At 28.0% G+C, this 72,089-nt stretch overlaps 2 protein-coding genes across 4 annotated transcripts; one reads left to right on the plus strand and one right to left on the minus strand.

Annotated features, from left to right (window-relative positions):
* Positions 1-28,777: 28,777 nt before the first annotated feature.
* Positions 28,778-39,347, minus strand: LOC101239340 (uncharacterized). 2 transcript variants are annotated; one of them, XM_065800479.1, is made up of 5 exons: positions 39,252-39,347; positions 38,530-38,606; positions 38,026-38,257; positions 36,812-36,961; positions 29,175-29,759 (listed from the first exon to the last, which is right to left on the minus strand). In XM_065800479.1, the coding sequence occupies exons 3-5, from the start codon at positions 38,246-38,248 to the stop codon at positions 29,524-29,526; spliced, it is 609 nt and encodes a 202-aa protein (XP_065656551.1). In that variant the 5' UTR covers positions 38,249-38,257; positions 38,530-38,606; positions 39,252-39,347; the 3' UTR covers positions 29,175-29,523. The 2 variants fall into 2 exon arrangements, with proteins under 2 accessions (XP_065656550.1, XP_065656551.1); XM_065800478.1 differs by lacking the exon at positions 39,252-39,347 and having other exon boundaries at positions 28,778-29,759; positions 38,530-38,686.
* A 5,829-nt stretch (positions 39,348-45,176) lies between these two features.
* Positions 45,177-59,467, plus strand: LOC100199488 (uncharacterized). 2 transcript variants are annotated; one of them, XM_065800481.1, is made up of 3 exons: positions 45,177-45,483; positions 46,039-46,245; positions 59,047-59,467. In XM_065800481.1, exons 2-3 carry the CDS (start codon positions 46,047-46,049, stop codon positions 59,424-59,426), a joined length of 579 nt encoding a protein of 192 aa, XP_065656553.1. In that variant the 5' UTR covers positions 45,177-45,483; positions 46,039-46,046; the 3' UTR covers positions 59,427-59,467. The 2 variants fall into 2 exon arrangements, with proteins under 2 accessions (XP_065656553.1, XP_065656552.1); XM_065800480.1 differs by having other exon boundaries at positions 45,223-45,494.
* The last annotated feature ends 12,622 nt before the right edge of the window (positions 59,468-72,089 follow it).

The following is a 72,089-nucleotide window of genomic DNA, read 5'->3' on the forward strand; positions in this document are numbered from 1 at the left end:
GGACTTTTACAAGAAACGCCCGTTTCAGAAAAATACTCAAGCATATGTTAGACATTATATATCAAATTTTAGAGAATTAAAAGCTCTGTCATTCCAAGTAAAAAATTTTGTTATTATAATAACACAAAAATATATATAAAGCAGATAATAAAGGTAAACAATTTTACCAAATACTGGCCATCTTAACCATTTATTGGCCGTTGGCCAGAAATTAGGAAACACATTGAACTAGAGTTTAAAGCCATGTTTAGAACATGTATCTTGCTGGCTGACATTTATGTCAGATGGCTAAAAGCTTAGCAACTTGACCAACTAGCTGATACTGGCTGACCAATAAAGTTGCTGGCTTCTGGCTGCGCAAATTGCTCTGAAATATAATTTAAGTTTAAATTAAGATAACTTTTATTTTTCAATTAAAATTTAAAATCAAGTTAGACTGATATTGTCATGAATAAAGAAAGTCATGTTCATGTTGGACGAACTTAAATTGCTTCTTTATGAGTTCAAAATCAATCCAGTTAATGAAAACATGGACTCCACTGATACACTTGAGGTTGGTATACTAAAATACTCTTTTGCAAGCACTGCTAAGTGTGGATACTTTGCATGATGATTTCGACAAAACAATAAACAATCCAGTTCCTCATCTGTCGTAGGTATATGAGAGATAAATTGCTCTACTTCCAAATCAATTTGGTAATTTTTTTCAGCAGAAGTAACTTTTTTCTTCATCTTTTGAAGTAGTTGTCGCTTAGCACTAGGATATGTTTTTGAATCTTTATCATTTTCTGACTCTGATATAACTAAAAACAGGTAAACAAATTTAATAAAAAGTGATATCAATAATAAACAAATGATACTTGATGAACTCAATGAGTTATTTAAATATTTCAAAATGTCTAACAATTATAAATAACTACTCCGTGTTCCAGAATTAAATAATACAGAAAAATTAATAGTTTTTATAATAAAATTTATTGGTGTTTCAGTAATTTTTTCCAAAACAAAAACTTTTTTTATTGATGTTATTAGTTGTATAGACATTGAATTAAATCTAATTGGGTCACTTTTATGTTTAAAGCATTCTCCAACAAATTTTCCTTTATTTCATCTCTTGTATATAAAATTTTTGTCGCTGGATCTAAAAAACTGCATATTTTTGCAGAAGTTGACAACTTAAGTCTTTGGTCAATTTTTTTGGAGCAATATTCCTTTAGTTTTTTTATTCCATTTAAATCACAAGAAATAATTGAAAGTAGCTTTAGTATTTTGTGTTTAACTAATGGCAAAATAAAAAGTCAATTTCCAGCATTGACCATATGGGTTAAAGATTTAAACAGTTTTAAAATTTTTAACCAATTCTGAAATCAAGACTTGTTTGTCATTACCTAAACAAAGGTCTTGTCTACCATTTTTCTTAAGTAAAATTTCAACAAGATCTAATAACTGGTTAATTGATTCTATCATAAAGAGAGCGCTGTTCTATCTTGTGGCTATTTGCTGTTTTAGAATTCTATTCTTTTCATGAAATTATCATCAAATTTTTCTTTACAAGCAATATCTAAATTGTTTGCTTCAATCATGTTTGCTTCATTATAAATTTGAATGGGAAATTGCTGGTCTAAATCATCAATGTCTTTCACTTGAGCAAGAATTCGAAGATTATTCTATAATTTTATGCCTGCTTCACAATGTGATTCCTCTAAAAGTAAAGTTGACTTAAAGTTCAGGCAAGTTACAATTCGTCTGCATTTTTCTAACAAACATTTTATTTCAGTTCAATTGTTTATGTTATCACATGTCAATATTAAATGCAAAATATGAGTCAGACAATTTTGTGAATCATTTGAGCCTAAAAGTCTAAAAGTTTTCATCATATTTGCTGCAACATTGGGCACAGTATGTAGCCTCATATCTTTACAACGCCTCTGAAAAAATTCTACAACGCCTCTGAAAAAATTGAACAATGTCTTTGATAAAATGATGACAATTTTCACCTGAATGACTGACTAAAGGCAAACAAGCCAGAGTAAAAATTTTTTTATGCCAGTTTTCATTACTAATGGAAAACTTCAGACCCATATAATTGACTTTTTTGTACTTGTCAGTCTAACCATCAAATAAAATTGTTGCTGCATCAATATTTTTTAAACTTTCCAATACAAATCGCCTTAAAGATTTATACATATCAGGTAATGCAACTTCACTCACAGCAGAACCTGTGGGAAGTTTTAACCCAATGTTTTTTTCAAAAAACTTTTTAAATCCTTAATTATCAACATGAGAAAATGGTAGTAGATCTGTAAAAAACCAATAGACAAGATCACGAATTAAAACATATTTTGATAAACTAGAATAGAGCTACTGCACCATCTACGTAAAAGTTGATCATTTTTCATTTCAACTGCCGGTTTGTCTGTTAATATTTTGTGAACAAGAAATAGATGACTTTTCAAATTACTGCTTGATGTAGAAATTCTAACCTTGTGAATTTTCGATAAATGTCCTGAACCTGAAGACTCAACTTTTTTTTTTCTATCAAAAAACATTGGCTACAGTAATAATGTTCATCGTCGATAACTTTACAACTTTGTGTCAAGATTTAACCATAATATTTCCATACTAATTATGAATCTGTGGTAGTTTTTTTAAATGAGCTACACAGTTTAATGTTCAAGTATTTTAAAGAACTATTATGTGAAATACGAGATTCTCCTCGATCCATTACTAAGTAATACAAACTCTGCTTGTGTTTAATTCAGCTAATTTAAGTTGAAAAATTTTAGAGCGATAAAAAAAATTTATAGGCCAAGAATAAAAAACGCAGTATTTAAAATATGAAAGAAGTGGCGGGTGTTGATGTAATTATACAAAGGAGGGGGAGCTTTGTTGTTATTTCATCTCAGAGAGAATTTACATAGCAAATCGAAAAGCTACTCACACAAAAAAAAGAGCTCCATATAACTTTTTTTTTTTAAGTTATACAAGAGGACTTTAGGTTATTAAACACTTCTCTTTTTTTCTGCAAACAATAGTGACTTTGAAATTGGCTGCGGCTGAAAATATTGTTCGATTGGCGGCTTAATAGTTGCTAATAAGGCAAAGTGGCGGCTGTAAAAAGTAGGTGCAAGTAGCGGCGGCTGCTCGCTAATGGCGGCGGCTTTGACCTCTACGTTGAACAGATGAATTGTAAATTGATTTATGATAAAATTTAAAAAAAGCCGAACCGAATCAAAAAAAAAGCACAGCATAAAATCAAGAAACTTGTTCAATTAAATTAATTATACAATCATTAAACCTCAACAAAAAGCTAAAAAAAACTATTGCTAAAAAAATCATTTTTTTCCATTCATCTTGGTCAATTTCTCTAAGTTTCATACACGATCTAGCTTCTTTTTAGCAGAAATTTCTTTTTTTTTTCAAAATCTTTTGTTTTTCAATTTTTCTCTTTTCACTAGCTACCTATCAGCCCTATCCTCAAGCTTTGCATTATAAGCCTCCTCTAAGGTCAGAACAAAAACTTTAAATTAGAGTTTTTTGAGTTTTTTTTTGTTATGTTAAATTTGCGGAGAAGGATATGCAAGAACATCTGAACCTTTGTCGAATGGACAAGATGAATTAGAAAATGGAAATTGAAGATCTGTTAATGTTTTGCAGAATAAAGAATATATGAAACATTTGGAATGTATGCCTCATTAGGAATAGCATCTGGATTAAATGTATAAATTCCACAAGCTGGAAATCCTAAGCGTATATTTGCATCAGTCATAGCATGTTTCCACGCTTTTGAAAACAAACCACAAAAGTTAGAATCCGACACACCTGGGTAGTCGTTCACAGACCTCAGAATAGGCAGTTTTCAGTGACTTAAAAATTTTTCTGTCACAAGGCTGCAACCAGTTGCTGATGTGAGCTGGAAGCTCAACAATTTCAATTTGGTTTACAATGACCAGCTCAATTATTTCAATAAAATTGTGTGAGTATGCCCATCTAGGATTAAAATCTGGGGTCTTGCTGAGCCAATATTTGGAAGAAATGTTTTCTCAAACCATAACTTCGCAATACCTCATTTTGTCCAGTCTTTTTCAGACACACTCCATGTTGCTCCACTTGGGGCATATTCGGTATCAAAACCATAAAAACAGTTGTTTTTTTCCCTATTTTATGAGGTGGTATGACTTAACCAGCTGTATTATGCAACATATAACAGTAATTGTCTCTTTGTTACCACTTGTTTGATTCTGAATGTATTTTAAGCCTTTCCTGGCAACAATACGAGTTGGTTTATGCTCTAGTTGCATCCCTGTTTCGTCCATGTTCCACATATATTCTGGTTTGTCCAGTAAATTTTACTGGACAAATTTTTTTGAAATTTTAACCCTACCCATTCATCCATGTGTCATATAGAAGCTGTAGCTTCTGGACAATGAAGACTTACACAACCATGTCTCTTTTTAAGTAGCTGCCACCACTTTTCACTAGGTTGACCATTTTTAAAACTTATGTTGTGTTTTTTAGCAAGCTTAGCAGCATAAATGATAAATGCTTTTTTTCCGAAACCAATTCCCATTTGGGCACAATTGCTAACATAATCAATTACTTTTTCTTCAAGATCACCAAGCATTGCTTTTTTTCCTGGTTTTGCTCCTATTTTGGACTTTCCAGAGATCATGGTTTGCAGAGTCAATCGAGGAACTTTATATAATACACTTGCTTTCCATTAAGACATATCTGTTAAAACTGCATGTACTGCTAGTTTTATGTTATTCTCAGTCCACAGCATGCGTTTTTTTATTATCTTTGTTGAAAAAGTTGGTTTCATGGTAACATTTGATATGTTTCCCAAAAGATTTTCACTTTTTTTTTCACATTTAATATTATTATCTAAAAAATAAAAATAAAAAAATATATATTCATAGGGTACTTTTAGAAAAATTATATATACTTTCACTAATGAAAAAATACTTTTGTAAAATCAAAGTTATTAGAACATAACTAACTGTAATTATAAGTGACTATACTTTTCTGAGCTCATTCTACTTTTTAAGTATAATGAGCTCAGAAAATCAGAAATTAATTTAAAATGTGGAAGTTATTTTAAAGTTAACAATCAGTTTAATATTATAACTTAACTTTTCTCACACATGAAAAATAACTAAGTATGAGAAAATCCTATATAAAAATTTTAAACTAAATACTCTTATACTTGATACCATTTATTGGCCAAAAATGTTTATTTTTCAAAAGTTTTTTTTGAAAAATACAAACTTACCTTTCACAAATCACTGTTGACCCATGTAATTTATAACAATGACCAGTTTTTGATACTCAAAATAAGGTAATAGTAATAGTACTATTAGAAAAATATTGTTATATAAATGTTATTAAAATAAAAAATAACTACTAATAAAATAAACATAAGATACTACTACTAATAAAATAACCATGAGGTACTTCTAATAATAAACATTACTAAACATCTTTTTTCAAGTTATAAGTTAAATTAATAAAATCATAAATTTTCAAATGTTGTCAAAAAAACATTAAAAATAAAAATATTCTCTAAAAAATTTTTTTTACATAATACTTTTATTTTTGCTTTTATTTTTAACCGTTCAAAAATGAAGTCTGCACTAACACATTGTCAAGAATGAAGTCTGCACTAACACATTGTCAAAAATGAAGTCTGCACTAACACATTGTCAAAAAGTCACATATGGATTCTCTTTAATTCTTCTTCTTCAGTTATTATTTTTTTTTTAACCAAAAGAATAATAAGTAAATATATAATATAAACTATAAAGACAATAAATAATATATATTAGTCAAAAAGTTAAACAAAGATGACTAAATTTGTCATGATTAAAAATTTATTATCGTAACTTTGCAAACATGATAGTACTTATTTAAATGAAAATTCTACGTTACCTTACCTTAAAAATAAAATCAATAAAAATTAAAAATTTTGGCAGGCTAAAAGTTTGTCGAATTTCATTTTGTCACTAAGGTATAAAATATATACAATTTATTACTTTATTTATACAACTAATATAAAATAATTTGTTTCAAGCTCTCTTATTATTTCAAATATTCTTATTAGGTTATTATTAATATTATTGAATTTACAAACTTAAAAACAAAAAATTTTACACAACTGATTTTAAAATATACTAAAATTTATAATCTTTATTAAATATACTTTATATATTATATAAGAAAAATTTAGCACAGACTTATCATGATTTTATTTTTCAAAACTTTTCAAAGACTTGATAAGAAAGCATACTTAAATAAAAGGTTATTTAATTTTTGTGATAGAACTTTATAGAATTATAGCTTTTATATTGGTATGAAATAAAGATGTTTCATTGACAAATTAGTTGTTGGAGCTTAAAAACAAACAAAAAAATTCGATAATTATGCAACCTAACAGAAACTAAATTTCTGAAAAAGCAGCCTGTATAATTTTAAATTTTATAGAGATTTTAAATCTAGTGAAAACAATATTGTTTTGAAGTTATGACAAAGTTTATGTAGAACCTTTTTAAGGGGGCTTAAGGCATCTTTATCAAGTTTAAACTAAAGTTTACTTTACAAGACATTTAAACACCTAAATATCAGTTAAAAAAATTACTAATACAAATCAGATTTAGCTTGATAGAGTAAAATGTTTTTCCTAACTTTTAATTCTCTTGTGTACGTTTTATTTGGAGTTGTGAGGCCCAATTTAGGGTTGTTTGTTATCAGACTCCAACTCCCTTTATATTGTTCCAAAACATCCTTTGCCATCTATGGCAGTACAAACATTAGGAAATTTAAATTTTGAACTAAGTCTGTATGTTACCTAACTAATGTGACTATGAAAAAATGTTTAATCCACAGCATTGTGAAATTATATGTACTCCAGTATTTTCTAAATAAAATATAATGTATAAAATATCAATATTATAAACCATGATATACTTTATTATATCATAGCATAAGTTTATTTTATTGTACAACTCTTATTTTTTTCATTTGTGGATAAGGAATGATTTAATAATTTATACCTAATTTATTTATAACATTCTAAGAACAAAAAAAAACTCATGTTACCTCTGTATATGTAAACAATTAGATTTCCTTACAGACAAATGCTCAAGAGACAATATAAGAAAACAAGCAAATAAACCAAATAAAGTTTTTAAATTATTTTTGTGGCTATAAAAATAGCCGTTTTTAAAGCAGGTCTATACAGGATAGGCAGTTGCAACTAGATCCCAAAAATAAAAAAAAAGATGATCTTTAAATTTCTTTAAATCATTACAGAAAAGATCATTGCAAAATTGATACCAGTCTACAACAGTATTGTAAGAACCAATTTTTAATTCATGCTTCATGTCATCAATTGAAAATCCACCATTCGAACACGCATTTCTACACCAGATATAAGTTAGCCCTATTATTTGCCACAACTGCAAGTGAGACCTTTCAAAAATGCTACCTTTTCTGATGCTAAAGGTTCGTTTACAGCGCTTAACTTTGCATCTCCAAGTAAGTTTATCTACTGTCCCTTGCTTTGTTTGCTGTATGCATGGAACGCCGCATTTGTTACAAGACATGCTTTCTGCAAGTAAGCCATAAGTTCTGCACCAATGTACAGTTCTTTCCAAATCATTCATAAACCTTGCTCCGATTTCTAACAAGGTAATTGAGTCAAATTCAGTAATCGTAGGTTTTCGAAGAGCCATGTTGTTGCATTAAAATGAAAGAAGCAAAAATAGGGTTGTTTCTAGGTCATATTATATATGAGCTGAGATTATGATATCGATATTTCACTGATATTATGATAATAGAATTTTGCTCGATTTTAGGATATTAATATTTTGCCGAACTACAACATTGTTAATAAGTAACACTAATAAGCAGATTGCCTCTCCAAACCAAATCTTTTAGTTTTCTAGGCCGAGAGGCTTTCAAAACAAAAGCATTTGGCCTAGAAAAAAGCAACTCAACAATGATATTAATCATCATAAGCATAATCGAAAAATACAAAAAACTAATAATTTATATATTAAAAATATTTTGACATTTTCTATAATGCGAAATGATTATAAAGACCCTCGCATTCAATTTTCTCATCATTTCATTTGTGAAGACATGAAAGCAGGGGCGGATTAAGGGTACTTACGGCCAGAGGCACAAATAATTTAAAAGCCATTTTGACTAAAGAGAAATTAATAGACATGTAGCATTTAACATTTCAGTCATGCATTTAAAAATTAAAGTGACATTTTCTGGATATTTTGTCTGGTAAATTGTTCTATAATCTCATTAAATGATAGTTTATTGAAAGTTAGTCTGATCGCCTCACTTTCAATACACGTCAAAGAAAGTCAAGCCGCTCGTAATTAATTCTAGTATGGCTTTCATACTTATAAGTTTTAAATTGTACAGGAGAAACTTCTTTCTCCTGTACAATTTGCCACCATTAGGCTAAGGTAAATTCTAAAAGCTACTGCAACATTCGGAAAAGTTTCTACCAAACCATCATTGAACAAAATGTGGTACATCAACAACTCCTTGCTTTTTTTTGTATCATAAGAATTCATTTGCGTGACTGCGTACACACTAAAGTGTCACAATATTTTATCACTTCCATACGAGTCAATGTTTGCAAATTATTCATAAACCAAAATCTGCTGGCCACACCTAAATATGCGGCAGATCTGTGAGCCAATGCTGCTTTTAATTGATAGAAATTCATCTTTTGCAAGCAGGAGAACTTCCTTCTTTCTGTAGAGAAGGATCTTCATTCAACTGTTGCTTTCTTTTTCTGACTCTTTTTACTTCTTTTTTATATACGCCACATTGGACAACTCTTTTCCATATTTCTCAAATTTGTTCAATTCTGTTGAACATTTCAACAATTGAACATACTCAGACAATAAATGTAATGAAACAACAGCTTTATTCAAATCAAAACACCTTTCATAGCTATACTTGTTTTATTGAATCTTTGCAGTATCGTGTATCAGTATCGTAATATATAGGTTGCCATGCTTATCAATATGTGCAACTAAAAAAGGATCATAAAAAATTAATTTTTATTTTTTTATTTTTTTTGCTCTTTAATCTTTACAAATTTGTAATATATAATATAATCTTTACAGAGTAAGTAAAATTAAAAAAAAATCGCAAAGTTACGTCATACAAAAAATATATAAAATAAAACTGTAAAGTATTAGAAATTACTTCAAAAAACGCGGGAAACTTGCAGAAGACCGATGATCTTGACATCAAGAAACCGCTATACGTAAATAACATTTTTATATACTTCAATTTAAAGTAAGTTTATATTTTAAAAAAATGTTATCAGTTTCGGCAAAATGAAAATAAAAATGCAAAAAACAAAGAATGCAGACAAAAAGAAGTTTTTAACTTTTCAAGTTTTATTTCAATACACATAAATATAAGTAGGTACACGATTTGCTAAATGGGCAATATATAGTCGTTCACGTGTTGATAAATAAGCCTATTATTTGTTTTTTGTTGTTGTTGTTGTTGTTGTTGTTTTTAAGTTATTTAGAGTTTTTAGAGTTATTAGAGATTACATTGGTTTCGGAACAAAGTTAGTTTTATACATAGCTTTAAATGTTTTGGGGTTAATAAAAATTCATAAAGTTGTTAGTGTTTAAAAAGAGATCTTTTAATAACGTTTTCAGAGTATTTAAGTTATTCGATTTTTCTAGTTGAGTATTTTTGGATAATAATTTGTTATATAGACAAGGACCACGTACGAAATGGAAAAGAGCGAGAGATTAGTTTTTTTTAAAGGTACGTTGAAGTTTCCCGGTCTTTTAGTATTGCTAAGAGAACATGCTAATAATAAAATCATCGCCATTATTTACGTCATTGCAACCAGTCAATAGTTTTCAGTTCCCTTTTTGTGATTAGATACTTTTGTGAACAAACTTGGCGAATGATTCATTATTTAATTTTCTTACATATATAGTTTTTATATTTATTTTTTTCCTCAGGGGTTGCAGAACTTGTTATCAAAAAAACTGGAAAATGGTCAGTGGTATCTGTTTTGATAATAACACTTTGCATTTTAGGTCTTAGTATAACTATAAGTAACAATATTATTGATAATGGATGCAATTGGTTTTGTCACGCGTGTTGGCTTGTTAACCGTAGGGAAAACGCTGTATTACAAAGTGTATTTATAAAACGCGCAACGTGTTTATCTGTTTTAATATTCAAAAAATTAAAATTAAAATCACCCAATAAGTAAACGTGTTTTTTACGAGCTTAGGTAGCAAATAATTTAAGTGGTTTTCAAATTGATTGAAATTACCATTTTGCGGTCTATATAATGCTGTTATAAATGTATTTTATTTTTATTTTTATTAATTATTTCAATAGTAAATGACTCACAATCAACGTCATTTACTCTGAGGTTATCTACATGATAACCTCAGAGTAAATGACGTTTGTTTGTTGTATGGGTTTATATCCTGATAGTTGAAAGTTAGAATTAATCGTTTTTTGATGACACCAAGTTTCTATCAGGCAGATAATACTAAACTTGTTATTTATATTATATAAAATCAATCTTAAATTTATTTTAAAACATGTTTAACATCGTGAACATTGTAATAAGCCGTTTCTACTGAAATTTTGTCAAAAAAGTTATGCGTCATTACCTATGCCTAATATGTTTTTACTTCCTCTTATGTCAAAAACATTAATATTGTTGGCTTCCGCCATTTTAATAATAACAACTAGAAATACTATCTAAAACACAAAAATACAAACAGAAAATAAACTTTAAGAACTCGTATGTGATTTTTTTGTGAATCTTTAACTACTAACATAAATAGCGACAGAATAACATAAATAACGACAGATTAACAAAAATAACGACAGAATAACATAAATAACGATAGAAAATTAACCGTTAGTCCTATGAGTTCGCATTTCTTCAAAGAGATTTTTCCGTGTGGTTAGGGTATCCAAAGAGTAATCTTCATTTATTAATATTCCTGTTGCTTTTAACTTTTTTGAGTTCTGTAATATACTAATTTTATCTTTGTAGTTCAGTACTTTTATCACGATCGATCGAGATTTACTTAGTCCAGCTTTTCCGGTCCTATGTCTATGGTCTTTCAATAACTAAGCCACTTATATTTAGTTTGTTTTCAAAAATACTTAGAAGCTTTTCATAAGATTGACTTCAACTTTTAGATTCAATTTCAGGTATTCTTTCAAATCGCAAATTGTTAAACTCGATTGTTAAACTCTTAAAAGTTAAACTCGAGGTTCTTGGAACAAATGATTTAAATCAAGTTACAAGCGTTTACTTTCTTTTTGTTATCACCCACCAAAGTTTCTTTAAGAATGGAGCTTCTGAAATAAATACAATTGTTTCCAAGGAATAGATACAATTGTTTTCAAGGAACAAATTGAGGTTGTTGGAATATAGGCCGATAAGTTTTGCGGAATGATACAAATGGATTTAGTATCGCAAGCATTTTTGTTAATGAGGAATCCTATGGATTTGTTTTTAAAACAAAATATGTTAACTTTGTTCCTGACACTTGTAATTTTGTTTTGGTACCTCTTTTAACCTGTCGTTTGGTATCATAGCACACTCCTCTATATTGAAGAAGACTTTGTAGAACAAGGAAAAAGAATGTTGGAACGAAAAAACGAAAAACGGTGGTTGCAACATTTTTAAATTAATAAAACAAAGCAAGCATTTAAGAAAAAATAACAACTACTCAAATTTTGAACAAAAAAATGTTTTTAAATGAAGGTTCTGGCGAAAGAATGAGCAAAAAAGCAAAAATGTTTTTTGCGAAAGTTAAAGGTAAGTAGGGTAAAACAGTATTCGCCATGCGACCTAATTGCGCCACTTGGTCACTTAAAAATATGCAGAGCAAAAACAAGTAGCTGGAAAGTTTTGAGATCGTATTTAAAAAAAATCTGATACTCTCTTTATAACTTAAAAAATTTGACAATGGTAGCTTTAAAAATAAAGGCTTCTTTGCAAAAAAAACTTTGCCCAAAAATCCTAAATGCTTAATGACAAATTTTAGATAAGCTTTTTGATAATCACTCAAAAAGCATATTATTTATAATTTAACTGCATTTTTTTTCTTTCTCTGGTTGTTATTAAGATGCAGGAATACCTTAAACACAAAATTAGTCGATGAAATTGATAGGATGGGCGTATGGTGGTGGTGGCGAGCACTTGAAGCAAAATAACCTCCTTGCTAGTAATCGCCATAAAAAAAAAATTCAAAAAATTTGACTTCTTTTTTCCTTATCATAAAACACTGGCACACTTGTATTTTAAAAAGCTGCAGTTCTCCCAAGGGCCAACTCTCTACTAGTGAAATTAATTGACATTATTCTTCATCCGATAAATAAAAAACAAAAATAATGTCTTCTTTGCCTGTGGTAGCTTTCAAATAAAAGAGGTCCAGTATTAGTCTTGTCAACCATAGGTGGTTTGTCAACCATAGGTGGTTTGTCAACCATAGGTGGTTTGTCAACCATAGGTGGTTTTCTTCGCCAAAAAATGCTGTAGGTTAGTCATGGCCATTTTTTAATTTTATTTTACTATTGATCCTATATTATTTTAAACTTAGTGATATGTATGGTTATAAAATATGTTTTTTATATTGTACTATTCTATACTGTTCTTAGCAAAGTCAGATTCATTATAGCAGAAGTAAAAGAGACAAAGAAAAAGCAAGAGCGAGAAAAATTTAAGAGAATGAACAAACGCTTGGCAGCTGAGATGACAAAGAAATTAAAACCTTTAGTCAAAACAAAAGTGGTGTATGCTAAACTCAATTCAAATTGCACTTTTTCATTGCAAACAAAAGACGAAGGGTCAAAGCAGCATCTTATTCAGGTAAGAACAATTTCAAAATGAATACTCTATGGTCTAGCTGTTGTTTTATTGAAATAATAAAAAATTAGATAAAAATAGTTCTGCATTTTACCTATTAATGTCATTTTCTCACTTTTTTTAGATTCCACGCAATCATATGATCAGAAATTTCAAAAAGTAATTTAATAAAACTAAAGTGTATTATATAGAATGTGTATTATATTATAATAAGCGAGAAAAAATTGAGAAGTTTCTCTACATTATAATACACATTTTATGTAATACACTTTAGATTTATTAAATTACTTTTAAAATTTCTGATCATATGGTTGCATGGAATCTTAAAAAAGTGAGAAAATGACATTAATAGATAAAATGTAGAAATATTTTTATCTAACTTTTTATTAATTCAATAAAACAACAGCTACCCATAGAGTAGTTGTAATTTAATAAAACTAAAGTGTATTATATAGTAGTAGTAGTAGTAGTAGTAGTAGTAGTAGTAGTAGTAGTAGTAGTAGTAGTAGTAGTAGTAGTAGTAGTAGTAGTAGTAGTAGTAGTAGTAGTAGTAGTAGTAGTAGTAGTAGTAGTAGTAGTAGTAGTAGTAGTAGTAGTAGTAGTAGTAGTAGTAGTAGTAAATATACTTCGTTCGTTTTTGAAAAACATCATCCAAAAAACGCAAGAAATGATTTCATGTAGGTGTCAAAGAACAAAAACCCACCCATGAAAATTAATAGTATATACGTATGTATATAAATGTTATTTTTTTTTAGAAAAGGATGTATTACTAATTTGTTTAGGAACGACGTTTTGCTTTAGAATTGATAAAGTTATTTAACTTTAAATGTTTCAGTTTTGTTTAAATACAAGTAAATTAAGATAATTCTTTCGTCCTCAACTAAAAATAGGTTCTTAAACTATTTATTTATAATGTGAATAAGCTTAAGTAATTTTATTTCGTAGTTTAATAGGGTGGGTTTTTTTGTTTTCTATGTGAAGAATTTTTAAATTTTCCCCATCTTTAGATATTTTTGAGTGCAATCAAAACTTGATAATATAAATTTGCTGTTTGTCTTTAAAGATTTTTTCACACGTTGAATTGTACTATATAGCTGAGATTTTATTACAAATTTTGTTTTGTTGATGTTGTTGCTGCTAAACAATTGGTAATTAAACTACAACAGTTGGTCCTTATTCATAACTTACAATTTACTCTGTGTGTGTGTAATATAAAATAAGTAAAAGACTTTGAAATAATTTAAATTAGTTAAATATTTTATTGATGGTTAAATGATTACTTTAGATTTATATAAATTTAGCTATTTATTCGAATTGATGACTAAAAAATCTATACTTATTTAGATAAAATGATTTATAAAAGTATTTATAATTGGTATTTGACATTAAAAGATACATCTTATGATGCAATATATTGTAGATATTATTTAATGTTAAACTGTTTAGCTGTAATAAAACTTTAGCTAAAAAGATAAATAGGTTAGTTGACATCATCAGAAAATTAAAGACACAAAGAAAAAAAGAAAAAACTAGCATTGTTGTTAGGGGAAGCTTTTTTCCATCCGTGGCAAATTTTCCTCATAATACAGTGAATGCATCTGAAATTTCTAAAGAAACATTAATCAGCAAAAACAAAAAGCTTAAAAAAGAAAAAAAAAATTTAAAAAGAAAAATGGAATCTATGATGGATTTAAATAACAGACTTCAGTTCTTGAAAACTCCGATATAAACATTTTTCAATTAAAAAACGAGAAAATAATGCTGCAAAAAAAAGTGATTAATTTTAAAATTATAATGCAAAATAAAACCAACTATATTAATGACTACAATTTGAAAGTTGTTATAAGTTTAGAGGAAGAAGTTGTTTTGTTATATAGTAAGACAAACATTTTAAAAGAAGATAACCAAGAACTTCAAAAATTGATTTCTTTGTTGAATGACGAGGAAGTAATAATATTTGAAGATGGCAGGTACAGTGATGATATTTGAGAAACTATCAAGAAACTTCTTTCAGTGAACGTGAGTATGAATAGTGTCAACAAAGTCATAAAAGTAGAATAAAAAAAATTAGCCAAAGAGAGCATATCTAGACTGCCATGTAAAATGTAGGTTAATGCAGATAGCTTCAATTTTAGGTCAATTTTAAATTGCAGAAGCAGTGCATGAAAATAACTTGACAAATAAAAAATCTAATATATGTACTCAGAAATACCATAGACATCACCAAAACTTTCAAATTACTACAACTAGTGGAAAGACTTTATTTTTTGGTTTGCCAGAAGTGGTTGGCAAGATCCAGCAACTGTCTTGCAAAACTTTACTAATATAGTAGATGACATTTGTGACATTGTTAGCAACTCAGCCACAAAAAAAGAAATTTATTTTTCTAAGTTAGTAACATTGATTAAATCAACAATGGCTGATCTTTCAGTTAATCCTCTTTTTAACTCACAATTAAAAACGTTGAGATAAAGTTTTGCCTAATGTAATAAGTAACTGGGAATTGCTTTCTTCAAATGTCAAAGGCAATATGAAGGACACGAGTAATTTTTTCTGTAAACTCCATTTGCTTGCAAATTTTGTACCTGAAATTAATAAGGTTATAAATTCTTTTGAAAAGGTTCTGCTTCAAAATGATTTTGAAAGTGTTTTCACTTTTATTGGTAAAGGATGTTCGACCACAACTAAGGTTAGTTAGTAAAGTTACTTTGAACCACACGTTTTTCATTTAAGCAAATTTAACACGAAACAATCTGTAAGTAATATCAGTAATAATTTAGAGCCTTATCTAATACGTGATGCAGCTATTGAAAGCAACAACAACAAAAAAAGAATCAATGGAAATAATTCAGGGTGCAAGACTAAACAAATTAATAGAGCAACAAAAACATTCCTTATCAAAATTAATTTTCATAAGGAATGTGTTCAAGTAGTACAAGTTTATCAATTAAAAAATCAACCACATACTTTGTTAAGTATAATAACAAACCTTATGAAGTATGGTCGTTTCCTTAATTATTTGATTTTGAAAAAAATGATCTTATTCTTTGCAGCTAGGATTGTGAGGTATATCTATTTAATAAAAATTTAGAATTATGTTTTAGTAAGTATTTGTCTTATTTCTTTTATTATTATGTTCCAATAATTTGTTTTAATTTAAGTACAGTGGATTTTATCTTTACAAATGATATGAATGATATCTGATATGTTTATATGCACCAATTTTATTTAATTTAAAGATATTTTTACATTATGCACCAATTTTATTTAATTTAAAGATATTTTTACATTATATACAATAGATTCTAAAGACGTTTATCTCTAATTTTAATATGCTGATAAGACTAATTTTAACTTACTGGGATATAAATTAGTCTTATCAGCACAGAAAACTAAATGTGGCGGAGGCGTAATTATTTACATAAAGGAGTTCTAGAAATTATTAAATAGGTATGATTGCAATGAACTGGTTTTTACAATTGTATAAATAATCGAAAATGCTAAAAATATATTGTTGCCGCCTACTTTCTTTTCTTTCTTTGACGTAATTAAAAAACCAATTATTAAAAAAATTACACTACTCCTTAATGGTAACTAAAATTTATCGTGCTTTGAATATAACGTGAAAAACAACATTAAAAAGTTTTATGACGGCATTTTTGAAAATGGCGCAGTTCCACTAATTAACAAACCGACAAGAAATACTCAATTCACATCCTCTCTGGTTCATAATATCATAACGACAAATTTGTTTTGCGAATCTTTTAAAAAAAACCGGATCGCTTCCCTATTTTCTTTTCCATTAATATTAACTTGAAAACATCACTTAATATAAATTAGGTTTTTCTTAAATTTATTTTCATTAGAAAGTGTAAGGAAACATTTAAAGAGTAGTTGTCTCTTTTGAACAAGTGTATTCATTAGCGGCACATCTACACCTTCTCAAGATGTAATTGAGAACTTGAAATTTGTAATTGAGAAACGTAAGATGTAATTTAGAAAGTGAAAGTTGTAAATAAGAAATCTTAAGATGTAATTGAGAAGATAAAAGTTGTAATTCAGAAAAGTATGAAGAATACAAAGTTCTTCGTACTTTGAATTTTGTAGTCCTAATATACTTTATAATTTAAGGCTGGAAATAATAATATAATATCAATAAAATATTAAAAGTCATGAAAAAGCCATTTGAGGTTAAGGCGGTAACTGGAAAAATCCTATTGGGTGCCAATTAAAACTTTTTTTTTATTTTTATTTCTAAAAAGTTTAATTGAGATTTCAGATGAATAATAAATAAAACACAAATAATTTATTTACATAAAAATTTAAAATTTAAATTTAAACAACGTCATTAAAATCATTTCAATATTCAGTTAAGCACCAACTTGGACATCTTCCATATTTAAAATTGTTCCGTAATGCGTGGTTGCATGTTGTACAACGTGTGTACAATCACCTCCCATTATTGTATTTTCTACCGCAGTAACAATTCTTTCTTTTTAAATACTGCATTTGTTGTTCCATAATCCCAGCACCGAATACAGGTAGAATGCAAATAACATTTTTAATGTTTTATTTTTATTTTGGACCAGATAGCTTCCACTGGGTTTAACATTGGGCTGTAGGGTCCTAATCAAAACAACTGAGCCGGTGAATTTTCAAACACCCTTTCCAAACGAGTGTGACATGGAGCATTGTCTGTTACGATGACCAAATCCTTTAAACGATTCCCGGATGTAACCCACTGGTTAAACAAAGCCAACATCCACTTGTTGCAAGAACCTGCTTTAAATGATCCTCTGCGAGTTTCCATCATGACGAAATTTTTTGTTGATATAGCTACAATCAAATGTATGTTTGTACCTTTTAAAGAAGGTATTGTCATTATTGCTCTTTTCCTCTGTTTCGCACGTTCTTGCGTTTTTCTACAAAAAAAATGTGTTTCATCCAACCAAACTATTTGATGATCATTTGTGAAGTGTTCGTTAATGTTCCTAACATATTCAGCTCTTTTTTGTTTGTTTTCATTACTATTCATTGTAGAAGGCTTCTTGTGCACTTTTTTAAATGAAAATAGTCTGCCTTTGAGATAATTAGCAATTGTGGTTGTGCTGACGCTAATATTAAATTGTCTTAATTCCCTTATTTTAATGGCCATCAATGTCAACTGACAGTCGTTTTCAATCCATGTTAGTGTTTCTTCGATTTGATCATCGGTTAATTTTTTGGTTTAAAACCACCTCTTCCAATAAAATTTAAATTTCCGCTGCGGACCCAATTGTATGCTGTCTTATATTTTGCACCTAAAGTTTGCGCCAGAGTAACCCAATCGTCGTTTCGCTCAGCACATTCAATTACCCTTCTTCTGTTATTCGACGAAGATAAAACATAATGTTTTCTTTCAGCTTGTTCAGTTGTATGTATTTCATGTCTACAAATTGGACAAGGAGGTTCTGGTTGTTCCAGAAGTGGTTGTAAACAAATTTGGGTGAAATAAATGCTTGCCCGGATTCAATTTAGTAACAGACTTTATATTCATAGTGTATTGACAAATAACGCAACGATCTTTTAATTCCATTACTGTATTACTGTATTGCTGGTGCATACAAATGCTAAATTTGATATTATTAACTTATTAAAATGCATGTCCAAGAAGATCTTTTATAATGATCTTTAAGCTTACATTGAACTCGCAATTTCATATAATGTATTCTCATTTACATATTACGATTTCTTAATAACAACTTTTGTTTTTAAATTCCTATTTTAAAGACTTTCTAAAAAAATCAAACAAAATTTGTATATAAAATTCCTAAAAATGCAAAGTTATATATAAAAGATGATAAAAGATAAAAGCAAAGTTATATATAAAAGCTACGCGAAACAATTTGAAAGTTAACAATTTGAACGTCAAACAATTTGAACGTCAAACAATTTGAACGTCAAACAATTTAAACGTCAAACAATTTGAACGTCAAACAATTTGAACGTCAAACAATTTAAACGTCAAACAATTTGAACGTCAAACAATTTGAACGTCAAACAATTTGAACGTCAAACAATTTGAACGTCAAACAATTTGAACGTCAAACAATTTGAACGTCAAACATTTGAGCGTCAAACAATTTGAACGTCAAACAGTTTCTACGTCAAACAATTTGAAAGTCAAACAATTTGTACGTCAAACAATTTGAACGTAAAACAATTTGAACGTCTAACAATTTGAACGTCAAAGGAAAAGTCTACAAAAAAATTATTACAATGATTTACTTGTTAATTTAATTTGTTAATTACTTGTTAAATTAATTTCTAAGCTCACTTATTTTTCCTTTTTTTTTAACATATATATTTCGCCGTTTAACAATAATTACAATAACAAAATAAATAAATAAAAACTTACATGACAGGAGCAAAAAGAAGACTATAGTTGTCTTATCACTAAGCCCCTAAATATATACCATACATAACATAGCTTTTAAAATCCGTGTAAAATAATACAAAATCTTTTAAATACTAATAACATTTTCTTAAAAATTATATTTAAAATAAAGAATGAACGGAAAAAAATTAATAAATAAATTAAAAAAAAATAAAAAATTTAAGTTTTTATTTGTTTTGTTTTACCCTCCTAGTTCTTTCTTTTTAAAATTTCGAATAATTAAGAAAAAAATTAAAAAAAAAGCAAAAAAAAAGTAGATAAAAAGTGAATGCACATGTGTTTGGCATGTATTTATATGCACTCGCATATAAATACATGCCAAACAATTAGGAGTATTTTTTACATAAGATTTCAAGAATATACAGTATAAACATCTTCAGTAATAAATATTGTCGTTTAGTAGAAGAATTTGCCTAAGTTTTGTTTTAAATTGGCTTAACGAAGAGAGTGTTTTAGGATCATCATTTAAAAGTGTATCGATTTGTGATTGAGTATTTAGTGGCTGAATAATAGGTTTTGGATTGCCTAAAGTTGTTTTTTTCGAATCTTGTGCTGTATATATGATTTATTTTTTTAATTATTGAGTAAAATAAAGACAGCGCCGTTTTTTATCAAGTTTAAACATAAAATATAAGAATTTGGTAAAAGATTTATTTAGTATATTGAGTTTACTAAAAAGTATTTTTGTATGGGAGTGTCGACCTTCATTTGTAATAATCCTAATAGCATGTTTCTGTTTGCAAAGAAGTTTATTTATTTTTGTAACGTTGGTGCTGCACCAAGCAATATTTGCATAATTTAGGTAACAATGTATTAATGAAAAGTATATGTATTTAGGGTTTGGCAGGTTATGAAAAAGATTCCAGGTAGTTTCAAAATAAAAACCCTCACATTGCCTAAAATCATTAATATTAATGATAAATTTTTGTAAAATCATGGAGAGATAACTAATGAGCTGAGCAAATATTTTATTTTTGTTGGACCAAAGTTATCCATAGAAATTCCTCGAGTTATTTATTGAATAAATAATGTATTAATCCCTAATACGTCATATTTAATTCATTTAAACTAACTTTGGAAAAGTTTGAATACGCTTAGAAAATGCTTAAACCCAACTTAGTTGGTGCGGATATCGATGTTAATATTGTTATTAAATTATTTGAAGTTATAAAAGATTAATTTTTCCTTTTTCTATAATCTTAGTTCTTTCTTTTCTTTTTCTTGTTCTCTTAGACAAGGAGTTTTTTCCAACTAACTAAAAATGTCAAAGGAGATTTCTATATTTAAAAGGTGATTACCCTATTTAAAGGATAAAATTTTACTAGAGCAGCCGTGGCGCAATGGTTAGAACGCTTGCACAAGAAGCAGCTAATCTATACAGGGGCAGTTCTAGGAATAAAATAAGAAGGAGGGGGTGCGGGAGTGAAACCTTGAAAAATACCGACTGTTTTCTCAGGGATCAATATTAGGTCCTTCTCTCTTACTTATCTTCATTAAAAACCTTCAAAAATCTCCAACTATCTCCAAATTTAATGACGATAATGTATGCAGATAACATGAATTTATTTTATTCTCACAATAGTATTATAGATACACTCTAGTATTACTTTTTATATCACAATAGTATTTTAGAATATGAATAATGAACTTGTAAGAGTTTTTGATTAACAAAACAAAATGGAGTTTTATTACAACAAAACATCTTATACCATGACATGCCAACTGATTTTATTGATAACATACTTCTAAAAATTAACAGCTCCCAACTTTCTTGATATTTATATTGATTAAAACCAAACACGGAATAATCACATAAAATAAAGTTAAATATTAAAAGCGTAAAAATATTATACAAATTTTACAAAAAATACCAAAAGCGTAAAAATACAAGGAATTTTTTAAATAAGCGCACTTTACTTAAACTATATTATTCACTCATTCATTGTCACGTAAGCTTTGCAAACATTGCGTGTGATGGTACTAATAGAAATAAATTTAACCTCTTTATCATCAATAGAAAAATGTTGCACGTATTATGCACGTAATTACCTGTATGATTTACTATTAATTAGAATTAAGGTTTTTAATATATATGAGCTCAATACTTTTGATGTTATCTGCTTTATGTTTAAATGTAAAAACAATCTATTCCTTGTACTTCATAACTTTCATAATTTGTATACCGAAAAAGAAAAAACTTTACACAATTTATAAAATGGTGAGGCATTCATCAATCAACTAATGGAACTAGTTTTTGAAAACTTTGCATTAAACACTGCATTTATAAAACTTGTAAATTTAATAAAACTTGTAAATTTAATAAAACTTGTAAATTTAATAAAACTTGTAAATTTAATAAAACTTGTAAATTTAATAAAACTAAATATATCTTATATACCGTAAAAACCCCTAATTCCGGATGGTTTAGGACTTAAATTGTCATACCTAGCTCAATATAAAGAATTTTGAAATAATTTTTTTAAATAAATAAACTTTATAACAAGACAAAACAAATGATGTAAAAAATATTATTTTTGCAATATAAATCTATCTTTTATTTTATTTTTAAAAAATATTGTTTTTATCGGAATTAGGTGTTTATGTCCCTATTTCCGGATGCGTATAAAATACAGAAAAACACATATACAAATAATACTAACATTAAAATATTTATTTTAATCCATTAAAAAAATGAAATCGTTTAATAAAAAAGAATATATATCATTTTATACACATTCGTTACAAATAAGTTCCATGGTTGGACGATAATCAAGACACATTCAATGCATGACCAATTTGAACACTGCTCACACGCAAGTCATTGGTTATCTAAGTTATTTGTCCAATTAATTTCGCAAGAATAACATAGAAGATCATCAGATACTAAAATTTTATGTGAAGCTGGAGGAAAATGAGGGTCTTCTAATAGATTCTTTGTCTTTATACCTTTTTTACCTGGTATTTTAGACGACTGACTTTGTCTCAACTTTATTTTTTCTTCTTTTTTCTGTGCATTTTTCGCTTTTTGAGTAGCAGTGGAAATCTTTTTTTGTTCTCTAGTAAATTTCTTTTCAGCTTGTTAATCTAATTTTTGTTTTATTGATGCTTGTTCAGCTTCATCGTAAGCTATGGCATCCGCCGAAGTCATATTATAATTAGCTGGTCGCTTTATTCTCTCACTTTTTTGAACTCTTTTATTTAGAATTGGTGTCAATTGATCTCGAAGCATATTTAACAATGATTTGTTTATATCTTTGCCCACTTGTTGAACAGCATTATTCAAAGTAGCAAAGCTTTTAAACAAAAATTTACGATTTGACATTCTTGACGGTGTGTTAGGTGTATTGGTAGCATTTCCCATAACTAATGGACTAGATACTGTTGAAGAATCAAATAAATTTTCAATATTGTTGTTTTCGACAGCTTGAAACACAGCACCAATGGAAGTTTTTTTAGAAAAAATTTGCGAACGATCGAGTGGAAATATACCAGTATTTTTGAAACCACTCCGTGCATTTTCAGGTTTAAACCCACCATTTTGGATGAGATCCTTAAATATGGCCGGAAAATGAAGATTAGTCAGGCTTTGAAAGTGAATTTTAGTCAAATAACTTTCGACAATTCTCTTCCATGCGCTTTTTACTGTTTTAAAAACGCCAACATCTATTGGCTGTAAAAAATGGCTGGTATGAGCCGGCAAACGCCAAAGTAAAATAAAATTTTCTAAAGCTTTTTTTTTTCAACTCTAAGCTCATATGTGAAGCATGACCATCAAGTATTAGAAATTAAATCCTGAAAGTTTGTTTGCGTGAGGCAAAAAAACTGTTTTAAACCACGACAAAAAATGTTCGGATTCCATCCAGCCTAAACTACTACTGTTGTAATAAACATTCTGGGCACCGCCTTAGCACCAGTCTTTCATAACATGTTTGCCTTTATAAATTATTCGATGAGGTAAATAATTACCGAATGCGTCACAACAAGTCAAGATTGTCGTCATTTGCTTTTTATTCAATGGTGCTAGCTTTTTAGGGTTTTTTGTTCCTTTTCTACAAATAATTTTGACTTTGCCTTGATCAAATTGCAAACCAGACTCATCACAGTTAAATATTTGAAACGACTTATCGCCTAAATTATGTTCATTATATGCTACTGCTAATTGCTCAAACCAATTGTCACTTATAGCTGGTTGTGTGGCCACAGCTCTAATAGTTTGCATACCGCTTACTTTTCTTGGGCAAATTTCTTTACGATATTTTTTTTATTTTTTTATTTTTTTTATTTTTTTTGCCGTTTAAAAATATACATTTTGTAATTTACTAACAAAATATAAATATAGCAGGGGCGAGAAGAAGACTAATATGTCTTATCACCAAGCCCCTTTATAAATTCCGTAAATATAAAGTTTAATTTTAAAATAAGAAACTTCGTTAAAATTATAAAATAAACAAATGTACAAAAGTGGTAAAATAATAAATAAAACATCTATTAATAAAAAAAAGTGAAAAATTAGCTTGAAGCGCTATAGGCTTAGTAAAAAACAAAAACAATAAAAATATATATATTAGTACATAAATAAATATAACTCTTTCTAAAATTAATATACTTTTCATGTATTTGATAGATAAATCATAATGTAATTTCAGAAATAGTTTTGTGGTAAATCATTCTTTATTAATAGCTGTCTTAGTTTTGTCTTAAACTCATTAAGCATTGTTAGAGTTTTAAGTTCAGTTGAAAGTATTTCATTCCATGCCTTTGGTCCTCTTATTGAAATTGAAAAATCAGTTGCTGCATAATAACTTTTGGGATGTATATATCTGTTATTTGAATATCTAGTTAGATATTTGTTTTCCTTTATTTTGAATAACGGGTTAAATATTTTTGGAATGATACTTTTATTAATTTTGAACATAAAAATTAGGAGATGATAAATATTTATTTGGTAGATATTTAGTGTATTTAAGTTAATAAATAAGGGTCAAGAGGGTGTATAGCGGCTTTTATTGGATATAATTCTGATATTCATGAAACCGGAGTGCCATTTTCTAGTCGGTTCGCCGTCTTTGAATAGACAACGTTGGTTTGATTCTTTTAAATAGTTTTCAACAACAATAAACACGTCTTTTCTATTCAAGCCGAAGCCTATATCACTCATAAGTTTTAATAAATCAACAATAATAGCTTCAGTGATGTTGCTCATCTTTCTTGGCGCTCCTTGATTATTAGATGATCCTTTTGTTCTGTCAAAAAGTGTAGATTTTGCCACATTATAACACTTAGCAGCTTGTACGTATGACATATTTTTTTCAGTAATAGCTTGAATAGCTAGCTGGATTTGACTTTCTCGCTCTTCTTTTTGTTTAAAATTATCCATATTCTTTAATACAGTAATACAATTAACACAAATGCGTTTACAGATACTAAAAAAAATAGCTGTATCTGGATTAGTGTCAATTATTTTTTCCCTGGTGGCTATTTTATTTTTTGTTACTTTCATGAACATAATATATTATATTATGTGCATGAAAGTGATAAAAAATAAAATAGCCAATTGTAATTAACTGTATCCGGGACTCAAAAGTGTATTTATTTATTGCTGCTGGCTAATTTGTTTATTATTTTTTTTAGGTACATAAAATAATAATTACCTCTATCCGGAATTAGGTGTCTTTTTTTTTTTGGCTAGTAGCAAATTTGTTTTTCATTTTTTTCAATTATTTCAAAAGGTAATTTAATTTTTTTTTGGCTAAAATAATCAGCATAAAATTCTGCACAAAATAGTGTTTTTACTTTTTTAATTTTTTTGTTGCAATTCAAAGTTATTTTTTTCCTTTTTTTTGTTTTTTTAGTTATGAGAGATTTCAAATTGAAATCTTTCATGATTGCATTAGTTTATATAATTTTTTTTTATATTTTTCGATTTGTCTGGTAAAGACGTTTATTAATTAAAAAAAATTATTCATAAATTCATTATATTAAGGGAGTTAATATAATGAATTTATGAATCCCTAATTCCGGATGTAACCTAATTCCGGATGTAACCATCCGGAATTAGGTTACATCCAGAATTAGGGTTTTTTACGGTATATAGAAAAAATACTCAGTTTTAAAAAAAAAATGATTTTTTTAGAATACACTAGTCAATGCAAATATTATCATTCTTTCAGAAAATATATACATTTTGAATTTGACTTATTAATATTATCATTACGGAAGGGGGGTTTTCAGCTTCCGAGGCAAAGCGCGTTAAACACTACGCTACGGCTGCTCAGTCTTTTTAGGACCAAATACCGGCTCGGGTACCTCTAAGACACTAAGTAATCTAAAATTTAAGTTTGCGAAGGGTACTATGTATTTGCTCAGTGTACAATTATCATAATAAAAAAAACATATAATATTATCTTTAATAAAAAAAAACATTTATTATTATTTGAAAATGTATTTACACTAGACATATTCTTGAAAGCAAGCATTAAGAAAAAAAAATTTTTCTTAATAGTTTATACAACCTTTTTTTTTGCGAGATTTTATTTCCAGCGGTCACAAAACGTTGTTGACGTCTTAAAGACATCTTATGGATTTGAGACGCCAATAAGACGTTATATAGACGTTGTTGATCATAGAAAGTTTTGATAATCTTTAATCTACTAAAACTTCTTAGTCATCAATAATACAACGCCGTTTTAACCTTTTTTTTTTTTTAACTATTTTACAACTGCACAGATGCTTCTCTAATATTATCTCTAATTATTCTGTTTGTAAGTACTTCAATAGTTATTGAAGTATATAAAATATTTATATAAATATTTCTGTATATCACTCCCTGTCAAATTTACGACCAATCTAATTTAGAAGGACCAAAAAAATTCTTCTATGGAAGCATTATATAGACCTTATAAATACATTTAGATTTTTTTTTTTTAATTTAACAAACTTTGTCTGAGCCAAATGTTTTCAGATTAAAAAAAAACCCTCCTCAATTGAGGAGTTTTAAACTTTATATGTTCACCTCCTCAAAACGCCAAAAAGATTAATAAACGTATAATCGACTTAATTTTTTAATCCGCTGAACTTTTTGACTTTTTTTCTTGTAATTCTTTTCAATTCTCTTTTTTAACTTCCTTTTAAACAAAAAATTTACAGATGACATTTAGATTTTGGAGCTTCACAAGTTAATTTTGTCCCAAGGCTCTGGGACAAAATTAAGTTGCGAAGCTCCAAAATTTGATCCCGAATCAGGACAAATTTTGTCCTTATTCGGACAGCCCGGTATGAAAGAATTTATGAAAGTCACAAGCATCGAATAAATAAAAAATTAAAAAAAAAATAACATAACCAAAAGATTATTTAGTTATAAATATTGCTATGATATATATGCAAAGAATTAGATAAAACTTATTAAATAAACAAAAAAACTAGTATTTAGCAGTTATAAGTGTTTATCCTAATAAATGAGCAAACAAAAATTGAAAAAGTTGTATCGAATGAAAACATATAAATACAGGATTATTACTTGACTAAATCGGCTATTAGTCAAGTAATAATCCTATATTATATTAAGTATAAATCGAGTATTCGATTTTTCAGAGTCAACTAATTTCAACTATTGAATTATCAACTTTTAGTAAATTTTGTCAAAATCAATCTCAACACTCGTTGTTTTGATAAAATTGTGTGCTCCTAAGATAGATTTAAAACAAAAAAACATTCTTATTAACTGCATTATTTTTTCTTTTTAATTGATTACTATTTTGTATCAATATTCGTTTATTGTTTAACATTCTTATGACCGGAAAATGGGGTGTATAACAGTGTTTAATTAAGTTGATCATGTCAACTTAGTTAAACACTGTTATATACCCCATTTACACCAAAAAACAAGTTTTAATAGTAGTATTTTAAACACGTTTTATATTTTTTCTTTCACTTCAAATTTAGAACAGGTTTTAACTCCATTGAGAAAGCGAAAAAGCTATTTAAATAAAACAACCTCGCGACGTTGATTTAAGACGCACTTTATTTAAGCGGGGTTTTGGTGTGAATAGAGGGTTACATTAAAAATTATAGTCATATAAAAATGTTATTATTTTCATAAAATTTCTTTATAAAAACCACTTTAGTGTAAGAAATATTCAATTAAAATATTTTTACTCAAAATATAGTGACAATGACGCATCTTTAGAAAAAATATTTTCTCTGCTGACGCAACAAATTAATTTTGGTATGAAATATTTTTACGTGTTTACCAATAACATTGCTGCCATAAACTGATAAAATATCGCATTAGTTATAAATGTTTTTGATGGATAATTGATTTTGTTTTTGGTGACAAAACACACAATAATGACTTCTTGGGGCACCTAAATAAAAATTAAAGAAAAAAAAAATGTACTAGCACCAACCTACGTTTTTGTTTAAAAAGTTTTTTAAATTGCTATTAAATCCGGGAGGCTGAATTAGCGCGAATTTATCATAAGTGCAAACTGGTCAAAGTGCGAAGCTTTGCAAAAAAAGTCAAATGTGCAAACTTGCAATTGCACAAATTGGCATAAGTGCGCCAAAAGATTTCGCAAACATTGGCATAAGTGCAAAGCAGTTGCAAAAGCTGGCATAAGTGTGAACTGGCATAAGTGCACCGAATAAATTTCAAAATATTGGCATAAGTGCAAAACAGTTACAAAAACTGGCATTATTGCGCCAAATAAAATTGCAAATATTAACAATGTTAACACATTTTTAGCGCCAGATCGCATTTATGCCGATTCGCACTGAAGCCAGTTTTCGCAACTGTTTAGCACTTATGTCAGTTCACACTTATGCTAATTTGCACTTATGCAAATTCTTTCAGCGCACTCATGCCAGCACTCTTCCCGTTAAATCGTAATGAAACATTATTAACAGACATCAATTAGCTTCAGCTTTGATAGTGCCAATTAAAAAATAGATAGGGTCTACTAAAAGATATAAAAACTAAGAGTTATCAAACTATTGGATACTACAACACATTATCTTAACCCGACAACCCGATATCTTAACCCGACGAAGCCAGCGTTGTCATATTTTGCTGAACTTTCTTGTGAAAGATGTTTTGGTGTTTGGTTCAATTTCTAAACAACGATAATTTTTTACATATTAAGGTTCTGATATTTTGTTTTTACCAGTACTAAGCAATATTAGGTGTAGATTTTAACTTTCCGCAAGTGTCGGTTTTTAGATCGGTTGACATTTGATGTATTGGTAAATTTTTTTTAAATTAGCTCTTTAAGGTTTGCTTTGTTTGATTCTATTTCATTTATTTGTGAAAGATTTATCATATGAAAGGCATTCCGCCAATTATAGTTAGACTGTTAAACAATAGGGTGACTTTGGGATTCCTATAACCCCAAAACTGAAATATGGGTTTAAAAAAAAATATTACAAAAAATTTCAAATGCTAAAAAAATACTACAAAATAATCTTAAATCAAGAAACAGTATCATAATAATAAATGTAGAATAATATTATATCATGTTTCTCTATGTAAACCCGCATAAACCTAAAGTTATTATAACATAAATCCAAAAATAGAATCTCAGAGTTCAATTTTATTGTTTATATTCAAATAAAACTTAATTTTATCGTCTTTATTTTCTGAAGTATTTATTATTTACAAAATTTTAACATCTAAAACTTTTAAAGTTTATTTAAAGATATTTTATTTTATAATATCTAAAGTTGATGAACATATTAAGTTTACTTTTTATTTTTAAATAAATATAAAAACAAAATGTTTTCAACATCATTAACCGTGCCTCCACGAGTTCCGCAGTTTTCACGATTTCCGCATTTATATTTTTTGACAGTTAATTATAATTTTTTTTACGGTTCATATCGACAATCTTTTCGAACTATATTCTCATAATAAAAAATATTGAGTTTTATTAATTTCTTACTTTTAAACCATCTTGCATAATAATTGCTTGCAATATTTATTACATAACGATTCCATAACAGTAATAATTCAAATAAAATATTTATGCAAGTTAATCACCGAACACTAAACACGCAATGCAACCTTGTTTGTGAACGGAAAAGTTCTATTATGTTGTCATCATTCATTTTGCAAAAAGAGACCAAAAGATCAATTTAAGCTTTTACCAAACAAGAATAGCTGAGAAAACTTTTACCATGAGCACGCGTTCTACCAATGATTATCACCATGAAACGTTGGGTTTGGTTTACCAACATGTGTGTTGATTTTAGGTTGGTAGTTAGGTGGAGAATAAGGAATCACTAAGCATGATAGCAATGCACCCAAAAAATTTAATGTAGATGCAACCCAACATATAATAGATGACCATCCATGCCGAAAATCAGAAGACCATTGGTTTTTGAAAGCTTTTTCGGAATATCCTAACCCAGCAAACCCAGCAATAGCTAAATTAATAATATAAATAATCAACCATTTTGAAAAAGAAATACATAACCAACCATTTATAAATAAATTAAAGAGGTGGCTAATACTTTGAAAAAAATTGCAAGTTTAATAAGTATGAGAAAAATGAGTAACATAATGCACAATAATAGTAATAAACAATAAATTGTTGTAATTAATTGGATTTGTAAATGTATTATACATTAACTATTTTAATCCTGAAAGTTGAAAATCATTTCAAATGGGTGTATTAACACTATTAAATGACCGTATTAACACAATGGTGTAAAAAGTTAGAAAGGATCTAGTAAACAGCCAAGAGCCATATTCCATGGCTTTAATAAATTTTTTTTGGGATAGGTTCTTCCTTAATAAATAAGATTAGATATACAACGGCTTCTTTTAATGATTTCCTTGTACTGTTATTGATAAAACTGTATTTGCTCTGATGAGTTAACTTCTGACTTATCTTTTAGGAATTTGAAATAGCTTTAAAATTTGTAAAAAGAAACAAAGAAACAGGAGCAGATGAAATCAATAGAAACGTATATATAGATTATTTTGATATATCAAAATATATTCTTTTAAAAGTTTTCTTAGCATCTATTAATCAAGGAATATTTCCAGAGCAATCAAAAGTTGCTAAAGTTTCTCTATCTTTAATGAAGGTGACAAATCAAATTTAAGCAACTACCATCTTATCTCTGTTTTTTTGGTATTTTCAAAACTATCAGAAAGAATAATGTGTAATAGAATATACAAACATCTCGACAAAAATAATTTAATATACAACAAACAATTTGGTTTTGAAAAAAATAACTCAACAGAGCTTGCAGTATTCCAGTTTTTGCATGAAATACTAAAATTATATGAAAAATTGCAGTATATGTTAAGCATTTTCATTGACCTTTGTAAAGCCGTGGCGCAGTGCACAGTGGGCCAGAATTGTCTTAAAATGGCAAAACTATTTTTGGGTAAATATAGACATATGATACATGTTTATTGAGGTTTTTGGGGCCAAGGATTTTGTTTTTGGGCTCCATTTTAATTTTGGAGGGCTTATGATCACACAAGTGGTTATTTTAGGGTTGTCAAAGGTGGTCATGGGGTTTCTCGATGGTTTTTAATTTAGATGGGAAATGTTTATATCTAAATATAGGTAACTGCTGTCAGGGAATTCAAATCTGGGCATATTTGGTCTTAAAAGGCGGTTATGACTGCTTTTAGTGGTAGTCAAGGGTGGTTCTGAGTCTCAATGTTTTTGATTTAGATGGCGTATTTTGTATGTCTAAATATAGATAATTGATATCAAGAAAATCAAATCTGGTCATATTTGGTCTCTAGAAGTGGTTGTAATCACACAGGTAGGTGTGGTCATGGGTTGTTAAGATCTTTTCGTGATTTTTATTTATTTTGTGCACTTAATTTCTTTGATATTGTGAATTTAAACAAACGTTCAATAAAGTTGAACTTAATTAACATATATATATATATATATATATATATATATATATATATATATATATATATATATATATATATATATATATATATATATATATATATATATATATATATATATATATATATATATATATATATATATATATATATATATATATATATATATATATATATATATATATATATAAGAATCTAGGTGATGACATACATCATACACTAGTACATTAAGAGCCCCTTGGCCTCCTCAGGTTGATTAAAGTCTTTTCCCGGACTCTTTCTCATTCTAGACACCTTAGTAACGTAGCTGTAAAGTACTTTCATTATAAGAAGTTTGAGGTCTGTAGAATTTCATTGTGTAGTACTCTCTGTTGTTTTAGTCTAAAACATTAATATTAAGGTGTATGACATGACTATTTTTCACAATTAAATTACTGTTTTTCCATTTTATGGACATTATTTAAATAAAAAAAACACATTTGGCACATTTAAAGTAAAATTTTCCAGATGAAAGTGGCATTTTATAAATGCTATTTAGACGACATTAAAGCTCTAAGTACTATATGATGTAATTTTCTCGCTTTCAACACAATGAGAAATTAAAAAACTTTTTTCTCGTAAACAAGCTAATTTTAACTCTTTACTAAACTAATTTCTTCTTTTTACATAAATAGAAGTTTTTTGCAAACATAAATACAAATAATAAATATTCTCTTCAGTGACGGATTCAGCATTTTTTGGTGTTTGAGATTGCTAACTTCTAGACATGGAGCATACTTCAACTATTTGTATGTTTATACTTATGTCAAATAGTGATGCTTTGCAAAAAATTGCAATGATTGGAGGCTGGGAAAAATAAAACCCCAAAATTTCGTCAAACCACCCCCCCCCCCCCCCCCATCCATCCATCCAAACGTGAGGGCAACAAGTTGAGAAAATATTTTTTGTACTATTCTCAACTAGACTTAAATTCATCAATAAAATTTTAGTTTCATGGTATTACCTCTCAGCGTTCAAAAATTATGACTTTTTGAAGTTTAAACCCCCCTCAATTTGAGGCGGTTACAAATTTTATATGGTCATAATTTTTGAACGCTGAGAGATAACACTATGAAACTTAAAATTTATGGATGACCGTAAGTCTAGTTGAGAATAGAACAAAAAATGTTTTATCAACTTGTTGCTTTCTTGTTTGGGGTGAGAGAGAGATAAATTTTAGGGTTTATTTGTTCCCAGCCTCCAAATCCTTATTTGTTCCCTCTTCTTTCATAAAATGTTCTATAACTTTTCACAATAACACTAAAAATGCGATTCAAAAAAGATTTTAACAAGATTTAAGTGATTAAAACTGCATCTTCTTCAGTTTTTAAAGCAAAATCAATGATTGGATATCAATTATAATAAAAAGCCTAGCACCTACTGCACTCAGCTGAGCTTAGAAAATTTAGTTGTAAATTTTTATCTATATATAAGAGTGTAATTTAAAGTAGATCACATGTGCGGCCTAGTTTTTTCGGCTTGTGTAAAGGTAAGTGTTAAAAAAATGTTGCACATTTTCAGTGTTTTTTCTTAAAAAACACAAAAAAAAGAGCAAGCATAAAAAATAAATTTTCATATTTTTTCTTCTTATTTCAATATATGATGTCAACGGATGATATAAAATTTTAAGAAATTAAAATGTTGTAAAATTGTCTTGCTGCCCTCGTATTTCATTTTTATATGATTTTTTACATTTACACCAATATTTGAAAAATAAAATATTGCCATTTTTGTAGTAAAATTGATATACTAAGCTCAAATATCACAATAGGGAAAAAATTATATTCGTTTTAGAGTGCTGGGGGTCTCTAGATTAAATTTTCGAAAAGAAACTACTCCAATGTAAATTATGGTTTTGAGGGTTTTGCTCACCTCTAACTAGGGTTTCTCAAACGGGATCCCGGGATTCCAGGGATAAAAGTGACAGCGGGATTTCCCGGAATATCACTGTTATATCACGGAACATAATTTTTTTTAATTTTACATATGATAACTGTTTGAACTAATCCGACCAAAAATAAGAAAAATATTACTGGATTTAGTTGCATTTCTATGTGTTCATATCTTATATTAAAACCTAGCACAACAAGAAATGTTATTGAAACTAAAACAATCTAACTCAAGGAAGATTTCTTTTTTCTCGTTATTATAAAATACGAGTAAAATATAAAAAAGATTTCTTGCGACGAAAACAGTAAGTTTGATTTTTAAACTTCTAAATTATTGAAAAGTTAAACTTTTTCTGTATTGAAATATTTGATAATTTTTGTATTTAAAAAACGACAAACCAAGACATATGAAGTCATACGTAAGATAAGTCATATGTAAGAAATATTTATAACTTTACCTTTAGTTGTTTTACGATTCAATTTAGTTATACCATGTCAATTGTAAATGGATCGAAAGCATGGCAGTATTTTTGTAAAGAAAAATCTGGCTGTAAAGAAAAATCTGAATTTATTAGAAAATCTGCAATTCGCAAAAAGTGCAATGTAAAGATAATGTGCAAAGAATTTTCGACAAGTGGGCTCCTTCGTCATTTAAAAAACGATACTGGTTCGGAAATTAAAATTGTGCAAAAGAAAATCACATTGTTTGTTAAACAGCAGGCTATCGAGGAAATTGTGTCAAAGCTAGCAACGGTGGATGGCTTTTCAATAAATGCCATAACAAAAAGTGAATTTATTAGAAAATCATTGTCCATTGTTATGAGTATGATAAAAAACAATATGATTTAGCTAAACAAACTGAGGTTTTAGAGATAAAAAAGAAATATCTAGCGGGTCGCGATTTTCTTGATCGTTAGACGAATATAGGTCGTTAAAAAATCGACGTTGTTTAAATGTAAATTTACACTTATTAACAAAGTTTTGAACCTGGGATTGACTCCGATAGCTGGATTTCTTCCTGTAGAAAAAATTATTGATCTGGTTGAAAACAAACTGTCAGATTTCAATTTACAAATTAAAAAGCACATCATAGCTAGTGTCACTGACGGAGCATCTGTAATGAAAAAATTTGGACGGCTAAGTGGTATTGAACATCAGCTGTGTTATGCCCACGGACTTTATTTGGCAGTATGTGCTGTTCTTTACAAAAAGTCAGACTCCAGCAAAATATATTAAATTGCAGTTGCAAGATTCCGATGAAAGCTTACGATGAGTTTGATGATGTATTTGACTGTAATGATGAGTCATACAGCTCAACAGGCGTTACATTTATTAATGATTTACAAATTAGCTTAAATATAGCCTTAACAATTCAGAAGGTTCGAAAAGTGGTTCGAATGTTCAGCGAATCATCTCTTAAAAATGACGTTTTACAAATCTACGTAAAATCTATGTTTCATAAAGAACTGAAGCTGATATTAGATGTCAAAACAAGGTGGAATAGTCTTGTTGCAATGCTAGAAAGATTCCTTAAAGTAAAAACATGTATACTAAAAGCAATGATTGATTTAAAAGAAGTTCTAAATATCTCCAAAGATGAATATGCGATTATGAACGCCATAACAGTTTTTCTGCAACTGATAAAAGTTGGAATAGAAAGACTTGGTAGAAATAATGCTACTTTACTTGACGCAGAAGGTGTAATGATATTTATCTTGGACGATTTGACGGAGAAAAAAATTTGATAGCTAATAAATTGCTTCAATCTGTGCAACAGAGAATTGAAGAATGCAGAAATGACAATTTAATTGCACTACTAAAATTTTTAAACAACCCAATTAGTTATAATCAGGAATCAAATATCAACTCCAAACTATTCTTACCGTCCAAACATGCATTAAAAGCAACAGCAAAAAAAATTTATACCAGGTTGTACATAGAGGATGCAAGCCCTAATTCATCAAATAATGAAATAGTTGAAGTGAGTCGTGATAATGAAAGCTTGGTTTCTGACCCGTCAATACCTCAACCTGTTGCTCCAAATTTATTAGGCAAAAGTATTTTGACAAATATATATATATATATAAATATATATATATATAAATATATATACTATATATATATACTATATATATATAAATATATATATATAGCATATATAAAAGTTTTTCGAACAAAAATTGGATGCGACTATTTGTAATGTCAAACAGTAGAAAAAGCAGCTCTTGAAGACATTAGCAATTTAAAAAACTTCACAATAGAAATCAAACTTTTTGAGGCAACTGGAAAACGTAGCGAAAGTTTAGAAAGAATATACTCCACATTAATGACCATCAAGCCGACATCAATTGAATCAGAAAAAGTTTTTTCTGTCACGGGTCTATTTATGGGAAAAATTCTTTCACAATTAAGTGACAAATCAATTGATTGTTTATGTTTTTTAAAACAATATTCTATTTTAAATAGTAATTTAGATTAGCGTGCTAAGATAAATTTGTTAGAAACTGCTTGTTTTTATGTTAAAAAATATGTCGGGAAATCCCGGGAATAAGTTACACACCGGGAATCCCGGGATGCTAAATTTACGGGAAATGAGAAACCCTACCTCTGAACCACTGCGCAGTGTTTAGAGTTCTGACCAAAAGGTCCGAGTTTCGACACCGGCTCTAGCCCAATAAGCGAAATTAGAAAGGAACTTCCTAATTAAATGCTCTTCCGCGGTGCTCTTTAATTAGATCATAAGGACTTTTGGGAGCACCTTTATAACCACCAAAAAAATAAGCAGATCATCACACATTTTACTGCAAAAACCTAAACATTATGGAATTAATATTAACATAGTTAATAGTCAATAATGGAAAGACTCAACACTCTTGGAAGGAACGCAGTAAAATTGCTTTTTAATATCTCCAAGTATAGTAAAAACTAAATACACTCTCTATTTAAAATTAAGGATATGTCAAATTATATACACCAAAACAAAAAAAATCTATTTATTCGTCTTTTTAACAATAAAGTAGCCTTTGAAATCATTAATTCCCAACTTAACTACTGTTCAGTTAAATTTTCATTTTTAGATGATTTAAAAGAATTATGTTATATTCCTTTACTGAATATGAAAACCTTAACGCTGGTTAAAAAAAAAGTAAAGCTTAGAAACTCAGAAAATGTAGTTCCTGAAGTTACTCTTTATGTTTTGGTACAAGTGATATATATATATATATATATATATATATATATATATATATATATATATATATATATATATATATATATATATATATATATATATATATATATATATATATATATATATATATATATATATATATATATATATATATATATATATATATATGTATATTTACATATATGTGGGTGTATCATTATTAACGGTTAAAAAGCGGTAGTGGTGTAGTGGTAAAGCGCTCGCTTCATAAGCGAGAGGTTCCGAGTTCGATCCCCACCACGTCCCTGATAGTTCCGCGCTCAACTTGTTTCTCCGCGCAGCGGCCTTGTTCGTTAAGGTTCGTGTTTCGGAGTTATAGAGTTGAGAGAGGGTTATAACCACTATTAAGTAGCCTCCTCATCTGTAGTGGCCTTCTCGGCATCGAGAAGTTGAATAACAAAAAAAAAAAAAAAAAAAAAACTTGTTTGATACTTACATGCAATAATTCCAAATACAAAAGCAATTCCAGCCGTACATTTCCAAGCAGATAAGCGTTTAAGACAACATGTCATTGATATAGAAAAAATTAAAGCCAGAAATGCAGAGACTGCAGAGCTCATTAATAACAACAAGATAATATCTTTTTCTAAACACAAACAGTGGTGTTACTTTAAATTTTCTAAAGGATTTTTAAAATTGAGTTTCTCCTTCCCCTTTTACAACCTCGAGCAACTTGGTAGACAATATTTTTTACAGGTGAGTTTCTATTTGTATACGGAACGGGAATAAAAAACTGAAAAATAATTGTGCAAGTTGTAAAAAACTGCACAATGCGTATTTTTGCTGCAGGAAAATTAAAATTTAATTAATTAACTCAACAAATGCTCTCGGTATGAAATTTTATTTCGTTTTTTTATTCCTGTAAAAAAACGGACAAGTGGAAACCTTAAATCGTTGAGGAACTATTAGGATTAAATTTCAACATTTGTAAAATGTTGTTAACTTTTCCTTATATAAAACCGGGTAACGAAGAAGTTTAAGCAAAAGCGCTTGCGCTGATTCTGGAAATGAGCTGATTAAAATCTATAATTTTTTCCCATGAGGCTTCGATGTTTAACAAAGTACATACAAACCTATAGTCACTCGCACATTCAGTCACTTTATTTTCAAGATAATATGTTGTTATTATTTTGGTGTTATGCAAATAAATTAGAACTCCTTTAACATTAACGAAAGAGCTCTGCGAGGTAATGTTAACTATATTTAGTTTGATATTTTGGCCATATTGATCCTAGGAACATGTCTCAAAATCGTAGTTTGTTTACTAAAATATTAGGTTTTTCCGATGAAATGAAGCTTTTGCTTTGAGTATCTTCTATGGCAGTCAAACTTCACTTGTCTAAAATTCATTCGACACACTAAATCTGGAATGTTCAGTTTCCTGCAATCCAGAAGTAAAAACAAGTTGTTTTTACACTTCTTAACTTCGAGGATTAAAGTTATGTTTTGCTTTGTTAACTTCTTGGATTAGAATATTTATTACTCAAAAGATTTCTCTGCAGTAGCCACCCCTTTGCCCACCATACATTTGCTTCATATAAAATGTTAATGACTTTTGTAAATTTAAAATCCAAAACTTTTTAATAAGTTATTCAATGCTAGATATAACAGTATAAAAAAATAATTACCATTAAATAAATTTTATTATACCTACGCCATTCCCAACGTCATCATCAAACTTAAACAGAGAACCTCTTTTAGAACAAACTTTGACAAATACCACATTGCAATTTTCCCATAATCCTTCATTAATTGAACCTGTATTGCTGGTTACCCACTCGTTACCATAACAACCTGCTAATAGAGCGCCTACGCCAACGGCAAAACATAGAATGATTATAAATAAAACTATAAGAGGACCAGCTGAAGACATTGCTTTTATCTGAAAAAAAAGACTATACTCAAAAAAAAGTTGATACCTTTGTTTTTCTTTAAAAATTTGCTGATTTATAATTTTTTTTTTCAAAATTGATGATATCAAATGAGTATAATAACAAATAAAAGTCGATAAGAATAAAGCAAACATAAAAAAAGTTATATAAACGATTTGTTTTTAAATCAAAAGCTATATCAAACATGCTAAAATTTTTACAAACAGCTTTATCAAGCATAACACTTTAACGAGTAACGAATTTGATTTTTTTTTAAACTTACCAAGTTTACGAAGTTATCAAACACAATTTAAAGTAAATCAAGCTCTTTGATGAAAATCTCTGTCTTGTTGCTTTTAACTAAACAAAAAAGTTCTCAATCAATCTTATAGTTTAATTACGGTTGATTAAACTTTTTTGATGAAAGAAAATCGTTTGTTGATTTAAAACATGATAGAAAAGAAACAAAAATAAATATCTTGAAAAAATAGTTCAAATTTCTGAAATTAGACAAAGTTTTGAAAAAGACTTTCCTGTTTTAAAGAATCTTGCTTTTCCTGAAACTTTACCAAATAAAGCAAAATATTTATTATGCTCAAACAAAGTTTTTTTTATTCGGATATCAAATTATCGAAATAATTAGACCAATTTTTGCTATTTAAATATTTTTACGTACATTCAGATACGAATAGAAAAAAGGAAAGAGCGTGATACTATTTAAATAAATACTTTTTTTTCTTTATTTTTCACAAAAATAACTCTGAGACATAATTTTTTATTCGCGAATTTTAACTCTGTATTCGCAAATAACAATTGAGACATAATTTTTTACGAACAGAGGTGAATGTATAAATTTTTAACTTTATGCTCCGCGTCGATAGTCGTAAAGCAGTTTGTATTACTAATATTATTTAAAATCTAATAATAATAATTACGATGGATTTCAAAAAATTTTGCAATCTTTTAACTCCTATTCATTCTTTAACTCCTAAATTGAAAAAATACCTTCTAAAACTGCTGTCTTGATTCAAAGCTCAATAAATAATAGACAAAAAAAAAACATTTATCAATGCCTCCTCGCCCCTGCAAAGACAACATGTCAGAAATATCTGCTTATAGAGCAGTTTTTTGTGTGTTTATTTTAACTTATTTACTTTCAACAAGGTTTTTTTACTTTGCTTGTTTATTTATTTATTTAACATATTCTTGTCTTTACTTTTACAATTTATAAAAACATTTATGACTGGCGCTAAAAATTTGATAAAAACTTGATAAAAAAATGACACTGGTCTTATTACATCTCTGGTCTTGCTAAATCACTAATCTTATTAGACTCAATACTTTTAAAAATAAATCTCATATCCAGATTTTCAAAACTTTATTACCTTTAATCTAAATCTTATTATTCAGATTTCAAAAACAAAGTGAAGAACACTGAACACCTAAGCTGTTGAACACTGTTAAATAATGACCTTAAAACTGTTTCTCAGCTTAATTCAAAACAAAACTTTTTCTTTGAATTCTCTTAATCAATTCAAAGTAAATATTTATTCGTATTTAAATTTTCTTTTAACCACCCAATAATTTTTATTAAAAATTTTACTAACTAAATTAAGACCAACTAAAATAATACGGCCCTCTCAATGAATTAAATTCTAAAATCCAGACGATATGTTTTCCTTAGTTACTTGGTTCAGGGCTTTAGTTCAGGGCTTTGGTTCATTTACTTGGTTCAGGGCTTTGGTTCAGTTACTTGGTTCAGGGCTTTGGTTCAGTTACTTGGTTTAGGTATTTAGGAATATTCTTCTCCATCAAAGTTTTAAAAATTGCTCTTTGCTCTTTTAACTTTCATAACTAGAACTTTTAATATTGATATAAATTTTTTAATTTTTAATTTTTTTATTTTTTTATCATTTTTTTTTGAATAGTTTACATTTATCGAATCTTCGATAGGTTGTATAAACTTAAAATTTTTTATTTTTATCTTGACCTGGAAAAAGTTTAACTCAAGAGTGTTACATGTAGCAATCACTTCATTTGTAAAAGATTTTTTATTTTGTGTTGCTAGTAACTGCTTTAATTCCAGTTGCAAGTATCAAAACCATTATTGGCTTCTAAACTGCACACACATATAAAGGCGTATATACAGTGCTGCATAGTTTCATTCAATAAAAACTCTACATGGAGAGTAGAGCTGTTTTTTCTTACAACCAAATTGACGGGTACTGCTATCTGTTATTCTAAGACATATAAGTAAGATTAGATTATTCAAGAAGTTTAATAAAGATACGTAAAATACCACAGAAAATTCCACAGTAATTATCTATTTATAGGCTTTTTATTTGACAAGTAGAGTAATTATTGAAGTTAATTGATCTTTTGCGTATTGAGTAAAGTTTGAAACTATTGTCTGTATTTCTTAACGGTATCTTTTGTGTTTTGCGATTTACTACTTTTGTTTTGAAATGTTATTTATTTATTACGGTTAGTAAGTTTAACGGCGATACTCGTAATTACTTAACTTATGGTAAATTAAATTGAATTCTTCTGAAAAACTTTTTAAAGTAAAGAAGAAAAATAATTGATAAATATAAAAAGTTAATGTTATTTATTAAAGTATTTGTTTACTAAAATGTTTATTTATATAAAATAATTATTACTTTTAACGATAATCTTCTCATTTTAAAATCTTTTTTTTTTTACCTTTTACTATTTGTTTGTTTATATATTTTAACTAACATAAAAAATGAAAAAAGATTTAACTTTAAGAAATAATGAAAACTATAAATAAAAGCAACATTGAAATACTTTTTTCTTATTTTACAAATCAGTTCTTAAATTTTCAGTTCTTAAATAAGTTCTTACATCAGTTCTTAAATCAGTTCTTAAATATGCATAAATTCAATATAAAAAGGGCTTGGACTGTTATAAACCAACTAACAGGAAGAGAAAAAAAGAAGCATACTTGCTTACCACAAAAATTAATTTCCGATAAAAAAAATTATAACAAGTAAAACAAATATATGTCAAGAATTTAACAAATATTTTGTAAATGTAGGCTCCTCTCTTGCTTCTAACATTGCGCAACCAAATAAAACATTTAATAATTTTTTGGGAGAAAAACCCATTATTTATACTACTTTCACTAGTATAAATAATGAAAAGATAACTAAACTTGAATTTAATAAAGTAATTATTGAACTTAAACGCAACAAGTCATGTGGATATGATGGTATTTCCAGTAATGTAGCTATTTATGTTATGTTTTATTTAATATCATCTTCATTTGAAAATATTATATTCCCTGACAAACTTTAATTAGCCAAAACTAATCCCATTCTCAAAAAAGGAGATTGCAATAATATTTCTAACTACCGACCTATTTCTCTACTCCCAGTTTTTTAAAAAGTATACGAGAAAGTAATTTATAATAGAGTTAATTACTACTTTTCATTGAACAATTTATTATACAAAAATCAGTTTGGATTTCAAAGCAATTGCTCTACTGAACATGCTATTATTAAACTTGCTCACAAAATATATAATTTGTTTGATAGTGATGAACTGGCAATTTGTACTACTAGAAAAGTCAGTAGCCCTTGATATTACGTGTGGAGTTCCTCAGGGTTCAATCCTAGGTCCATTATTGTTTTTAATATATATTAACGATATGCACAAAGCTTCCCAAAAAATATCTACAATTATGTAATATGCTTTACTTTAGTCTTGTACATAGTCAGCTTTTGTACGCAAATACTGTATGGGCCAGCACCCATAAAACCAAATTGCTAAAACTGCAAAGTCTGCAAAACCATGCATGCAAAGCAATTAATTATTTAAATAGGTTAGTAAACCCGGCCCCAATGATGAAAAGCATGATGGTTCTAGATATTGAGAAACTTAACACATTACAGATATTAATTTTTATGTACAAGTATAAAAACAATCTCCTACCAAGCGTTTTTTCAACTTTCTTAAATAATTTTCTGAAAAATATAATCTGCGTTCAAATACCAGGAACGACTATCAACTAGGAAAAATTAAATAACAGCAGTCAAGTTTTCTAATTACAAACCGTGGTCCATCAATATGGAATCGTTTCCAAAATAAAAATATTAAAGTCCTAAAAAGCATTTCATCGTTTAAACAACAAACTAAAATGCATCTCCTTAATTCCTGACATATATATAATAGTTTACAGTATTTGTTTTCAGATTTTTTTGTATTTTTTTCTTTTTATTTATCTTTTATTCTTTTCTTCTTCTTATGTGTTTTAATTTTTTTTTTTTGTGTGTGTTTTCAATTTTTTACACACATACACCCAAAAAAAAAAAAAATAAGTTTTGCTTTATTAAATTTTTTATTTTTCTTTAAAAATTAAAGTGTTTTTTTATTTTTATTTCAATGAGTGACTAAAGGGGCTCTATGAAAAGGTTGTGATGATAAACGCATAATCCTTACCTTCTTTGAGTCCCTGACTGATTTTAACAGTATATATATATATATATATATATTATAAATTAAAAAGATTAAAAACGTTTTTTATAAAGGTTTTTATGTTTACGATGTTATTTATTTTGTATGAAAAATTGTAATATTGTTTAATCAGCGAAATAAAAGTTAAAATAAAAAAAATAAAAAAAAATACTTTAAAGTACTAAGTATTTTAAACGTTATGTGATATTTTTTTTAAATATTATTCAACAGACATTAAAATATAAAATATATATAATGACGAAATACAAAAAAAATTAAAAGTTTATTTAACTACATTTTAATTAATGGTGGTTTTTTTTGGTCATTGTTAAGACTAAGTTTTTCTAGCCCCGAAAATAGAATTTATATGACCCCGGTCATATAAATTTTATTTTCTAACACTAGTTATAAATGTTTTTTATAAATTATGGTTGTAAATTTTTATGGTTGGCAAAAACATACAGTTAACAAAAAAACTGGAAAATTTTGTTTTTATAGATTTTATTCTTAATTGTAGTGTTAAGTTCTTAATTTTTTATTGCTGAGCAAACTAATTAACTTTATTAAATTTCAAATTCCTAGAATAATTGGAACCTTTTATATGTGACGTGACTCTTTGATTTGTTTTACTGAGGAAAGAGCATGCGCAGTGTAACTTCGTTTAATTTTAAGTAGACACATACAGCAACACTTTAAAAAGAAAATTGTAGGAAAGATTGAATGACTTTACCAAAGTAAAAGTTTTAAAAAAGGCTCATTTTATGGTCTCTAAATTAAACACCAACCATGAGCCACATGGATTTGGAAATAGTTTTACATTTTACAGCAGTGGATGGAACCAGCCTCTCTGAGAGCTACCACAGAGTTGAAACAGAGTGAAACTTTACTAGCAGCCGGCAGCCTTAGAAACGTTAAACTGAGTTTAAGAGCTGTACACTCATCAAGAAATAACAGAAAAAAATTGTAACCACTATTAGGCAGTCCAAAACCATTATTAAGCAGCCCAACAAGCAAATAACAAGTTGGGCGCAATACTAACAAGGACGTGGTGGGGATTAAACTCGGAACTTCTCGAGTATAAAGCGGGTGCTTTTCCACTACATTACTATTAAACTTTAAATTCTTATTTTAATAAGTATCACTTCAATTTTTTTACAAAAGCTTTATATATATATATATATATATATATATATATATATATATATATATATATATATATATATATATATATATATATATATATATATATATATATATATATATATATATATATATATATATATATATATATATATATATATATGTATGTATATATATACACAAAATAGTGTGCTCATTGTTCTTTAAAAAACAGCGCAATAATACATTGCGCTGAAAATTGCTGAAAAACTTGCTCATAAAATACTTGTTATGCGAGATCTTATTGATGGAAAAGAAAATGATGTATCTTAAAAAAAGCATGCATGCAAAGCTGATGAAAAATTTTCGAGCAATTTTGTTTTTACTGTCAGATTCTGAATTTCAACATGTATGTGTTTGCGATCTGGTTGTGAAACACATGACAAAAGAACCTTGCTCCAGCCTCCTATCAAGATACTTGGTGGTGTCGTGGAAAGTTATCTCACCAAAAGTGGTATGGCCGCAGATGGTATATGGCTACGATGTAGAGATTCTTGGTACTGCAAATCTTATTGGAATTGATATAGCGGTGTGGTCATTCACAGAACAAAAACTAACATGGCTAAAATATCCAGCTTCAACTAACCTTGACTAACTAACATCTCATACTATTATTTTAGAAAATAAAAACAATAATCATTTTAATGTTGTTTTATCACTAAAAACTTTAAAGTGAGAAAAATTTGTACTGAAATAAAATATTGTTGCTTCCACTTGTTTTTCATTTTATTTTAGAAGTATTTACAGCCCTATTGGAAGTATAGCTGAACCCATACGTCAGATATATTTGTCAATAATTTATGGCCTTCAGTTATTGGTAAACTTATTCGATATATGTTCCTAAATGTAAAATCTTTTAACAATAACAATAATAATAATAATAATAATAATAATAATAATAATAATAATAATAATAATAACAATAATAACAATAACAATAATAACAATAATAATAATGATAATAATAAGGGAAAATGTATAACTTTAAATAAAAAAAGTGAATTCAAATCTAGCTTGGAAAGTAAACTATCATTTAATGTATGCATTAAATAATAAAAGTTTCATAGGAAGATAAATTGAAATACCCTTAATTATACAAAACATGTATATTTTAACCCGCCCCTCCCACAAACTTTAACATTTCTTCTTTACTTGATGACAGTAAAAAATAACAAGCGCAGTAAATTTTTAACGTTGTAATTTTACAGCGCAGTATATTTTTAACGTTAAAATTTTATTGCGCAGTAAAATTTTAACGGAGTAAAATAACATTTTGACACAAGTCAAAACCGGTCAAGAGGCACTTAAAATTAATTCCGTTACGCGCGACTTTAGGGATAGCGCTTGACTAGCGATTGACTAGCGCTTGACATATATGACATATATGTCATATATGACATATATCTTATATGTCATATATGACATATATCTTGATATAGCAAGACTAGTTTACAACAATTTCTGTATTGATAACAACTAAATGTAAAAAAATATTTACAACAACTACAAAATTTTTTCTGAGAATGTCACATAGCGAAAGTTCGCACGAAGCTACTCTTTGGACTTTTGAAGAAAAACAAAGGTTTGTCAATGGTATGTTTTTATACTAATAAAATATATCAATTATTTAATTTATGAAAATGTTGACAATTATTTAATTTCTGAAATTGTTGACAATTATTTAATTTCTGAAATTGTTGTATGAAATGAATGACGATGCTGTAAAAAAGATACGAATTTTAAGTAATGATATTTTCTATAAAAATGAAGTTAGTATATATAAACAGGTTGAACTTTTTGCATTTTCATTGATAGTTTTATTTGTCCCTAGCCCATGCTACCTTGATTCTAAATTAACAGTATTTAAAAAAATGAACTAGTAGAATGATTGTTTAAAGTAGTCAAGTAGTTTTTCTAGTGGTTGTATAATAAAATACTCTGAACTGCAAAATAGTTTAATGTCAATATAGGCATTTCATTGTAAAACATTTCTTCAGCTCTTCCTTAATTACACTTATAAAATTGTTAAGAAAAGACTAGGAGGATTGTTGTTTTTTTTATACATCTTTGCAAACATAAGCGAAGTTATATTGGTGTGTGCTTTAGCAAAGTTATGTATAAGTTGTTTTATTTATAGGATTGAGTATGGGACCACCTATTCGCAAACCAGACGGAAATGTTGATTGGGTTCGATTAAAAAAAATTGTGGGAACTAAAACTTTAAAAGAAGTAAAAGATTTTGCAAATTATTTTAATTCAATTGAACAAGGATTTTTTTATCCTGAATTTCAAACAAAAGCAGCTGTTGATGTCTGGAGGTATCTTGCAACATGTCTTTCTAAGGGTTTGTTATTCAATATTTATCATCAGAATAATATTGTTAGGCAGAATAGTAAAAGATGTAACATAATAATGTAAATAATTTGCAGATTTCATAAATCAGGGTTACTTGAAATGGCTTAATAAAATTAAAAAAAAAATGTTTTGAATTTTTTCTCAATAAACTAATTATTGATTTTCTATTTTTCTTTTAAATATGATTTTAAATACAACAGCAGTTTAAAAAACAAGAAATTACAGGTGCCAGCAGAAAAAAGAATAACAATTGAAGATGTGGAGATAATAAAAATATGGAGGAAGGTCAAACTTTCATTACCATAACTATTGGGGCTAAAAAAAACAATGATATATTATATTAACTAGATGCCTAACTTCAATCTGAAAAGTGAAACCACTCTAGCCTTTTTCACAAATGGCGGATTAAATTGGTAAACAAATATTTAACTTTTCTGTTCTTAAATGAAGTGAATATATTTGAAATATTAATTAGTGATGTACGGATAGTACTTTTTTGGCTGATGCGATACTGATGCCAATGGATGGGAAAAGGCCGATACAAATGCTGATGAATTAACTAATTATTAAAGTTTTGAAAATATAAAGCCATACAACTTTAAATCGTGTAATCTTTTTCATGAAATCAATACTGGTAAACAAATACTTGGACTCAAATCAGAGCCAAACCATTATTTTAAAAGATATTAGAAAAACTCAGTTGAAAAAATATACATTTTTTAGTTTTTTTAACTATGAAAAGTAAACTTTCAGAAAATTAAATTCAATTTTAGAGGAATGCTATTTATTTCAATTTTAAAAAGAGAATGGTACTATCATAAGCAGTTTACTTAGAATTCTTTATTAATTTATTAGTAATTTAGATAACTAAACAACAATCATATGTTGCTTAGATATCTAAGTTATTTTTAGATAATTAAATTGTTTTTAGAATAATTTTATTTTTCGATGTTCGATCCCCACCACATTCCTGGTAGTACTGTGCTTAACTTGTTTCTCTGCGCAACGGCCTTGTTAGTCAAGGTTTGTGTTTCAAAGTTATAAAGTTGAGTGAGGGTTGTAGCCATAACTAAAGTAGCCTCCTCGATTGCAGTGGCCTTTGTAGCCTTGGGGAGGCGAGTTGAAATAAAAATATAAAAATATAGTATAAAGCTATACTTAAACACATATAGATAACAATGCTTAAATAGGTTACTTTTAAATATAACAATAGAACAACACAAAATAAAATTATTTTAAAAACAACATTATGGTAATAAAAGTAAAAGTACATTCAGCTGTTAAATAAAAGCTTATAAACATTATCTTAATAATAAACAATATTGCCAGTAAACAAAGCCAATCTAAAAAATTATAAGTAATGTATAAAGTTTAGTTTTTTTATTATTTAATTATTATTATAACGCAGGATAAAAAAATTTAAATGCCATTGGTTGGAAAATCGGTAAATTAATAAAATAAGGCTGATGCCGATACCGATTCCCATTGTGCAAAAAGTGGCCAATTAAGCTGGTGATACTATTTATGTGTTCACACCCTATCCAATTCACAATTAACCTCATCTGAAAGAATCAAAAATATCCTTCCATGGAAGCATTATATAGACCTTATGAGTACATTTAGATGTGTTTTTAAAATCTTATAATTTTTTCCAAGCCAGATTTTTGCGTTTTAACAGATGGATTTTGGATTTTTTGATTGACTTCCAAGCATGGAATAAACTCAAAACTTTTACATCTTTATTGTCATATCAAATGAGGATGGTTTACAAAAAATTATGGCAACCAGAACTTTGTGGAAAAATTACCTCAAATTTTCCCTCATGTTCAATTTCTTCATGCAAATTTTACAACTTGCTCAATTTGAGGGGGTTCAATTCATTACATGGTCGTTACTCCAAAATGCAAAGAAAAAAATTGAAATAACTTTGATTTACTTTAGTATAGCAACTTTTTCTTAAATACTGTTTTAGATGGGGTTAGAGAGAAAAAAAATTTGAAAGATCTGATCACTTTTTCCTTTATTCCATTAACCAATTTTGTTTATATGATACCACAGTAGAGCTTTTATTTTTATGTTTGAGGTTAATTCAAAACCTATCATATGAAAAACTTTTAATTAAACTCAAGCATAATAATAAAAGTAAACAAGTGGCAACAGATTGTGGTTATTAAAGAATAATTTGGAAAACCTGATCTTTTTTTAATTCAACCCTTAAATGAATTTGAAATAAAAAATCAGTATTAGCGGTAGTTAGATTAATATTAAATGTGAATCAAAAACATTCAAAAAAAAATTAAAAAACAATTTAAAGAAATCAATTACAATGCCAAATAAAGCAAAAAGCCACTAAGTGACTGTAGAAGTTATATGTTTATTATGCAAGAGAACCTCTCGCTTATGAAGCAAGCGCTCTACCACTACACCACTACCACATTGTATTATGATATTACGTTTTAATTGCCGCCTCTAAAATTTCTCTAACATAGTTATCAAGCCTTTGACACGAACTTCTAATGCATGCGATTGTCTTATTTGCCAAAATGGAAAATTTAAACTTAATAAAAAGCATCCCTTTGGAACCGAAAACACATGATATAAATCCTAAAAAAAAGAAAGCACATCTTCCAAGCCTGAAACCTTTCCTTTCTGTCAACAGAAAAAAGGTGTTTGCATTGTTTGTCAATTATAGTTCGAGGTTTCAATCATTCCAGCACGATCATAACAGTGTGTCAAAACTTGTATGATTTGATCAAGGAAGATCAAATTGCATCTGCTGTGATAAAAGCAGTATATTTTCCTCCTAGAAAAAAAGTCTTGCTTAGCCAATCAAAAAGAGGAATATTATTTCCAGTAATACCAGGTAATTATAAATTTTTTATAATTTAAAATATTTAAAGTTCAACAATATTTAGCAGTGAAAATAGTTGTTTACATTTATACTTATTATTACTTTTAATTTATTACACATCATTTGAAAGTTTTTTTAAGACTTTATTATGTTTTTTTAGTCCCACAAACTTTTTTTTTTAATTAACATTTTCACTTTCAAAAAGCAACCATTTATAGAGTTGGTAGTTACTGTAAGAGAAAAGATGAAGTCTGTAGACCAAGATAATGATTGACAGATGACTTTAAAGATTGCAAATTATATGAATCTGGAAAGCAAGATAAAGGAAGCGAATTCCAAAGAACTGATGTTTAAGGAAAAAAACTAGACAAATAAGAGTTTTTGGAGCACTTAGGAACAGCCACAGAAAAAGGATGAGACTTAATTGAATTATGAGTAACACGAGAATGAATTTTAGTAGATGGCCCAGGAGACGCTAGCTCTTTAGAAAAATGCCCATTTTAATATTTGTAGAAAAGAGTAAGAGAAGCAACATTACAACAATGTGATGATGACTGGAGCTTGGCTACAAGAGCAGGTCCAACTATGTTTACAATGCATTTTTGCACCTTGTCTTAAAGAGAAAGGCCATCATTAGAAGATCCGCCTCAGATATGGCAACAATATTCCATACAAGGACAAATTAAAGGTTTATAGAGATGAAGAAAAGAATCCGAAGTAAGAAAGTGTCGAGCACGATAAAGTAATGAATTGAACCCCCTCAAGTTGACCGGGTTGTAAAATTTGCGTGGTCACCATTTCTAAATACAAAGTTTTTTGTTGATAAAATTGAAATATATAAATGAGCTTAGGTCTACTATAATATAATGTATTTTTTTTTACAAAAATAAAATTTTCCTTGAAGAAATTGAACATGAGGGAAAATTTGAGGTAATTTTTCCCCAAAGTTCTGGTTGCCGTAATTTTTTGTAAAAATCCTTCCTCATTTGATATGACAATAAAGATGTAAAAGTTTCATTTTGAAAATCAAAAAGTCAATCATTTTGAAAATCAAAAATCAAAAATCCATCTGTTAAAATGCAAAAATCTGGCTTGGAAAAAATTATAAAATTTTAAAAACACATCTAAATGTACTCATAAGGTCTATATAATGCTTTCATGGAAGTATTTTTTTGGTTCTTTCAGATGATGTTAATTGTGAATTGGACAGGGTGTGTGTTGAGAGGAAGTAAGAATACTTGTAAAATAATAATTTATGATTCCTAAATTTATTTTCAATTAGAAAGGGGGTTTTAAATAGAAAAGTGAAACGTCAGATGCTTTTAAAGCATTTTTGTAAATAATATTTTTTAATAAACATAAAAAAACTTTTCTAAGTATTTTATAATTATCAAAATGTGTTTTTGAATTATCTTTAGTTTATTGGGAACTTTTGACTTGGATTTTTACCTTTTTTTATTCCACACATCAGCTTTAGCTTTTGCCTTTTTTACAAATGGCAGACTATATTTATAGACAAAAAAAAATGCTTATAATAAACTTATTATAAACAAAAAAAGTTCCATTTTTTTATTTTTCCTCCGATAAAATCCCGCAAGTTAGACATATTATATAATATATCATTGAAAAAAACAGAAGAATTTCCAGAAAAAAACTCTGAAAATGGAATGATAGGAACAAACTAAAAATAGATTTCAGCTGTTGAAGTTAGTTCATCAAGATCGGCAGAGGTATAACATTGTAGCTCAATGCTATACCTCTGCTGATCTTGATGAACTGCTGATTTAATGTTGTTTATCAGTAACATTAAATAAAGACATTTGATAATAAATACAAGGCACATAACAGTGTTAAAAAAATATACTGGTTTTTAGATTTTGCTATGAAGCAACAAGGCTTGGAGGCTCTAGAGTGAACTGTTGTTATATTTAGTACCATTCACTTGCTTGTGATACCAGCCTCAAGAAGCCTCTTTTTTGTTAGAGAATTTCAGCCTCCCCCTTCAACTGCACCAGTGAAACTGTAACTTATATCTCAAATAGCTTGCTCTTTTTTCCTTGAGAAACATAGATAAACTTACCACATATATAAACTTTGCAGAATTTTGGGATAAACTCTGTCACATTCTTTTTCTTTGAGTTTTTCTCAAAGTTCTGTGAAGTTCTTAAGGCAATTTTTTTAGTACTTCTTCATATTCTAGTTACAAAAGTTTGTCTAGATAAATGATTTGAGGTTCATTTATGCTTATGATAAAAAGCAATATTTATCTGACAGGATAAACTAGTTATTGTTGCTGAGTCTCTTCAAAATGTTGGAGATGATGGATGTGATTCTGGGGTTTATTATCTACCACCACACAAATTATATTTACTTAAGTTTTTTTTAATATTCTGATTCACCCCTAACAAGGCTGCAAGCAACCACTATTAAGTTAAGAGTTACTAGAAGAAAAAAAGAATCTAGTTATAGAGCAAGGAAAGAGTTGACAGAAGACTTGAAAATTTGTAAGTTGTAGGTTGTGTGAGTCAGGAAAACATGAAGATGAGAGACTTCTTAATGGCAAGTCAAGTGAGAATGAGTTTTAGTCTGAACCACAAGTCATAGAAGAGTTTAATTGAGATATGACTTTAAAAACGGAAGCTGGAGTTATTTGAATACCGAACAATAAGTTAACCTGTTTATTTGGAATGGAAGGAAGAGAATGACCGTAAGATTCAAGAGTTGATTTAATAGTTGAGTTTCTTTGCGAATAGTTCTGCTCTATCGTTTTTGGGGGAAGTAATAATGAGAGATGAAATGTTAGACCTACCCTTGATAATGACTTCAAGATTTTTCAAAATTTTTAAAAGCCTTACTTCTGAGATTTAGTGATTTAGTGAACTGGATTTAGTGAACTGAGAATAATGGAGCTTAACATCAGACAGCACTTTTTTACATCAATTTCTTGCAATAATAAATAGCTGTGTGTTCTCAAGAGAGTTGTTCTTTTGAAAGTTATTTTTACTTTACAATTTATATTTATTATATATGCTTTGGTTTGATTTCGATTTTGAATTACTTGTTTTACATTTGTGCTTATCAGTATTTATAAATAAATATGTTTAATTTTATAAATTGTTTCTGTGTCATACATCTGTAATTTTTTATAAAGACAATTCTCTGCATTTACTTTTTCAAAAAAATCTATATAAAAGTGAGTTTCATGAGTATACTAATCCTTCAAAGAAAACTCTGTGTATTAAAGCTACCAAGTCTGGAGACAATCGTGACTTTTTTTTGTATTTGCAATAATAAATGCTTTTAACCAAAGCAGCTGGTCAAAAGTAACACATAGAGTTTAACTATAAGTGTGTTTGCCTGAGCGATGACACAGCATTTTTAAGTAAATGCAAGACTCATAGAAAGAATTAAGAACTGCAATTGGGAGAAGTAATATCTAATAGCTAATTGAAAAGATTCCTTTCTGGAAGATGCATGCTTGAGGATTGTAATAACTAAGCAGTTTAGCAAGGTTCTTCAGCTGATGACAAAAGCCAGTTTTAGTACCACAGTGGATCTCCAGTTGATATCAACATTGGAGATAGTTGGAAATTTTTGATATGGTGCAATCTCTATACTACGACTGTTAGCAAAGACTGCTGTTAATAGAAGCCTTAATTAAGGAACTTTACCAAACAATCTAGCTTGCTTTTTTTTTAATTGTGATTATTCCCACACTGTCAATGTTGCAAAAGAGTGGTTGAAATAATTAGCTATGCATTGCTTGAATCCATTAGTCATTTTTTCATGTTTCTCGATTTTGTTTTTGCTCCACTGTACTTTTTGTAAGACAGCTGTTGGAAATTTAGTTTTCTTTAAATTTTTTTTGTTTAACATTATTATTAGGTTTAACAAGGTGTTTTAAAATTATTTTTAAAATCTAAATTGATTTTTTAACTAATTTCTATTATATAACTATTTTCTCCTAATTTAAAGATTAAAATGTCTACTTTTTTTAAAGATTCAAATTTTTATATATGTTAAGTTGCTTGTAATAATACATTTAAAATAACAGCAATTATTTGATGACTTCAAATTTAATGATACAGTTGGCTCTCAGTATCTTGAACTTTCAGGGGACCGGGAAAAAAGTTCAAATAATCGAGAGTTTGAGATATCGAATAGATTTTGGCTCAAATGAGTGCGCAAGGGACCGGAAATAAGGTTTGAGATACACAAAAGTTCGAGATATCAAGAGTCAACTGTAATAACAATAAATGTTTAAAAATTAAAAAAGCTTGCTTTTAATTGATTATGTCAAAATCCATTGCACTTTTCTTCAGCTGTTTTGCATAATGGTTGTGTTGTAAATTGTGCTTTCTTTAACATACTCAACATATACACCAAGCCTGACTGACTGTTGAAGAAAAGGAACAAGATGGCATACTAAAATGTAAAATTTCCATCATTTAATTACTAGTTAAACAGAATTCCAATAAAAATATGTTGCTCTGGAGAGAGGACATTCCACTAGAGTTTCTAAAGGTTCATTGATTTACACATTTTGAGGAGAAATCCAGTTTTAAAATTTCTTGTGATTATCACCTACTGCTTTTTCCTAGTTTGTTCAGCCTCAAGTCAGCTGTGCATAAATGATAAACCACTTCCTTTGTATCCAAGTTTTTTTGCTGAATTCGATTAAAAAATTTTTCCTTATTGCAATTCTACTAATAACAGATTAAATTAAATACTTCTTACAAAAAATAATTTTTTTGAAACTAGAATATGAAGAAGTACTAAAAAAAAGGCCTTAAAAACTTTACAGAACTTTAAGATAAACTCTATGGCACATTCTTTTTCTTTGAATTTTTCTTAAGGTACTGTAAAGTTCTTAAGGCCATTTTTTTTTAGTACTTCTTCATATTCTAGTTTTAAAAATATTTTTTGTAAGAAGAATTTATTTTCATCTTGTTTTCCTTATTTTCCTCTCTCTATTTTTCCTTATTTCTTTTTTCTTAGTTGTACTGCTTCAGTTCAAATATTGTTCCTTATTTTATTTTTTTATGTTCTTAGTTAGATAAGTACTGCTTCAATCCAAACATTGTTCCTTGCTTTTGCATACTTAATAATTTTGTTGCTTAAAAGCAGCGTTTGCATTTAATGGAACCTTTTTTTTATGTTGCATAACAGGCAAAATGAAATATCAAGACCTTTTAAAAGGACTTATTTTGTAGAGGATGTTTTATTAGCATTGCCAAGCTTTTTTTACTGACCAAATTTATAAATTTAAGAGGCGATTAACCCCTTGGTTGAGTAACAGAGGTTTTTCCTGGAAACAATGGGTTAGTACGTGTGGCAAATGTTCAATTTGGGAAGGTTATTTTGAAAATGTTCAATAACTAATAATGTCCTCTCTAGCCAAATGAACCAAAAGATATTGACCATTTGGTCAAAAGAGAGGAGCATGTTTACAAGACTGTTAGTGTAAATAATAATTAAATGTAAGTGATAATAGTAATATAAATGTCTTTAAGCGTCATATATTGACCTAGAGATTACCTATGCTAATGAGGTAATTAACCAGTTTTGTAAATATAAAATTAAATAAGTTTAAAAATACCTATAATATCTCTCTGGGGAAATATTATATGGTATATATAATCATGTAAAATTTATAATAAAGTAGTGATTTTAGTATAATATCAATTAGCATTAAATCAAAATATATAATGCTAAAATATTCATGTATTATTATTGAGTTTTAGCTCTCACTTTCTCACAAACATATAATGTATAAACAAAAAATATATATATATCAGGGATGCGGAGTCCCAAAAGGACTCCGGCTTTATATCTCTACTTTTTCCAAGTCTGTAGTGTCCAGAAGCTCTAAACATGTTTGTTGACTTATCTGACTATCTGCTATAATAAAAAAATTCATGAGATTTAATGACTTGAAACTTATTGTTTTTAAGCCCAGAGTCCTGGAGTCCCGGAGTCCTTGTCGCCATGTATGTATGTATATATATATATGTATGTATGTATGTATATATATACATACATATATATATTAGGGTGGTGCAAATAAAGGTACAAAAAATTTTCAAACTAGAGTAGAAGCTTATAAGGTGCGCAGACCCTTGTTTTATATGTAAGTTTTTTTTTTTTTTTTTTAATTTAAAAATAATTTAAGGGTGGAACACGAACTCAAAGAACTTTTTTTTTTTCCTAGCCTTTTTGACATCTTTGACCCATGTGTGCCACCCTTCAACATAATTTAATTTTATTATATTTATTCTCACAATGACTAATTTAAAAAAAAAATTAGGCACTCTTTCTGTATATTTTTTTTCTCAACGCTGAAAAAGTTATAGAAAAAGTAATAAAGTAGACAAAAAAAATATTTCCCTATTTCTATGGTCTTTTTATTATAAAATCCATTTTAATTAGTCAAATTATAAATAAGTTAATAAAATATGCTATATTATTTTCGATATCAAACTTAGTTCAAGTGGATATATTTTAGGTTTTGCGGGAAGTGTACTGTACAATGCTTAGGCAATATCTTCTCTGTTTGGGCAATGTTTATCCGCTAAAGCAAGCACAACTAAGGCAGGATCAAGATACCAGCTGTGCCTGCCAAATGATTTTGTTGCAGAAGTTGCTCCATGAAAATTTATATACATGAACCTCTTCATCTGCCACAGTGTTTTCATGTCCAACAAAATATTTTAACAAAACTAGATTGATTCATCAATCAAACAATTAACTAATCTTTTTTAATCTGTTTTCTTATTTCTTCTAATTATTTTTAACCTGATATGAAGCAGCAGTTGCAGATACTGCTCTAAGGAACCACTGAGTGTAAAAGATGCCTCCAAACATAGCCATATCTCTTTTATATTTTTCTCTGATAAGTTTGGAATAATTTCCAACAGTAGATATAAGTTAAGGTAATACAATGCTTTTGCCATAATTCTTGAATGATGCAACGGATCAGGAATACGAAATTTGAACCTCTCTTTTTGAGAAACTGCTTTTAATGATTTTAGATGTTTAGATGTTTGAGCTGATTGTCTGGACCAGACATTTTCCTACCGGAAGAAATCTTGGTAAAGTGGGTAATATGTCATTCTAAAACAAGTCTACAGGCAAAGAAAAGTAGTGGCTGCCCAAGCTTATGTGTCATTCTTGTTATTACTTCGTCATGCTTTTCAGTGTTGGAAGCAGTAGCATCAAAACATACACTGTATATGATAACTGAGGTCATAAAATTTTATTAGATTGTAAACTGCTTTGACCTGCATTTCTACAGCACCTGACTCAATATGTGTCCTCCAAGTTCCCAGGGAGCTTTCAGCTTAGATTTAATGCAACAGTTCTCTTCCACTTCCGGACAATTTGGTGTAAATGTAGAACCTTTGTTTGAACAGCAAAGTTTTTAAGAGAAACGGATGGTTTGGACTCTTGTAGGTAAAGATAATGCTGGATAATACTTTCTTCAACAGATAAAAACTGAATAGAAATTAGTTTCTTCCTAGTTTTTTTTAACTAAGAATATTTCTTTGCCTCTATTTCTTATTTTACCAAGAATTTTTGGCATAACTTTATATTTTACTTTTTATCTCATTTAAATCAACTATGATAACATAAATTTAATTTATCATATTTTTTAATTCTAGAAACAAACATCATTGAGTATCATGCAAGAACCATTTTTGCCTAATGAAAAACTTCATTAAGTTAAAAAAAAAAAATCAGTCTTGAGTCTTTTTTAATGTCTTTTTTTTCTTAAATTTTAAAAGATATGTATAATAAGAGTGTCCAATTTTTTTGATATCAGTCATTGTGAGTATAAATATAGAAAAAATAATTTAATATAATAATGTTAAAGAGTGGCGGTCATGGGTCAAAAATGTCAAAAAAGGTTGTTTTTTTTAAAAAAAAAAAGTACTTTAAGGTTGTGTGCCACCCTTAAACTTTTTTTAAATTTGAAAAAAAAAATCTTACATTTAAAACAGACAAAAAATAAACGAAATGAGTTGATTTCAAAATGCAGACACAAGAATAAATTCCTCTTATCTTTTTTTGACACCGGTGATTAGCTAATATTTTGTTTTTTCGTTGCCATCAAGTATTATGTCTTAGCGACGTTAAGATCCCATTACACAGTATTTTGTAATTTTAGCGGTTTTTTTGTTTTTGAATTTGTATTCAATGGCTGATGATTGCCGTATAGGCATGAAACTTAAAGTACCATAGAAAAAGTTGTTTTTTTTTCGTTAATATATATGTATATATATATATATATATATATATATATATATATATATATATATATATATATATATATATATATATATATATATATATATATATATAAATATATATATATATATTTTATATATATATATATATAAATATATATATATATATTTTATATATATATATATATATATATATATATATATATATATATATCAACACTCAAAAATAGGGTCGGCAATCGGCATGCCGACCTAAAAGTGTATGAGGTCGGCAAAAGATCGCCGAACTCGTTTCTATGTTTTATGGTGACCCCTTTGTATTAAATTTTTTTTGCCGAACTGATGCCGACCTCATTTATGAGGTTGGCATCAAATGAGGTTCCGAGGGTTGATATATATATATATATATATATATATATATATATATATATATATATATATATATATATATATATATATATATATATATATATATATATATTTATATTTATATTTATATATATATATGTATGTATGTGTATATATATATATATATATACAACCCTCGGTATTAGGAAAAATGAGGTCGGCAATAATTTGCCGACCTCAATCTTATAGAGGTCGGCAAAAATTATTTGATACAAAGGTCTGACCATAAAACATAGAAATGAGGTCGGCAATTTTTTGCCGACCTCAAACACTTTCAGGTCGGCATTGCCGAATGCCGACGCTAATTCCGAGGGTTGTATATATACATATATATATATATATATATATATATATATATATATATATATATATATATATATATATATATATATATATATATATATATATATATATATTAGGGTGGTTCTAAAAACAACTTTTTCTGAAAATGACTGCTGGCACCCCCTGAATATGTTGTATATAATTAAAAAAATGCTAGATTTAAGAAATTTTTGAATAAAAAATATTTTAAGGGGTTGCTACCCTCGAACATTATATAGGACTCTAATATTATTAAAAAAAAAGTTTTTCAAAATTATGTCAAATGAAGGGAAATTATATAAAAATTTTAAAAATATTAATCATTTTATAAAAAAACATAGATAAAAAAAATTATAATCAAAAAATCTTGTTAAATTCCCTATTTTTCATTTTTAGTTAAAAAACGTAATTTTTTGTTTACTAAAATCTAAAATAAAAATTTAATTATAAAATGATTAATATTTTTAAAATTTTTATATTATTTCCCTTCATTTGAGACCCAACATGACATAATTTTGAAAAACTTTTTTTTTTAATAATATTAGGGACCTATATAATGTTCGAGGGTCGGTAGCAACCCCTTAAAATATTTTTTATTCAAAAATTTCTTAAATCTAGCATTTTTTTAATTATACAACATATTCAGGGGGTGCCAGCAGTCATTTTCAGAAAAAGTTGTTTTTAGAACCACCTTAATATATATATATATATATATATATATATATATATATATATATATATATATATATATATATATATATATAAACACGCACACGTATATGAGGTTTAAAACTGCTTTCGTTTTGAATTAAAATATATATTGTCATGTGTTAAGTATTTATTTCTTATTATTTTTGTTAATATACAATTTGATACAAATTGCAATTTTGATACAAAACAGAAAAACAAATTTGATTAGTTTTTATATTCTGTTATATATTCTAAAAAGTCATTATAATTCTAGATGATTCCATTGCTGATGCTTGTGTTCCGCAAGTTCTTACTGTGGCAGGATTTGAACCAGTTGGTTGTTCAAGTTCTCCAACTGATTGTTCTCCAAATTACCAAAATATATATAACTATCTAGCTGCTGCCACTCGTGGCACAAATCTCCCAGATGTTTCGCCAATTGATGCCGCTGTAATCTTAGAGCTTCTTGAAGATGTTGTTAGATCTTTATCCTGTTCAGAAACATTGATTCAAAGAGATTTTATGCATAAAAGATATTCAGAACTTAGAAATATTATGGTTGCTGGCCATGTTGAAAAACCAGACGTTTGTTCAAACTCAACGAACCCTTTTGCAATTCCTTATGAAATTTTAGACTTTAAAAATGCAAAGTAAAACTAATATTCTTATTTTGTTTACCTAAGCATTTTACATCACATACCGCTTCTTTTTTTATTTTAGAAAAAATTTAAGCGATAATTTTTTATTATTGTTTTAAAGAGAATTTTTAGATGTAAACTTAAAGTAAGCTACTATTAAAGATGGTGGTGGCGAAGATGACGTATGCTTTTAGGGGCTATTTCTTGTTTTGAATAGTTACAAAAATGACAACATTTTAGCTACAAAGATGGTTCGAAGAAGTTACTTCTATATCTCATTTGTTTTAGATAGACATTGAACTTAAAATAATGGTTTAGATAAACATTAAACCTTTTTTTTTTTTTTATCACATTGAATTTGCATTAACACTTTTTAACTCCCTCTTCTGAAGTATTTCGTTATTGTATAAAACACAAAGTTAATTCACTAAGTTAATTTGCCGATATTCATGTGGACATAGTTTGTTTAAAAAAAATCTTTAAGAAAAGACATTAAAAAAACAAAAAACATTTCGGTAAGTAAATGTTTTTTGTTTTTTGTAAGTATCTTTATCGCAGTTTTCACTTTTTAATTGTCTATCAATTTTAGGATCATAAATGATACTTGTTCTATATAAAAGTATTAAATTTACCGTTTTTCTTAATTGCGTATTTCGAGTTTACTTTTTGTAGGTGGTAGGACAAGAAAAAAAGTAACTGAAAAATTTGAATAGTTTTATAAATGTTAAAAAACAGTTGATTTTTTAAAAATTTATTTGCCTCGCCTATTTATATTTATACAAAAAAGTGAAAAATTCAAACGCATTACAAGATCTAATAATTAAGAAACCATAAAAAATTTTTGAAGCAGAAGTTAAAGACATTTCATTTACCTGAAATTAATTGTGGGCAAAATCCTTCTGGTTTTGCAAATTTTAAAGATGTTATAACTTTAGAAGAAAAACAGTTCATTTTATCTGTTGGTTTCTTGTCGTCCTGTATGACCTTTTTTCAAAGATGGTAAAAATCGTTCTTTCTTAATAAATTACTATAAAAACGTTACAAAACCGGAAATATCTTTTAAAAGTACTTGGTTATACTCACTTAACAAAAACATGGGAAAATAATTATTGGATACGGCAAATTCATTACTGTCAAGGGCTGTTTAAAAAGATAAAAAAGCATGAATTTTCTGAGGTTTGCATAAATGGTTGCTCTACTTTTGAAACAATTGAAAGAAAAAAAATCAGTAGATTCTATACTATTCGAAAATATTCAAAAGGAACAAACATTTCGGGCAATAGTTTTAGAGAGACTTACTAAATTAATACTTAAATTAGCTATAAATTGTAGGGCAAAATGGTTTACTTGAAACATATATAATGGTAATTTTTTATCAAATAATTAAATATTAGCCTCGTGGATATGTTAATTATTTATCGCCTCAAATTCAAAATTAAATTATTTGTCTTAAGTCAAGAATTTAGTAAGGAAAATTATTTATGATATCAATTTAGCTCCTAATTTTCATTGATTGTCAATACTACTCAAGACTTATTTTAAACAGACCAGCTTAGTATGTCCTTTGGATTAAAATTTATTATAGCATGAATGGAATTCATAAAATAAAAATTACTTAGTTTATTAAGGGGGAACACACCACAAAAAAAAATTTTTTTTTTTTTTTTTTTTTTTTTTTAGCTATTCTAAAAGTAAATTTATTATAAAATTAAATGGTGAAAAAATTATTCAAAATTAACTTTTATTTGTAAAATAAATGACATTTTTGTATGACTACCTGTTTGCAATTCTCACCTAGCAACGCCCCTAGTTACAAGAAAATTATCAATAAAATGCATATAGTCTTTATGCCGTTTTTTTTTTGCAGTTTCATCATAAATACTTTCTACTATCTCTAAAGCCATGATTCAAAACTACATATTTAGAAAAGTGTTTTATGTGTTGTTCATTGTAAGTCGTCTTTTAAGCTGCTAATTTACACACGAGTGAAGAAAAATGGACAGCTTTAAGTCGAAATATAGTTGTGGTAGAGTTAAATTTTCAACGAAACGTCTTAAGAAACGTAAATGTACATTTTATGGTTTAAGAAAACAAGAAAAATGTGTAAATATTGATGTAAATAGTGTTAATAGTAATGGTGTAAATATGACAGACTCTGTTGATAATGTTGATAGTGAAAGTGTATTTGCAAGTGTATCAAAAAGAAAAGTAAAACCAATAATAGTACCGAGTAAACACTCAAAATGTGTCAGTGGCTACAGATTTGTTGATATGGAAATTCTTGCCTCCGTATTTGATAAACTTGGATGTCCAGAATGTTTGCAACCTCTGTTGTCTTTAATCGAGAATAAAAAGTCTTGCAAAGGATTTGCATCAAAATTATCTATAGGTTGTATTTGTGGATTTAAATTAGACTTTTACACATCAAGAAATGTAGAAGGATATGATGTTAATAAAAGAGTGGTATATGCTATGAGAACACTGGGTCAGGGCCAAACTGGTCTACATCAGTTTGCCACTCTTATGAATATGCCAAGAGGAATATGTAATAAAAGCTACAATGTTATTGTACATAAATTAGTAACCGCAGCGCAAACAGTATCTAATGAAACTATGCATGAAGCTGTACAAGAACTCAGGGAAGGCAAATCTCCTGATGAGGTAGTTGATATTGGAGTTTCTGTCGATGGAACATGGCAAAAAAGGGGATATAGTTCCCACAATGGGGTTAGGGCAGCATTGTCCATAAAAAATGGGAAGGTTTTAGATGTCGAAGCCTTATCTAGGAAATGTAAAATATGCGATGAAAATCGAAATATCCTCAATTCAAAGCAGCAAAACCAAGCAGAATTAAAAACACATGTTTGTAACAAAAACTATGATGGATCTGCTAGTGGAATGGAAACTGTTGGTGCTGTAAATATATTTAATCGCTCTCTTGAGAAATTTAAATTACGGTACACAGAATATTTGGGTGATGGGGATAGCAAGAGCTACGCTACTGTTAAAAGTACATACAAGGATGTTGAAGTAATTAAATTAGATTGCGTTGGACATTTTCAAAAGCGTATTGGATCTCGCTGTCGGCAATTAAAAAAACAAGTCAAGGGCTTAAATGGTAAAGGCCGTTTAACAAATGCTACAATTGATAGATTACAAAATTATCTTGGTATTTCTATTAGACAAAATTGTGGCAACCTTGAAGGTATGAGATCCTCAGCCTTAGCAAGTTTATTTCATGTTGCATCTTCATCGAAAAATAATTATCATTATCCGCATTGTCCGGTCGGTAAAGATAGTTGGTGTAAATACAATCGAGATAAAGCTAATGGTACAAATGAGTATAAACCAGGAATAGGTCTTCCTATTGATATTATTCTTAAATTGAAGCCCATTTATGTTGAATTAACATCAGATTCTTATTTAAACCGTTTACTTCATGGGAAAACGCAGAATCAGAACGAAAGCTTTAATGCAATGATATGGTCCAGAATACCTAAGTCAAAGTATGTTTCGCTTACACAGCTAAAGTTTGGACTCTATGATGCTATTGGAGCCTTTAATATAGGATTAAAGTCTAGTATTTTAATATTTGAAAAACTACTTATGATACCAGGACAGCATACCATTTCTAGTTGCAATTACTTGAACCGGAGAAGAATCAGGATGTCGGAGTATAAAAACAAAGATACCATCAAGAAGCGTAGGAAAATTTTGAGAGGACGCAAACATAAAAAATCTGATAAATTTGATCAGAAAGAAGGAAATATGTATGAGGCTGGTTTTCATGATTAAAAACTATGGTTAACATACTTTTATATATGGTATTTTTTGAGTTACTATTGTTTTTATAACATTTTTTTTTCCAATTTTATCTTTATTTGCATTTTTCTCAGATCGCTGGTTTTTAATCTCCCGGCAAAGATATCTTGAAAACCGCTTGACCGATTTGTATGAAATTTTCAGGAAGGCTTCCTTTAATAAAGATGTATACAATGAACAGACAACTTTTTCAAAACATTTTTTAAACAGAAGAAATTTGAAAAACGTATGTGATTTTTGTGCTAAAAATTATTTCTACAATCAAACATGGATAACACCTGGTAGAAAGGTTGTTAGAAAAAACTGTCTGCTTATTGCATAGATCTGTCAATATTCTATAAGTTTTGAAAAAATCAGCTAAAAATATTATTCTAATCAACTCCAATCTTTTCCTGGGCGAGGGAACTAATTTCACTTTTTTCCCTAGTTACCAGGTTGCCATGGCAACGGGGTGCCATTATTTGTGATAAATCTTCCTAACATTTTATGTCCTCCTATTTGAAACATATAACAACTTTTGTAATGCTATATTTTAGAAAATAATTTTTTGAGGAGTGTTCCCCCTTAAGTTGAAAATTATTCAGCAAGTGCACTATCAAATTAAATAATTGATACATTAAAATCATTTAGTTTTGTTTATAAAACATATTGGGGACAAGGTTACGAATAGGCAAGCAACACGAGTGGCATTTACTCTGAGGTACAAACAAGAATAAAAGAAACTAAAAAAACGCAATATTTATTTATTGTACAGCTCACAATTTAAATTTATATATAAATGATGCTATGAATAGTGTGCATATTGCATATTAACAACGTTTTTTCTAGCATACAAGAAACACGTACATTTTTTGATATTAGCATAAATAGGGGGGACAATATTATTTAAAAAACAATCAGAAGTATTGTTAAATCCTACCCGGTGTCTCGTTTATCAATTTGTATAGCCATTAAATATAAATATATAGATGTAATGAATGCTTTATTAACTAATAATATTTTGTTTAAGAAGGAAAATGAATTGTTTAGATTTTTTTTGCATTTTGGTGTTAATTAATGAAGTATTACCGCCATTAAATTTCGTTTTAAAAATATCGCTATCCAAAAATATGGATTTAGATAAAGTTTGTTTTATTAGAAATTGGTATAAACGAAATATAACTACTGCGTATTTTTTTTGATAATGTTCTTGCAAAAGCAAAATCTCTGGTTATAAAGTGGAATATAATTCCGACTTTTAAACAAGCACGAGTGAAAAGAACAGAAAAATTGTATGATGATTGTTGTGTATATTTCCGTTGTGAAACAACTGAACAACTATTTAAAACTGATGCTTTTTTGAAGTTATAGATAATGTTACAAATCAGATAGATTCTCGTTTTACGTCCCTGCGAACAGTAAAAAAATGTTAACAACGTTTTAGATTTGCTCAAATTAATAACAACATATTGTGATATAAGTTGCTCATTCGTTAAAATAATCGAAGCAATTATGCTATATTTGACACTACCCATTAAAAAGACTTTTAAGGATATTAAAAGCACATTTAAGGATAACGATGGCCCAAAATCGTTTATCTGCACTGAGCTTATTAGCTATTGAAGCAAAAAAAGTAGCTCAATTCAATATGAGAGATGTTATAGACCAATCAGCAGCTATAAAGGCATGATAAAACAATTTCAAAATTTTCAACATACTTCGCTAATATACTTTAAAATACAGGTTTCTGACGTTAATATGTCATTAATTTGTGCATACAACTTTTGTTTTAATGTATAAACTTTTTGTCAAGAATGAGGAGGGAAGAGAGAGGGGGGAGGGCATGTGGAACGAGAGGAAAGTAATTTAGAGGTCCGAGTTATAATTTTACAAGAGGGACCCTTTTTTGTCGTTACGCTACTGCTTTGATAAACTATGTAATTTTTTATATCGATATTGGCACCAACTAATTTCAATTCTTAAGCAAAAAGAGTGGCGAAACTCTTGAATTAGATATCCAGTAGATGGCATTAATATTATTTGTATTTACTTTTTATAGCTAAAGCATAATAGTTTTGCATTATTAATCGTATTTTTAGTTCATTTTTTTGATCTTATAGAGTTAACGTTCCTTTGTAACTTTTAATTAGATTACGTAGCCGCGTAGCCATTCTTTTTGTACATGAAAAATAATTATCATTCTCATCAACTTGTAAAAAATCTTTAAGTTCGTTAGGGTAAAATTAGATGTACTAATTTAGTTAAAATAATTCAATATGGATCTGTTTCATCATTGAAGTTAAAGTTTTTAGTTTAGAAATTATTCGAACAAGGATTATTTTAGCATTTAATTAACTGAAAAAATATATTTAAAAATTACATGAATATAGTTTGCTTTTAGCAAACCTAACCCTTGACTGTTCTTTTACATCTAAAAACAGGTTTTTTCATATCTCCATTGTCTGTTCATTATAGTCATTCATAATAATTAAAACATACTAAAACTATGTTTTTTATTCATTGCTTCCTATTTTTTAAATTTTTTTAATACCATGTTTTTTTATAAATTGAGGCTGTATGCCTACCACCTCAAGTATTTGTAGGAAGCTAAGAACTTTAAAATATTAATTCAGTAAACGGAATTTAAATAAATTTTCTTAAAGAAACGTAAAAAATAAAAAACAAACATCGTTTGTTTTTTATTTTTTTTACATTTTTTTTGAAGAAAACTTATTAAAACTTTATTTACTGAAAAGATTTTTCAAAACTCTTTGTTAAAAATAGGCAACAAAAATTTAAAAATTAATTATGTGAGTCGAAAAAATAAAGATTTACCGATATAGAAAAAAGTTATAAATTTAAAAGAAGAATCTTACAAAGAAAGTGAAAACAAAATAAAACAATTGTAATAAAAGTTTATTAAATATTTTATTTTAAAACATCATGTCATCATTGAAAAAGCCTATTGAGCAGGGGGAAAAAAAAACATAAATGTTAATAAAAAAAAAAGTGTTCATTGTAGTTAAATTTATAGATTACAAAATTATGATATAGAAAAACCATATCGAACTAAAATTGAACCCGTAATTTTGAAATTGACAAAAGCCGGATTATAGAACCTTACGGATCAACAAAAATATGATATTTATAAAAAAACATGGTATTAAAAAAATTTAAAAAATAGGAAGCAATGAATAAAATACATAGTTTTAGTATGTTTTATTTATTGTGAATGACAATAATGAACAGACAATGGAGATATGAAAAAACCTGTTTTTAGAGGTAAAAGAACAGTCGAGGGTTAAATTTGCTAACAACAAACTATATTCATGTGATTTTTAAATATATTTTTCAGTTAATTAAATGCTAAAATAATCCTTGTTCGAATAATTTCTAAACTAATAATTTTAACTTCAATGATGAAACAGATCCATATTGAATTATTTTAACTAAATTAGTACATCTAATTTTACCCTAACAAACTTAAAGTTTTTTTAAAAGTTGATGAGAATGAGAATTATTTGAATGTAATCTTCATAACTTTAAGTTTTGAAAGGAAAATGAGTTTAAAAAAAAATTTATTTAAAATATTTTTGTTTATTTAAAAAGTAACATCTGTAAAACTTTTTAAAAAAAATGCAACTTTAAGGAAAAAAAACACTTATTTCAGAAACTCTCTTAAAAATATATATTTCCGGTTTTAAAAAATTTAACATTTTTGAGTAGTTTTTTTTGTCAAGTATTTAATTAGTTTCTTTCTGTTGTCTCTGGCAACAAGCATGAGATTCTCTTATACATAACCTGGCCTTTAGCCTCCAGCAAAGTTCTGAATTAGTCTGATATTCTTTGATTTTAATCCACTTCTCTACCTCTCCTACAAGAACCTAAGCTATTATTAACAGGATCCAGCTCTGGGAACCTACCAATTAAGTAAGCTCTGTTGACCTTGTAATTACTGGTAGCTTTGCTTTCCTCATATGAAACTGCTTGGGACATCACTCTTAATCAACATTATCTTTTTCTTTACCTTCTGTTCATCATCATCGTCAGCTTGGATCAGCATAACTTACTGTTTTGTTAAGTAGCAAGCATGCGGCTGCATGTTGACAAGAAGAGTCTGTCTTAGTTTTGGGTAGTAATCCCATATTTCAAATGATGACTTAAAGATAGCCAAGTCATTTAAAGTCAGCTTTTTTGCTATGTAGGCTTATAAGAACCAAGGTCCATAGCATATAAAATCAGATAAAGCCACTGTTATTACCATCTCTTCCTCGTTCCTCACCCAAGCTACCTTCTCAGTCATCCTTAGGGTCAGTAGGTATAGAACATCTGCCATGAACCTTAAGATTAATTAAAAAAATTTAAGAATAAATTAAAATTAATTTATTCTTAAATTTTTATTATAAAATATATAAAATAATTTTGAAAGTATACTTTCAATATTATTTTATATATTTAATAATAAATTTTTCCACTAAAAACAAAAATTATTGAAAATTTATTTTAACTATACCTGGTTTCAAGACAATCTCCAGGTTGATAAAAATAAAACCCTGGTATATCTCCTCCTAAATAAAAGACGACTAGTTTACAGAGCTTCTTGTAGTTCCCCTGGTAAATGTATTTTTGGTCAATGCCTTCTTGCAAAACTCTAAGACCTCTATTGCATATTGTACAGGGATAATCCACCCTGTAGCTCCTTCCAATCGAACCTGATGATCTCCTCCACCTTGTCCAACTCTTCCTTAATGCTAGGTTAGGTATTCTACAGTCTTTTATTAAGTGCTCTCCTGGGTCTTTTCACTAAGAGCTTCCATAAAATGCGAGAAGTGTAACTCCAACACAAAAAACCATAGAAAGGGGATGTTTAGATTATTTTTAAGAAAGGTAATGGCCCCAACAAATACTCCTGTATTGAAAGTCACAACATGCTCTTGAGAACGAAGTCAATCTGATTGGATCTTCTCCTTAAACCACTCCACAGATATGTGGAAGAGCTTTTTGTTCTCTTGTATGAATCTTCCTCCATCTTGGTATATATACCAATACTGGAATCCGAGTTTAAATTTTTTAGATAGATGGGTTTGAAGTACTTAGTATGGATCTCTTAATAATATGAAAAAAAAATATTTCTTAAGTAAAATAATTTTCTATGTATTGATTAATTTTTTTCTAAGCATATTTACAATGCTGGGAGCTAGTTTATGGGCAACTAATTGATTAGTATGTATCTTTTTCTTTTCTCCTTTATTTGTGGATTTTTTGTGAAGACGACCCATTTTAGAAAATAATATGAGACATTAATTTATATAATATACATTCACTTATTCATTTCATTATTTTAAAATTTCAAAAACGCGTGACCAAAACTATGCAATTCAACTTATCTTTTTAATTAACCAACAGCGACTTAAGTTGGTATTCTTTTTTTAATAAGTATATAAACGTATAAAAGTTCAGATTTTGTTTAAAATAAAATATTTAAACGAAAGTATATTGCTCTATACATGTTTTGTGTAATACGAGCACAATTCTATTAATTCTAGAGTTCTCGTTCTTATTTGATGCATGAAAGCCCATGTTTTTTTAAGTTTAAGCATGTTTGTGAGCCTCTCAAATCTTTTTTTCCAAATCTGTTTTAAAAAAATGTATAGGGGAGACCGGGGCTAGCTGGCCGGAGGGGTAAGTTGATGAACAGCGTTTATCTTCAGAGCCTTTTATCAGAAAGTAACAAAAATTACACAGAACCTACCTAATTGATTATTTCATCATTCGCCGCTATAGTATTGTCAGGATTCGCGCATGCGCATGGGAAATATTAAGATTTATACGTTTTTCGGACAAAAACGTAACTTTTGGAACACCGCTTCCTTTTTACTTTACAAAGAAAATAGTTAGTCGTATGAAAAAAAAATTATTTTAAAAGTTCCAGTCACAATTGGTTTACGATATCCAGTCAGACTTTTTTTTAAAGTTGCCGTTTTTCAGGATCTATAGACTGTTTATTGAAAAAAAGGCTTTCGGGTAAGTTGGCAAAATATAAAATATATATTTTTATAAAATTAATTTTTTTTTTTTAGTTTTAACAATATTGAAAAAAATTTATTCTTACAAAAAAAAATTAAAAAAGTTAAAAAAAAAATTTTTTATATTTTTTTTTCACAAATGAAAAGTGGACTACTGTTTTGGCTGTTATACAGACTAATATTTGGTAGCAGCTAAAAGTAATATTAAATTTTGGGATAAAATTGTTGCCAAAATTAATAGTAAAAATTTTTTTATTAATTTTGCACTTAATAGTACATTAATAATCTTTTTTATAGTTTGCGCCAACCCCGTGATGGGGTAAGTTAGCGCAATTTTTTTTTTTTTTTTTTGAGAGCTCGGAAAGGCCCCAAGAATTTTTTTTGTAAATGAATACAAATTTTATAAGATACCCTAATTCATACTCTTTAAGACTACACTTTTATATTTTCAAAAAAATGTACTGTTAGGGCTACAGAGCTCATAGAGTAAAAACCGAGCCAACTAGCCGCGGTCTCCCCTACTTATAAAAGCATGCATCAGACTGATATTATTCAACTTAGACATAACCAAGTTAGGAAAAATTTCTTTACAAACTAATCCAAAGTTGAAGTGTTTTTTTTTCAAAAAATTAAGATATACAGATATCACTTTTTGACAGCTAATTTTTTTCCTCGTCAATTTTTAACCTCAAGGGACTTCAGAGAACGGGAAAACCTTAGAGGCATTCTGTGGGAAAAAGTATGTTTCTGGAACATCCTATTGTGTACTATCTATATAAATTAAAGAGTTTACATAATATATATTATATATATTACATATAATACATTACACTTGTTTATTCATTGAAGAATTTTTTCAAGCTTTTTATTATTTAGGACTTAAAAAAAAATTTATAGCCATAAAAAAAATTATAAATCCTTTTTATTTTAAATAATGTAAAAAAACAAATAATAGAGTATTTTATTTGCTAGTGTAATAAAAACAAGTACATTATTGCTTCTTTGAATGTCTGGAGACAATTCTGAAAAGTGGGATTTTGCGCATTCAGTTTTAATAAAAGAAAGTAGAAGAGGGACAGTGATGGAATCTCTAATAAAGTGTGATTTAGAAAACGAATATTTCTAACAACATTTTATGAGCACCTTTCTGAACTATTTTTAAATATCCTTAGACATTCAATTAACCTTAGACATTTAATTAATTTGTAAATATCCTTAGACATTCAATTAACAGCTTTATAATAGTTTGATGGTTTTACATAAATATTTTGATAGTTTTACATAAATCATTTTTAACGTATTGGAAAAAAAATGAAAAGAAGAATAAATAGCTGAAACACAATTTCAAGAATAGAGTCCTAGTACTAGACATGTTTTTTTATTTTTAAAGAATGATCTAAACAAAATAAAATGATATCACTATAGTAAAAGCAGTTTAGTTTATTAAAAATATTCTTTAAAAAAAACCTGTCTCTTAAAGTATTGAAGACAAAATATTTAGCTGGTTCAACAGTTTTTTAGTTAATTGCAAACAATATGTTTACTATTAAAAACTCAATCTCTCAGCTTTTAATAAATTTAAACTGTAGGGTTCAACAAGGATTGAATCTATACATGGACCAATTCCTTTTTTTAATAAAAGAAAAATATAGATATACTTTTCAATGAAATAACAAAAGATTGCTAACTCTGATGCCTGATTTTTTAATCAACAAAATAATCATTAAAAGAATAAAAGTTATAAAATTTAATGGACATTGAGAGTACTTTAAAACAATTGGTATTATATAATGCTAGAAACATATTATATTTTCTTATACTATTCCTTTATTAATTGCCACATTAACTTTGCAAATACCGTATGCTATCACATATGGTGTTTGTAAATACCGTATGCTACCTTGATAAAGATTTAAAATCTAAATGTGTATACTATTTTATTCTTAATGTTTAAATGTAAAAAACTATTTTCTCCTTGTGTATTCTAAAATCTTTGTATAATAAAAATATGTATTTTGTAAACCTAAAAATATAATTTTCGTTTTGATAACTACCTCAATGCCTATTTTGTCAAAAAAACAAAAAAAAGTTTTGTATTTTTTATTGTGGTATGTATCTCTGGAATAAAATAGCTTTACCTTATTTTTTTCAATTAACTTGATTCTTTCAAATTTTCAACTAACTTGTTCTTTCAAACAGATGTTAAAGGAAGTTATTTTTTGACATCTATTTTTAATGATTTTATCTCACTTAAAATTATTAACCTGTAAATGTTTTTAACTATAAAATATGACTTTGCTAGGCATTGGTAAAATGCAGAAATGCAAAAATTTCAACGAGTAAAATGCGGGAATTAAATGCAGATACAGGGTTAGAGTATCGGGGCTTCATAACAAACATACAGACTGAATTAAGGAAAACATACATTATAACGCTGCTACATCGACAAGTACAAAAAAAAGCGCTATGGATTGCAACCTTAGAATTTTTGATCAAATTTAATATCTTTATATACGATTTGAGAGAAACTTTTATGCTGTTTAAATTTAAATTTTTTTTAAAGTTATTTACATTTTAAAAGGGTTAAAATTGATTAAAGGATTTGGCCGCGCAAAACTTTATTTTTTATTTTCAAAAGACAATAACTTGATCAGATGTTCAGCCGACAAAAGTACAAAAATTTGAAATCTTTTGAAAACAAAGTTCTTTTGTTTTCAAAAGATTTTAAATTAAATGTAATAACTTTTTATAAACGGATAAATAGGTTTCGCACTGCAAACAGATGCGATTATAGGCGAGGATGTGTGTGTGAGGAGGAGGAAGTGGGGTGTTCCACCCCATTTTTAATTTGT

This window comes from Hydra vulgaris, chromosome 06, assembly GCF_038396675.1.
Source record: "Hydra vulgaris chromosome 06, alternate assembly HydraT2T_AEP".
Classification (NCBI taxonomy): Eukaryota; Metazoa; Cnidaria; class Hydrozoa; order Anthoathecata; family Hydridae; genus Hydra; species Hydra vulgaris.

Coding starts and splice junctions, on each gene's coding strand:
- LOC101239340 (XM_065800478.1), bottom strand. CDS start 38,248: ATGTCTTCAGCTGGTCCTCTTATAGTTTTATTTATAATCATTCTATGT. Junction 36,962..38,025: donor TGACGTTGGGAATGGCGTAG/GTATAATAAAAT, acceptor GTTTGTGTTTAG/AAAAAGATATTATCTTGTTG. Junction 29,760..36,811: donor TGTATTTGGAATTATTGCAT/GTAAGTATCAAA, acceptor TTATTAATTTAG/CTATTGCTGGGTTTGCTGGG.
- LOC100199488 (XM_065800480.1), top strand. CDS start 45,425: ATGTCACATAGCGAAAGTTCGCACGAAGCTACTCTTTGGACTTTTGAA. Junction 45,495..46,038: donor AAAACAAAGGTTTGTCAATG/GTATGTTTTTAT, acceptor TTTTATTTATAG/GATTGAGTATGGGACCACCT. Junction 46,246..59,046: donor TGCAACATGTCTTTCTAAGG/GTTTGTTATTCA, acceptor TTATAATTCTAG/ATGATTCCATTGCTGATGCT.